Source organism: Trachemys scripta, chromosome 1 (assembly GCF_013100865.1).
Source record: "Trachemys scripta elegans isolate TJP31775 chromosome 1, CAS_Tse_1.0, whole genome shotgun sequence".
In the NCBI taxonomy this organism is placed as follows: Eukaryota; Metazoa; Chordata; order Testudines; family Emydidae; genus Trachemys; species Trachemys scripta.
The window spans coordinates 156275577-156347665 of record NC_048298.1 but is presented as its reverse complement, the minus strand read 5'-3'; the positions used below and the strand labels follow the sequence as shown (position 1 = coordinate 156347665).

The following is a 72089-nucleotide window of genomic DNA, read 5'->3' as shown; positions in this document are numbered from 1 at the left end:
TAGGTATGGACTTGACATTTCAGAAATTGCTGTGATAGAAAACATTATTTTACTAAAGCATTCTTTTAAGACAGCAAAGTTTCTATTTTAAAAAAAAAAGAAAAACGTCTCTTGCGAATACAGAAGAGAAGTACATGCAGACAAGTGGGAAATTATTGCTATATTTCATAAATAATTGAATTTATGAATTGTAATGTTACTTATTTTTCCACGTAACTTCTCCTGATTAACAAGTGCTGAGCATCTATGCTCCATTCCATAAAGCTGAGCCACTTTTACCTCTAATCAATCAACATTTCAGCAACTATATAAGCTCCAAATAAGAACTGTCCTTGCACTTCTCTATTTGTTTTAGTAGATTATTGAAATCTCCCAAGTAAGAAATCTTCAGCTCATTAGGGAGATCAGTGCTCACAGCCATGACTCCAGTCCTTCAAACCTTCATGTATTCAAGTAACTTTACACATTGAACTCAATGATACTATTCACATGTGTAGAGTTACTCACAGGCGCATGTGCTTGCAGAATTGAAGCCTATATCAATTCTTATTTTCTCCAAAGAAGAAGTTAACCTCTAGAGGACTGTTCTGCAATTTCACTTAGCATTTCAAAAAAGACACCGGTGCTGATTGGGAAATTAATCCTCCATGGAATATGCTGCTATAGAGCAGTACAAAACATTAATTTAGAACTCTTTCCCTTTGCAATGTCTATTTTGGGGAAGATTTTACAAGGCACAAGGCGCAGGTAAGCACCGGGTTTCCGTTGACTTTCAAAATCTCCCCTAACATGGTATGTTCTTGGGGCAGAGTCCTGTCTGGTTCTATGTCTGTACAATACCTATTACACTGAATTAAGAATAAATAATAATAAGTAATCTTTCTGCATCTCTGAGCTATTCTGCACTGTATACTGCTCCATATTCACAGTCAGAATTCCCACCAGAAAAGACCCAATGGTGATCTGAACTAGTCTTTAAAACAAGGTACTGAAGCCAAAATATCAAAATGTTCAGCTTGTTTTCTATCATATTTTTTATCTTACACCCATATTTCCTATTAGACACAGGTGACCGTAGTGAGTAGATTGTACCACCTAAGGTGGTCATAATGCACAGTACCCATTTACCTTTACCAGACTGGGTCAGGGTGAGGTTTTTCACAACAGGCATTTTCAGTGTAGAGTGATTCACTTGGCAGAAAAACTGGGCAAATTCATTCCAGTCATGTTTGGAAACAACAAGGTTACTTATATAGGAATAAGACCCGTTGCTATTGTGGAACAGAGAGTCATTCCTTGTTGAGTTAGTGAGCAACTGGCTGTCCTTACTCCAGGAGAGCTGGATGTCTCCAGGATAGAAGTCCCAAGCACGGCAAGTTAACGTGGTCTCCTTGTCAATGGATGAAGAAGAGGCCAAAGAAACCTCAACCACTGGAAGAGCTGAAAGAGAGGGAAGAAAGCTAGTCACTGCTCGCTGTAACTCTTTACCCGAACAATGCCCCATAGGTGCTTCCAGTCACTGTGAAATTGGGACATTGAAGGATAGGTCACATAAATCAGTGGGGTTCCAGTGGCCTGGCTCAAGGGTCAGAGCGCTGCCACCTCTTCCTCCTCAACAGCCCTGAACTGCTCTGCCATACCAGCGAGAGCAACTCAGTCCGAGGGATGGGAGTGGGGGAAATAGGTCACGTGCACAGAACTGGTGTCTGTGTTTATGGGGAGCACCAGGGAACGAGGTATTACCTGTTAAACAGGAGCTGAGGGAGACTTTGATGCACTCCCACAAGGACTATGATAAACGGGAAGCCATCCCAGTAATCACATTGGCTCAGATTGTCACTACAGAGCTTAGTTGTCACAAAGCAGCCCACAATCCACAGCAGTGAACGTCACACAAGCATTTTAACTAGGGTGACCAGCTAGCAAGTATGAAAAATTGGGATGGGAGGCGGGGGGGGGGGGGGTAATAGGAGCCCATATAAAATAAAGCCCCAAATATCGGGACTTTCCCTATAAAATCGGGACATCTGGTCACCCTAATTTCAACCTGTCCTTTCACCCACTTATCAGAGCACTGCAGCATTTAGGATATGTGGAACACAGGGAACTCCCGGCTCACCTGACACTGTGAGGGAAAAGTGCAACTGGCTTAGCATTCTCAAAGGAGGGGGAAATGTCTTGTCCAAGGTGCAGCTGTAAACACCAGACTGTTTGACAGAGACTCTCTCCATAACAACATAAACCCCTTTTGTCAGTTTATTGTATTCTAGATTCATAAGGTCTGTGCAATTTCTGCTCCAAATTGTGTAATTTCCAAACTGTATGTAACAGAGCTCAGAGCTGCCGTTTCTTCTCAGAGTTATAGTGAGCCCTTCCGTTTCGTTGATGTTCTGCGCACAGACTGCTTTCACCGTTTCACCCTGTAACCCTGAGACCATCTTTGAACTCAGTGCAATGGATGTGGTTTGGATCATTGGCCCTAAATGGGAAAGGAAAATGGAACAGATGAGTTACACGATTGTTGTTTGTTATTATCATCATCACTGTTATTCATTATTTGTATCACACTAGAATCACTTTCACTCTATGCATCTGAAGAAGTGAGGTTTTTACCCACGAAAGCTTATGCCCAAATAAATCTGTTAGTCTTTAAGGTGCCACCAGACTCCTTGTTGTTTTTGTAGATACAGACTAACACGGCTACCCTCTGATACTAGAATCTAGAGCAGGGGTGGACAAACTTTTTGGCCCGAGGGCACATCCTGGTATGGAAATTGTATGGCGTGCCATGAATGCTTACAAAACAGGCGGTTGGGGTGCGGGAGGGGGTGAGGGCTCTGTCTGGGGGTGCGGGCTGTGGAGTAGGGCCAAAAATGAGGAGTTCAGGGTGCGGGAGGGGGCTCCGGGTTGGGGATGCAGGAGGGAGCTCCAGGCTGTGACCAAGAGGTTCAGAGGGCGGGAGGGGGATCAGGGTGTGGGATGCAGGAGGGGGTCAGAGGTGCAGACTCCAGGCGGTGCTTACCTCAAGCAGCTCCCGAAAGCAGTGGCATGTCCCCCTCCAGCTCCTATGCAGAGGGGCAGCCATGTGGCTCTGTGTGCTGCCCCATCCACAGGCGCCACCCCTGCAGCTCTCATTGGCCGTGGTTCCAGGCCAATGGGAGCTGCGGGGGCGGTGCTTGGGGCAGGGGCAGTGTGTGGAGCCCTCTGGCTGACCCTACGCATAGGAGCCAGAGGGGGGACATGCCACTGCTTCCAGGAGCCGCGTGAAGCCATGGCATGCGCAGAACGGAGCAACCCCCGCTCCCCGTCTGTAGCGCTAGAGCCAGGCAAGCCCCGGACCCTGCTCCCTGGTGGGAGCTCGAGGACCAAATTAAAACGTCTGGAGAACCGGATGCGGCCTCTGGGCCATAGTTTGCCCACACCTGATTTAGAGTCTTCAGTCAATATCAGGACTCCGCTGTGGTAAGCGCTGTACAAACATGTAGTAAGAGAGACTCTCTGCCCCAAACAGCTTACTATCTAAATAGATCTTATGCTTCAAGTAGAGAAGTCAGACAAATGACAGACAGGCAAGAAGAGAAACAACCTGCCCAAGCAGGGGCGGCTCCAGGCACCAGTGCAGCAAGTGCATGCCTGGGGCGACAAGCCACGGGGGGCAGCCTGCCGGTCGCTGTGAGGGCGGCGGTCAGGCTGCCTTTGGCGGCATACCTGCGGAAGGTCTGCCGGTCCCGCGGATTCGGCGACGGGGACACCAAAGGCGCGGCACCGGCGGACCTCCTGCAGGCATGCCACCGAATCGGCATGACCAGCGGACTGCCGCCGAAAGCTGCCTGACTGCCGTGCTTGGGGTGGCAAAAAACATAGAGCCGCCCCTGTTCCCAAGATACATATCTTGTTAGTTACATTTGCTATGTAGTTCTCTGAAATAGTCCTCTACCCCATCCCTTAATCCAGGTTCCTCAGCCAACAATATCCACCATTACAACCCAATGTGTCTCTTCCACCCTACTCACCTCACACAAATAGTTATATATGTGTGTGCTGGAGGGGAGGAGAAAAGGAGGAACCAGTCCGATTGTGTATTAGTTACTGAAAGCCATTCTGCTAGTCTTGATGGTAGTTCTGCCCAGTCACCAACACGCCTATGGAGCGGGAAGTAGGGAGACACCTACCTCTGCTCTGGGATCTCCCTGGGTCAGGAGAAGTAAGATTGCAGTGGCATTGTCCTGGCAGAGCTTAGTTCTTATATTCACATCCTACCTAAAACTATGTGAGCCTAGGCCCAACATGGTTTGCATGTCCAATCCCCTGACGAATGATGAGAGGCTCATTAAGTCTAGTTCACTGAAGAGAGAAAGCACATGAGGAAACTATTCCATGAAAATGCGCGAGCACCGATGAGGAAGAGGTACTCCTGTCTCCAGGGCCAGCTCCAGCTTTTTGGCTGCCCCAAGTGGCAAAGAGAAAGAAAGAAAAAACAAGCAAAAAAAAGCCACAATCAGCGGCACTTCAGTGGCTGCTCTACTGCGCCGCTTCATTCTTTTCGGCGGCAATTCAGTGGCCAGTCCGTCCCTCCAAGAGGGACTGAAGAACCTGCCGCTGAATTGCTGCCGAAGACCCGGACGTGCCGCCCCTTCCCATTGGCTGCCCCAAGCACCTGCTTCCTACACTGGTGCCTGGAGCCGGCCCTGCCTGGCTCAGGATTGACCACTCTACTTCGTTTGAATTGCTACAAACAACACAGATGCTGTGATGACTTGCAGGCCTGACCACCCACTTCTGTGAGAAAACAAGCGGAAAGGAAATCTCCAAGTGGCTGAAGAATTTATTAATTAAGTTCTCTTATGCAGTAAAATCCAGTTTTGCTCTTGGGAAGCGGGGGTGCGCACACACACACACACACACACTTTGGAGCTGGTCCCCAAATCAGGGATAAGGGAGGCCAGGGCCATTTGCACAGGGCCCTTTGCTGGGTTTGGGCCCTCAGCATTATCTCCTCCTATTGCTTCCTGGCAGAGCAGCGCCAAGGTTCAGTCTTTGTGTTTTCTGTGTAGTTCCAAGCATACATGTGGTCATCATCAAATAATATATAATGATAACTCAAATGAAGTGATCAGCAAATTTTAAGACTATAAAAAGGACTCAACCTTCTGTCAGTCAAATTGTTAAGAAAAGTAGGAGTGGAGCATGTTGCCAACTCTCCTGATATTTGGGGCTTTAAAAAAACAAAAAATCACTAATGGCTGGAAGCAAGAGATTTCATGAGACTTTCAGCTTTCATTTTTTTAAAATGAGTTCTAGCCCTCATGGCTGTGGAGAAAAACCTGAAAAAGTGCAGCTCAGAAACCAGAAGGCAAAAAAACAAAAAACAAAAAAAAACCCAAACCACCATCAAATGTATTGTTTTTTTAAAAAATCCTGCATTTTTAAGCTAGTCCCATGACTGTTCGGTGTCTGACCTGTGATGTTTGAAAGCTTGAGGTTGGCAATATTGAGAATTACAGTTTGGTCATGATTTTAATAGGCAAAATCACTTCCTCTATATCACGTCTTGTCTTTTCTTGCCTGTGAAATGCAGTGCTAACTGACTTCTGCAGGGCCGGCTCCAGGCACCAGCCGAGCAAGCTCGTGCTTGGGGCGGCAGATTGTACGAGGTGGCATTCGGCACGATCGTAGGGCGGCACTGCCCCCCCCCCTTTTTTTTTGTTCCGCTCCGGCCGCCCTGTAGGGGGCGGTGGTGCAGAGGAGGGGAGCGCCCTGCAGCAAGCCCGGCAGGGCAGCCCGCATCCTTCCCTCCCAGCCGACCGCGGCACGGAGCCCTCCCGGCAGGCGACTCGGCGGTTGGGGCCGCTGACAGCGCCCCACTGAAGCCCTGGCCGCCCCCTTCTCTCTTTCCCCCCGCTCTCTTCCCCGCTAGCCGGGGCACCAGCGCAGGGAGTCCCCCTGCACCCTGGCTCCGGCCACGCCACAAGTGGGTTTTTTTGTTGTTGCTTGGGGCGGCAAAAAAGCCAGAGCCGACCCTGGACTTCTGTTTATCAAGATAAGCTGTGGTGTAATGTACTATTTAAACTTTTATTTGTCTGTTTATCTACTGTAAAATCTGACCTTATCTAGATGCATGTACTCGTATTGTGTATCATTAAATGCACTGTCCTCTCTCTTCAGAGAAAGGCTATTGCTTGCCCTCATTCCCAAGGAATGTAAAGCAGAGTGTAAGAAACTGGCAGTTGCTGGTCTGAGATAAAAAGTGTTGGAACTGCAGTGTTGTCAACTCTTACAATTTTATCAGAAGTCTCATAGTATTTGATATATCTTCCTAAAGCCCCAGCTCCTGGAGTCATGTGATTAATGTGAGATTCTTGGTTTTTATTAAAAAAAAAGTTTCTTTGCACAGGGTTGTGGAGAAACACTTGAAAATATTACCCCTAAAAGCTAGTAGGCTGTCTAATAGCAGAAGACAAATAAAAAGATACAAATGTTATTTTTAAAATCTCATGATTTTGGGTGGGGGCTTGACTAACGATTTTTGAATGCTTGGGATTGGAATTGTGGGTTTAATTTCAAGTCAGAGGAGGGAAATCAGGGAAAGTGAGAATGAGATGATAAAGGAAAAATGTTTGAATGTCAAATTAGTGTGTTCATAGGCTTAACTGCTCAACAGATTAAAATGCAACTAAGTAGAGATGGGCCACAACAAGAACTTTTCACCAGAACTCTCCTGAGGCTTTAGATGATGTAGAATATGGACCCAAATCTCACCTGGTCTGAGATTTATTTTTTGCAAAGCCAACATACAGCCTCAGTGCTAATCTCTACCTAGAAGACATTTGAAGAGATCTGCAAAAAAGATGCTTATCAAATTTTGAGGAAGGGTTTTGTAATTTGTGTCCTTCCCCCTCCATGTGGATTTGACTGTGTAGGAAGACTGACTTGAGTACTCATGCAGATGGGGGCTGGAGGGGGAAGAGCTCACTAGGAAGTCTGATAGGGTGGGGCAGGTAGGGTACCAACCTGTGATGGCCCAATGAGTGGTATTTCCCAAGGACGTACCTGTGCCCAGGTCAGTCTTTTGGGTTTTGTAACAGCACAGCAAACACATGGTCCCTACAGGCCTATCTGCAGAGCTCACAAAAACAGAGACAAAACACTCCCTTTGTTAAATTGATATGGACATTGTGTCTGGACCTGAAAACAAGGACATTTCCCATTTCCAGGAACACAGGGTCATGCTGCCCTGAGGAGCAGGCTGCTGCGAATTACAATTCAATTAATCTTGGCCATTGTCTTATAAGAGTGAGACCCTCTCTTCCTTGAGGAGACAATTTTCTTGAATGAGCTGAAACAAGTAGACAGTTTCCCAGCCCCCCAAGTCATGCACATGGATTGTATCTGCTTATCAGTACTAAAGCAGATAAGCTCATAAAAGAGCAATATAGACTGTATTTCAATATCGTTCATACTAGGGTCCCCTGCTTTTCTTTGTGGTTAATTACCTCTTAATGAGTTTAGCTATGCTTTGTTTTGATGAATTACTATGGAAGTGTATTGAGAATGAGTCGCTTGAACCAAAGCACTTTGCTCTTATGCTACAAAAAAAAAAAAAAAAAAAAAAAAAAAACACAAACAAACAAACAAAAAAACCCAACAACAACTACTACTCATGGTCAAAAGAACAGTGCATTTGATTCAATTGCTTTCAAGAAGGTACTCAAAAAAAATTTGCTTCAAAATTGCTGTGTCCTTTTAACCCAACTTGCTTAAAATAACAATTTAAAATGGGTTGTTCCAACAAAAACTCAAGAACCTTTGCATACCCCCCAAATCTCCTTCCATTTGACTCTAGTTCCCTTTCCAGATGCACATTTCTACCCTTCTTGAATTCACAAGTGTTGTGTCTTTTGTTCTTTACACACAAAAATAAAATGAAGAAACCACACAAGCTCAGCTGGATGATAAATAACCATGCTTATGAACTACACGCAGACGTGAAAGGACCAGCTACCTACATACTGCTGCTATGACTGATTTCTGGTGGCTGCTAGAACATAGTGAGTACCACTAGAGGGCTGGACTCACAAACTATTTAAAGGGACGCTACCCTATATAAGCAAAACTGCTAATCAGACCCTAGGTTAGGGCCTTAGGAGTACATGCACTTAGTGCCAGGGGTGGCTCTATGTTTTTTGCCGCCCCAAGCACGGCAGTCAGGCGGCCTTCGGCGGCATGCCAGCGGGCGGTCCGCTGGTCATGCGGATTCAGCAGTGTTTCTGCGGGTGATCTGCCGGTCTCACGCCTTCACCGTACCCACCGCCGAATTACCACCGAAGCCGCGGGACCGGTGGACCTCCCACAGGCATGCCGCCGAAGGCTGCCTCACTGCCGTCTTCACGACAACCGACTTGCCGCCCCAGGCACGCACTTGCTGCGCTGGTGCCTGGAGCTGCCCCTGCCTAGTGCAGTGGATGGATGTATTTTTATTAAGATGAGATTCATTAAGCTGAAGAAATTCCATTTCTGTACACTAAGGAGAAATGCACTGGAATAAACCCAGCGTATTTACCTGATATCCAAAGCAAGTACATGAAGCATATCATCATCTCTTTGTTGTGAAACTGCATTGCCAGGGCCTGCTTCTGTAAAACAGACACAAAGTGGCATTTTAAGGTGCTTTATAATCTCCTTCCATAAACCCTCTTCCCAACTCTTCTTTTTCACAAATACTTGACAGTCAGAGTAGTGACACAGAGAGAAGAAGCACAAACATTACTGTCTAGTCAAGACTGAGCTTGAGGGGAATGTGGGTTATTGGCTATGACAATACCAAGCATTAGAACCATTTTTCTGGGGACACATTCTGCTGCCAGTTACAGTGGTGTAAATTCAGAGTAACTCAGTTGAAGTCACACCAATGTAACTCAGAGCAGAATTTGCCCAGTGGCCTTGTCTGCAATTCCCACGGACACTCCCACCGAATCAGTTGCACCAGCGATAGCATTAGTAAGCAGTCAAGTATCAGAGGGGTAGCCGTGTTAGTCTGAATCTGTAAAAAGCAACAGAGGGTCCTGTGGCAAGACATCTGAAGAAGTGAGGTTCTTACCCACGAAAGCTTATGCTCCCAATACTTCTGTTAGTCTTAAAGGTGCCACAGGACCTTCTGTTGCTTTTTATTAGTAAGCAGGGCTCTGGTGGCTTCCAGCTTGTTTATCACCATACTAATTGTACCTATAGCTGACATGGTTGAGATTTTTTTGCTATGCAGACAAGGCCTTTCTGTGATTCCACAGATCTGTTTGCTTGTATAAAAATGTCCTAAGTATGTATCGTAAGTACTTATATGCCCCTCACCCCCATAGCATCTGAGTGCCTTACCATCTTTAATGTATTTAGCCTCTCAACACTCCTGTGAGGTTTCATTTATTATTATCCCCATTTTACAGATGGGAAACTGAGGCACAGAAGTCCAGCATTTTAAAGGTATTGAGTCACCTGAAGAGGAAGATAGGTATCAACTGGCATTTCCAAAAGTGCTTAGGCAATGAGAGTTAAGTCCCTTGATGCTTTTTAAAAATCCCAGTAAGTGCCTATCTGCATCTTTGAGTGTCTAAAGATCTTTGCATATTTGGCCCAGAGACACTCAGTGACTTGCCCAAGGGCACACAGGAAATCTGTGATAGAACAGGGACTTGAACCCAAGGGTCTCCCAAGAGCACTAACCACTTGGACCATCTATTTATGCAGAAATTTAGCCTTTATTTCAATTATAATTTTCATTAAAGTTTGGAAGAGGTAGTTTCACTTTAAATTAAATGTTATTTTAGTTTCTGAAATGAAATGAATTTCCCTGATAGTTTAGGATTGCACATTGAGATTTCCAAAGGTGCCTCAGAGCTTGCAGAGCTCAGTGACGGCTGAATCTCATTGAGAGTCAGTTGCCTAACTCCCTTAGTGTGCTGTGAAAAGTTCCAGCCACAAGCTCTTCTTTTGTTTTCATTTTTTTCTTGCATTTTTTTACATTAGAAATTCAGATGCTGGCAACCCTGTTTTTCATGGAGACTCTCTGGATGACTGGAGAACTGGTAGGGTTATGACATTACAGACACCAAGCAAGTGAAACCAAATTAAATGAGAAAGAAAGTTATATTTTGTCAATTATTAAAACTCTTTGGGCCTGATTCACCACTGAGTGGGGGTACCAGCAAAACTGTCTCTTAAAGGTCTGGGGTGGCTTTTTTACCAGTATAATTATACTGCACAACTCCTAGTGTGAATGCAGTTATACTGGTATAAAGGTGCTTTATATACAGGTATCATTTATTCCACTTTGTGCACAGAAATATACTGTACTGGTATAAGTACGTTTATAGGTGGCACACTATAACACTGACAAAAGCTTGTACCACTTTATATGGGTATGGTAGTTAAAGTGATACAAATTGTATGTGTAGACAAAGCGTCAGGGGCTTTAGCCCAGTGTGAAACTGCAGTAATGTGAAGTAAATGCAGGCCATTTATTTTGTGCTACCAGCTACTTAACATGAATGTCTAACAATTAACATAAAAGTTCTTATTAATAATTCAACACTATAGTACCTTCAATTAAAGGCTGAGGCCATATCTACACAATGGATACTACAGCGGCACAGATACGGGGCCAGAGCTATCCTGTAGCACCTGCAGCAAAAGGAGGATTTTTTCTATCATGTATGTAATGTACCGCCCTGCTTGGCGCTAGTTCTTGTGACTGAAGCATTCTTCCATCAACCTAGCCACACCTACACAGGGAGTTCCGTCGGCACTGCTGCAGTGCGCAGGAGGTGTGAACTTCTCACCCTGGAGTGTTATAGCTAGGTTGACCTACATTTTTAGTGTAGAGCGGGTCTCAGAAAAATCCTAATCCATTTCTTTGAGACATTTAAGGGAAACCTCCAGCAAAACAGGAAAAGAAAAGACTTGATATTCCTGCTATTTCTCTAAGGTTAAAAAATCCCAAACAAGTAGAAACTCCCCTTCAAGAAAAACAAAAAACAAAATCAAACCCCAAATACAACCCCCAAAACACCTTGTCAGGCCTTCTTCCTACTTCATAAAGAAACAAAGTGGTCAGAAATCTATTTTTTCCCCATTGCAGATCAATTTTAATAGAAATTCATGACTGAGTTTTACACCTATACAAATTTATGACATTTAAAGTTCTCATCTCCATTTCCCCCTGCACATACATTGCACTTCTATGGGTCTCATTCTGCAATCAGGCCTGCATGGGGGGAGCCCCACTGACTTATGTATTGTTTCACATGCTTGAACAACAAAGTGAAGCTTCAGCGGGGCTCTCATAAACCCAGACATCTCCCAGGGTAGAGCTGGCTACAGAGTGCTTGAGGTAATAACTCTTCTTTCTCAATGTATATGTGCAATGTGGCTATGTTACAATTCCTGTAGGAGTGATAGCTTTGACTGTCCTGTCAGTTCAAATCTCAGCTTTAACATTGCGTTAACATCAAGCCAAATTCAATGGTACTTAGGCCTTGTCTACCCTACAAAGGATTTGCTGGTATAGTTGAGACACCAGCAAAAGTCACTGCTTTTACCAACAGAGCTTTTAACTGTAGACCAGGCTTATCAGAGCAAAGCTACTGCTGATGTGACATGGGTGTTGGTTCAGTGCTGACTAAGGCTGAATCTACACTTAAAAAAATTTCAAAGCACAGTTTTGTTGGTTAGGAATAGGAAAAAAAATATCACATAACTCTGACCAGGCTATGCTGGCAGAAGCCCTAATTGTAGATGCTGTTTGTTACCCGAAATTGGGCCAGCTAGAAAGCTTAGGGAGGACTAATCACCCACCAGAGTTTGGCAGAAAGCAGCACGTTTATTATATTGATAGCTAAGCTCAAACGAAGTGTGTGGGGGGGGCGGGAGGTCACACTCACATACTCAGGCTCCCAGAACAGGCACAGCACTGGAGATGTCAAGATTCTTCAAGGTAAGTGTCCCACAGCGCAGTGATGGACGGTGCGATGAAGGTAAGTCTTCCCGAGGCACGATGGAATGCAACACAGCGAACCACTGGCCAGGTGGTCTGGGCAAAGGGCCTTCACGGGAGGTACAAGCTTGTGAGTGCACTGCTGAGCACATGGCCCCTTCCCCTTCTAAGGACCTGCTCCTCATGGCCTGCGACTAGAGATGACTTGACCGGGTCTGGTTGGTCACACTCCACCTCAGGCAGTGTCCATGCATTGGGTGTGTGTGCGCTGCCTAATTAGAGTCCCAGACACCTTGTCTACCTTGCAGGGCCAGCTCCAGGGTTTTTGCCACCCCAAGCAGAAAAAAAAAAAAAGCCGCGATTGCTAACGCGATCAGCTCTACCACCGCCGCTTCAGTCTTCGGCGGCAATTTGGCGGCTGGTCCTTCGCTCCGAGAGGGAGTGAGGGACCCGCCGCCGAATTGCCACTGAAGAGCCGGACGTGCCGCCCCTCTCCGTTGGCCGCCCCAAGCACCTGCTTGCTGGGCTGGTGCCTGGAGCCGGCCCTGCTACCTGGGAGCTCTTCTGATCTTTCAACTGTTCAACCAGCCCATTCATCCCACAAGCATTCCAGGGGGAAGTGGGAGGGGGAAAGCCACTTCACAGCTATTCAGAGAGGGAGAGGAGACAAAAGGAGGGGGAAGTATAACAGACCTTTTGAGCATACAGGTTATACATAGCATAGTCATACAGAGCATACAGATCACAGCTGTTCCTACAACACTGTTATATGGGCAAAAAATCCTTTTGATGGTGTAGCTTATGTTGTTTGGGAAAGTAGTTTTAACTACTTGGGCAAAAGCGCTCTCGCTAGTATAAGCTTTGCTTTCATGAGGAGGTAGAGCTATACTGGCAAACCCTTTCTAATATAGGCTAGAACTCAGCAGTAAACGTGCCAGCTGCTGTATCACCAACAGCTTGTGTAAAAACCACAATCAGTGAGGTGAATGTGAAAGGAAGTTAAAGCGCCCTTGCAGTGGCATAGCCAGCTTCTAAAAGGAGGGGGAGCAAACCTAAAAAAGGCACCCCCCTTGGCTCCTCCTCTGGCCATGCCCCCCGGCTCCTCCTCCGGCCACTCCATGCCCCCCCCCTTGGCTGGCTTCTCCGGCCGCACTGCCCCTCTCCCCACATGGCTCCTCCGGCCCTGCCGTGTACCCCCCCTCGCTCCTCTGGCCGCAGCTGCCCGGCCTCCATGCTGTGCCCCCCCTTCCTCCTCCAGCCACAGCTGCCAGCCCGCAGCCAGCCTGCACCCCCCTCCAGCTCCTCCGGCCACGACTGCCGGCCCGCACCCATCCTGTGCCCCGCTCCTCCGGCTGTGCCCCCCACTCGCTCCTCTGGCCGCTTTTGGAAAGGCACCGCTTTTGCAGTGTGCGCTGAGGGGAAGTGGCTGCTTCCTCTGCACCCCGCTAGCTACACTACTGCGCCCTTGTTCAACGTGATGGAAATGAGCTACCAGCTTCGTCTGAGAAGCTCTTGCTCTTTTTTTTTTTAATTTTTATTTTTAAGTTTCAATCAAGGCCATTGGAACTTTGTGAAATATTGGCAACAAAATGGAAACCACACAGAACTTGAGGGTCCCCCCCCATTTCATTACAACAATGAAAATTGTGCTATTTTGATGAAAAAATTCAACAAGTGTGAATTTTACCTTTTGAGAGAAATTTGAGTTTTGGTTAAGTGCAGGCAGCTTTGCTTCAAAAAGCTGAAAGCTATTGTTTTCAATCTGAAAATAGTTGTTTCCCTGAATTTTACGAAAAGAATGACATTTTAGGGGGCACAGCATTATTGAAATCAAAAACCTGTGATCACTAATATTTTCACATGCTCTCAGTGTGACAAAAGCTATTTAAAACTGAATATCGTGGAAAAGCCATAATACAGGAGCACAAAAATCACCGAAACCAAAATCCTGAACATTTTCATAAAAAGCATTCAGCACTTTTGCACAGCTGTAGGAACTGTGCTCTAGACCAGTGTTTCCCAAACTTAGGATGCCGCTTGTGCAGGGAAAGCCCCTGGCAGGCCGGGCCGGGTTGTTTACCTGCCCCATCCGCAGGTCCAGCCGATCGCAGCTCCCACTGGCTGCGGTTCGCTGCTCCAGGTCAATGGGAGCTGCTGGAAGTGGCGGACAGTACGTCCCTCACCCCACGCCGCTTCCAGCAGCTCCCATTGGCCTGGAGCAGTGAGCCCCGGCCAGTGGGATCTGCAATCGGCTGGACGTGTGGATGAGGCAGGTAAACAACCCGGCCCGGCCCGCCAGGGGTTTTCCCTACACAAGCGGCGTCCCAAGTTTGGGAAACACTGCTCTAGAGCAGGGGTCGGCAACCTTTCAGAAGTTGTGTGCCGAGTCTTCATTTATTCACTCTAATTTAAGGTTTCGTGTACCAGTAATACATTTTTAACGTTTTTAGAAGGTCTCTTTCTATAAGTCTATAATATATAACTAAACTATTGTTGTATGTAAAGTAAATAAGGTTTTTAAAATGCTTAAGAAGCTTCATTTAAAATTAAATTAAAATGCAGAGCCCCCCCAGAGCGGTGGCCAGGACCCGGGCAGTGTGAGTGCCACTGAAAATCAGCTCACGTGCCGCCTTCGGCACGTGTGCCATAGATTGCCTATCCCTGCTCTAGAGACTTACAACTACATAAATTCATCTAGGAAAAAAAACACCCATGCACGGTCTTGCAGTGTAGAAAGCAAGTCGCTGTGGAACACTCAGAACTGCAGCCAGTGCCATTTTTTATTAGAGTCTCCAAATGAACTCTTCCTGCAGGAGTTCATCAAGCTATTCACATCAACAGGGCGTGTCACTTTTCAAGTGGTAGCACATAGCTGCATTTAAACTAGAAGGTGATTATACCAGAAGAGAGAAAGTGTGTGTTGTGTATGCGTAACGGGGAGTGGGGATTTCAAACAGAGGATGTTTAATGAAAACTGGCTTCACCATAACAGGGTTAATAGAACCCTGATCCTTCATCAGGATCACTAGGGCAAACCCATGTGCTCATGCAGAGTCCCAGTGAAATCATGGATGGAAAAAGGTCCACACATTACGAATTGTGATTTGGGATCAAAGCTATGTTTTGAGGCCTTTTTAAACCTCTCGCTGCCTGAACATCTCAAAGGAAATTAACTTCAAAAACTTTGATGGTCCAGGATGAAAGCAAACATTTACGATACAAGCTTCATCAAACTCTCTAGTTTGTGTGGTTTTCCACTATCATGACCAGCACGTATTACAAATTTAGCATAGAGAAAGCACCATAATTTAATTTCCTTACCCAATAGGTCCTCCAAAAAGTTGGTGTCTTGGCTTCTACGGCCTCCAGACTCTCTGGTGACAGCTGTTTTTTGTGTTTCAAGCTTTAATTCTATTAATTAGATTTCATTTCATGGATGATTTTCTATTGCATTTCGCCCTTCCATCATCAGTCCAAAAATTCAGCAAACAAACAAACAGACAAAATGGGGTTTCTTTCCCTTTAAACTGTAAAAACAAAATTTAACAAGAAAAAAGTTCCCAAAGTGGAACAAAGAGTGAGCACCTTAAAGATATTTGCATATTAGAGAGTCTACAGGAAGAAGCAGCAAGTTTGTGACTTAGTTTGTGGTTTATAGCATGAGCCCGTGGTTAATGACCAGTATACTAACACACGAATATGAACAAAGCAAACTACAGGGAGCAGAACAAGGAGGGATTTTGCATTTGAATATGACTGTATAACTAAAAAAGGCAACTATCACAAGATTATCTTCTCCCTTCTACATCCTCGTTCTCTTAATGACAGTTTTATTGAAGCTGCCCATTCTATCTGAGACTCCACAGGGAAGGATCTCAGTGTATCAAAAGGGTTATTAAATTAAAGCATTTCTCCTCATATTGAGGTAGATTATCTCACCTGCTTAGAATAACCCCTTAAAAGCCTGGATGCAAATGGTTTCCCTCAGCAAATTTTTCTTTTCCCCCTGCCTGAATAGAGGTTTGTTTTTGTAGGGTTTCTCTTGAGAGCTGGGTTGTCTCGTCTCTGATTAATACGAATTTTTTTCTTAACAGGAAATCAGATGGAAACGTTTTTTAATAAACAAAAGAGTGATAACACTCCTCATCCTCTCCCCCATAAAATTCAAAGCATAAACCTCTTTCGCTGACTCCCCTGAGCAGGGATTGTCATGTATTCCCCTCTATAGAACATCTCTTTATTGGAAGTATTATTTGATTCCTGCAATTTGTCCTTGGAAAGAAACTTCTTTGTTATTATTTCAATGATTTTAATAAAGATACATTTAAAATCACACAACAACAAAACAGGAATAACAAAGCTGGTCAAATTTGGGGCCTTTCTAACCCCCAGGCTGAAATATGGAATGATCAATGTTTAGTAGAAATGATCCTGAGTCATTAAATTGACATCTGGATCAGAATTATGCTGAAGTTCCAGTACTGAGTGCCTTGGTTTTGGTTGAGGTCAGTAATATTTAAATTTGCATTATCTTAACAGCTAGGCAGGGCTGTCTCTAGTAGGATGTGGGCCCCACAATGTAGGCGCCAAGTTTCTAATCTGCTGGGCGGTGCTCCCCCCGGCTCCGCCCAGGCCCTTCTCCCACTCCACCCCTTCCCCCAAGGCCCCATGCTGTTTCTTCCCACCCCTGCTTTTCCACTTCCCACCGAACCTCTTCCTAGCCCAGTTCTGCCTCCTCTCCCCTCCCCACCAGTGCCTCCTGATGCCATGAAACATCTGATCTGCAGTAGGCTCTGAGAGGGAGGGGGAGGTGCTGATTGACAGGGCCCACCGGCAGGCAGGAGGCGCTTGGGGGAGGGAAGGTTCTGGTAGCGGGGCTCCACCTGCCCCCCCCCCACCTTCCGCTCGCCTCCTCAGCCGCCTACCTCACCTTCCCGTCTGCCTCCTCACAATTTTATCGAAGCGCAGGGCCTCCCAAAGCATGGGGCCCGGGGCAGTCGCCCCGATTCGCCAAACCCAAGGGATGGCTCTGTACCTAGGAGCCCCAGTCATGGACCAAACATTGTACAAACACAGGACAAAAAGAGACCCAAAGAGCTTACAACCTAAAGAAGGGGTAGATGTTTCAATAGCCACATTAGACATCACACAGTTAGGGCTAAACCAGCCATCTTTCTTCCCAGTGCAGGACTCCCATGTATGTGTCTAGGTAATAGTTTTTAGCAAGGACAGAAAATTGGCTGCCACAAAACAACCATTTTAAAGCAGCATTTAGAATTTTAGAGGGAAAAGCACGGTGCTGCTAACTTCAGCAAAACCTTGTGTCATGAAATCAGTAACTAAGTGCTACTCGCACAAATGCTGTCAGCCAGTTTAGCGTTCTTGTTATGCATAGAAAGCCATCACTGGATCCTGGTTTCCTGCTGATAGATAATTGTTGGCATCTCCCCTCCTGCTGTACAGTAAGCTTCCTGAAATACAAACCAAAAACCTAATTCACATAATCTGAGCAAATGAGCCATATAGCACCAATTTTGGTTTAAAGTGCTTTGTGTATTTGAGATGGGTGAATCACATGTGGGTGCCACAATACAGCCCCTGTTGTGAAACTCCAGAATTGGTCTCAGTCTGCTGCAACTCTGTTGAAGTCAATGGCATTTTATGAGGTTCGAAGATAGGAATTGGCCCATTAGCTCTTTCTATGGCCTGGTCTACAAAGTTGCACCAGTTTAATAGAGGTGTGACGTTAAACTGGTTTAGTTAAACTGTTGCAACTTGGTATGTAGACGCTACCAAACTTGGCTTACATGGGTTTAGCTTGCACATGTAATCTATGGCCTTGTCTATGTCAGACAGTGTGACTGGTTTAACCTATAATCAATTTTTCAACTAATTTTAATTAAACCAGCATAAATCTCAGTGTAGACACTGATTTCAGTTTAAGAATGACGTATTATGATTTAATTTAAAGGGATTCCTAATCGATTTAAGCTATTATTAAACCAAAATAAGAATGTCCACACAGGGGTTTGCACCTGTTTAACTAAATCCGTTTAAAAATCACTCCTTTAGTTAACCAGTACAACTTGGTCATGTAGATAAGGTCATAAGTACAAGCTAAACTGATAAGCTACATTTAAAGCAAAGTAGGAGTATTCACACACAAAGGGTATGTCTACACTACGGGATTAATCCGAATTTAGATAATTCGGATTTGAGATACAGGTTGTATAAAGTCGAAATGAGTGCGGCCACACTAGCACAGTAATTCGGTGGTGTGCGTCCAAGTACCGGGGCTAGCGTCGATTTCTGCACCGTTGCACTGTGGGTAGCAAATCCATAGCTATCCCATAGTTCCCGCAGTCTCCCGCGCCCATTGGGATTGTGGGTTAAGATCCCAGTGCCTGATGGGACAAAAAACATCGTCGCAGGTGGTTCTGGGTACAGTCTCACTTCCTCCCTCCCTCCCTCCCTGCATGAAAGCAACGGACGGCAGACAACCATTTTCGCGCCTTTTTTCTTGGGTGGGTGAACACTGCAGACTCCATACCACGGCAAGCATGGAGCCCGCTGAGGTCAAGACAGCACTCATGAATATTGCAAACACCTCGCGCGTTCTCGTGGAGTTTATGCTCAGCCAGGACCAGAAAAACGAGGAGAGGAGGCAGCGGCGGCGGCAGCATGATGAGGACATGGACACAGACACGGATACAGAATTCAGTGAAACCACAGGCCCCGGTGCTTTGGAGATCATGTTGTTAATGGGGCAGATTCTATCCATGGAACGCCGATTCTGGGCCCGGGAAACAAGCACAGACTGGTGGGACCGCATAGTGTTGCAGGTCTGGGACGATTCCCAGTGGCTGCGGAACTTTCGCATGCGTAAGGGCACTTTCATGGAACTTTGTGACTTGCTGTCCCCTGCCCTGAAACGCCAGAATACCAAGATGAGAGCAGCCCTCACAGTTGAGAAGCGCGTGGCGATAGCCCTGTGGAAGCTTGCAACGCCAGACAGCTACCGGTCAGTCGGGAATCAATTTGGAGTGGGCAAATCTACTGTGGGGGCTGCTGTGATGCAAGTAGCCAAAGCAATCACTCAGGTGCTGCTACGAAAGTTAGTGACTCTGGGAAATGTGCAGGCTATAGTGGATGGTTTTGCTGCAATGGGATTCCCTAACTGTGGTGGGGCAATAGACGGAACCCATATCCCTATCTTGGCACCGGAGCACCAAGCCACCGAGTACATAAACCGCAAGGGGTACTTTTCAATGGTGCTGCAAGCACTTGTGGATCACAAGGGACGTTTCACCAACATCAACGCGGGCTGGGCGGGAAGGGTTCATGACGCTCGCGTCTTCAGGAACACTACTCTGTTTAAAGGGCTGCAGCAAGGGACTTACTTTCCGGACCAGAAAATAACCGTTGGGGATGTTGAAATGCCCATAGTTATTCTTGGGGACCCAGCCTACCCCTTAATGCCATGGCTTATGAAGCCATACACAGGCAGCCTGGACAGGAGTCAGGAGCTGTTTAACTACAGGCTAAGCAAGTGCAGAATGGTGGTAGAATGTGCATTTGGCCGTTTAAAAGGCCGCTGGCGTTCATTATTGACTCGCTCTGACCTCAGCCAAAGAAATCTCCCCATTGTTATTTCTGCTTGCTGTGTGCTCCACAATCTCTGTGAAAGTAAGGGGGAGACCTTTATGGCGGGGTGGGAGGCTGAGGCAAATCGCCTGGCTGCTGATTACGCGCAGCCAGACACCAGGGCGATTAGAAGATCACACCATGAAGCGCTGTGCATCAGAGAAGCTTTGAAAACCAGTTTCATGGCTGGCCAGGCTACCGTGTGAAATATCTGTTTGTTTCTCCTTCATGAATACCCTCCCCCTTTACTGACTGATTTTCTGTAAGGAACCCACCCTGCCCCTTCCCCCAGCTTTCTTTCAAACCAAATAAAGTCACTATCATTTAAAAATCATTTATTCTTTATTAATAGATTAGAAAAAGAGGGAGGGAACCCGGGTGGTATTTGGGAGGAGGATTGCTGGGAAGGAAAAAGCCACAAAGAAAAGGTTAAAAAAATGACAGCCTTTTGCTTGGGCTGTCTACTGGGGTGGAATGGGAAGGTGTACGGAGCCTCCCCCCCCCGCGTTCTTACACGTCTGGGTGAGGAGGATACGGAACATGGGGAGGGGGGAGGGTGGAACAGGGGCTGAAGCGGCAGTCTGTTTTCCAGCAGCCGTTCCTGAACCTCCACCAGACGCCGGAGCAGCCCCAGCGTTGCATCCTTCATCCTCTGGTCTTCCTGCCGCCATCTCTCATCTCGATCGTCTCTCCTCTCCTCACGTTGGTCCCTCCTCTCCTCACGTTGGTCCCTCCTGTCCTCACGTTCACTGACTTCTTTCCTATACTTTGAAACTGTTTCCTTCCACTCATTCAGATGAGCTCTGTCACTCCTGCTGGATTGCATAATTTCAGAAAACATGTCCTCCCGCGTCTTCTTCTTACGACGCCTTACCTGTGATAACCTTCGGGATGGAGGAGGGAGGCTTGAGGAATTTGTAGCTGCTGTAGGGAGGGGAAAAAACAGAGAATTGTTTTAAAAGCTACATTTTGCAGAACAATGCTTATACTCTTTCACGGTGACCAACACTGTTCACATTACATAGCACATGTGATTTCTGTGCAAGGTCGCATTTTGCCTCTTAATGCTGAGTGCCTGTGGCTTTGCTGCTAGAGATCAATCACAGGTCTGGGCAACAGAATTCGGCTTGCATGCGGCCATGGTAAGCTTCAGCGCCGTCCGTGCTTTCCAACATACCAAGCATAGCTTGTAGAGTGCTGCAGAAGCCTGGCCAATCTCAGCCAGTTGGGGGGGGGGCAGTGTGGTGGTGCTTGTCTGGGCCCCTTCAGGCAAGTAGAGTGCTGCGGTTTTTCTGTTAACATTCAGCAGCACCAGAAAACAAACTAACCCTGCAGGAAGATCCCTGCAGGCACCAAACTACCCACCCCCCCGCCGCCGACCCCCCCCCTCGCCATGAATTCTCTGGGATGATCACGGTACCCTCCCCCCACCGCGTGGCTGGTAACAGGGAAGATCCCTGCTAGCCAAACGCGAAAAACTAACTGCAGGGAAGGATTTATTTTCCGCCACAGGCAAACAGCCCAGTAGGAACGGCCACCTCTGTCCCCTTAATTAAGTTCCCGTATTTCAACCAGGTTACCAGGAGTGATATCACTCTCCTGAGGATTACACAACAAGATAAAGAACGGATGTTGCTTGAATGCCAGCAAACACCGGGACCATACGCTGCCAGGCTTTGTCAGGCAATGATACCAGATTACTTGCTGCAAGCATGGCGTGGTCAAGTGTCCTACCATGGAGGAGGGAATAAGGATGCACTGCCCAGAAACCTTCTGGCAAGGCTTTTGGAGTACCTCCAGGAGAGCTTCATGGAGATGTCCCTGGAGGATTTCCGCTCCATCCCCATACACGTTAACAGACTTTTCCAGTAGCTACAGACTTTTCCAGTAGCTGAACTGACCGCGAATGCAAAGTCAGGCAAAGTAATCATTAAAAACTGTTTGCTTTTAAAACAAGTTTTATATTTTAAAAGGTAAACTCACCTGAGGTCCCTTCCATGGGGTCAGAGTCTTGGGTACTGGCTTGGGAGGCTTGGGAGGGTACTTCAGTCAGGGTGATAAAAAGATCCTGGCTGTTGGGGAGAATGGAGTGCTGTGTGCTCTCTGCAAGCTCATCCTCCTCCTCCTCCTCCTCCTCCTCTACCCCCTCGGCAGAATCCTCAGGCGTCGAGACTATCCCCGACCCAGAATCCACGAACAAAGGTGGGGTAGTGGTGGCAGCCCCCCCTAGAATTGCATGCAGCTCGGCGTAGTAGCGGCATGTCCGTGGCTCTGACCCGGAGCGACCGTTTGCCTCCTTTGTTTTTTGATAGGCTTGTCTGAGCTCCTTGACCTTCACGCGGCACTGCTCAGAGTCCCTATTGTGGCCTCTCTCCATCATGCCCTTGGAAATTTTTTCAAAAGTTTTTGCATTTCGTCTTTTAGAACGAAGTTCTGCAAGCACTGAATCCTCTCCCCATACAGCGATCAGATCCAGTACCTCCCTCACGGTCCATGCTGGTGCTCTTTTTCGATTATCAGCCTGCATGGTTACCTGTGCTGATGAGGTATCTGTGGTCACCTGTGCTCTCCACGCTGGGCAAACAGGAAATGAAGTTCAAATGTTCGCGGGGCTTTTCCTGTCTACCTGGCCAGTGCATCCGAGTTCGGATTGCTGTCCAGAGCGGTCACAATGATGCACTGTGGGATAGCTCCCGGAGGCCAATACCATCGAATTGCGGCCACACTAACCCTAATTCAAATTGCTAAAATCGATTTTGGCGCTACTCCGCTCGTTGGGGTGGAGTACAGAAATCGATTTAAAGGGCCCTTTACATCGAATTAAATGGCGTCGTTGTGTGGACGGTTACAGGGTTAATTCGAATTAAAGCTGATAAATCCGAATTAAAGTCGTAGTGTAGACCAGGCCATAGTCACATGAGTTTAACATGCCACATTTAGTTAAACCAGTGCAATTTCTTTGTAGACAAGCCCTAAGAAACACATCACCTCATGGCAAATTCATACTGGCTGGGGTAGGAGTATGGAATCTCCAGCTGGTATTCAATGTGCTGTAGAAAGGAGGAAGTTGAAATGCTTACCAATAACATTGTCGCCCAAGTGCAGGGTCTGTGAACTAGACATCTGTCAATGACTACCTCCAAAAATATAAAGAATGAAGATTTGACACAATGTGATGGATGTGGAGCTGTGCTGTAATATCTATGGATAGGTTTCAGAGTAGCAGCCGTGTTAGTCTGTATCCGCAAAAAGAACAGGAGTACTTGTGGCACCTTAGAGACTAACAAATTTATTAGAGCATAAGCTTTCGTGGACTACAGCCCACTTCTTCGGATGCATATAGAATGGAACATATATTGAGGAGATATATATACACACATACAGAGAGCATAAACAGGTGGGAGTTGTCTTACCAACTCTGAGAGGCCAATTAATTAAGAGAAAAAAAACCTTTGAAGTGATAATCAAGCTAGCCCAGTACAGACAGTTTGATAAGAAGTGTGAGAGTACTTACAAGGGGAGATAGATTCAATGTTTGTAATGGCTCAGCCATTCCCAGTCCTTATTCAAACCGGAGTTGATTGTGTCTAGTTTGCATATCAATTCTAGCTCAGCAGTCTCTCTTTGGAGTCTGTTTTTGAAGTTTTTCTGTTGTAATATAGCCACCCGCAGGTCTGTCACTGAATGACCAGACAGGTTAAAGTGTTCTCCCACTGGTTTTTGAGTATTTTGATTCCTGATGTCAGATTTGTGTCCATTAATTCTTTTGCGTAGAGACTGTCCGGTTTGGCCAATGTACATGGCAGAGGGGCATTGCTGGCACATGATGGCATATATCACATTGGTAGATGTGCAGGTGAACGAGCCCCTGATGGTATGGCTGATGTGATTAGGTCCTATGATGATGTCACTTGAATAGATATGTGGACAGAGTTGGCATCGGGGTTTGTTACAAGGATAGGTTCCTGGGTTAGTGGTTTTGTTCAGTGATGTGTGGTTGCTGGTGAGTATTTGCTTTAGGTTGGGGGGTTGTCTGTAAGCGAGGACAGGTCTGTCTCCCAAGATCTGTGAGAGTAAAGGATCATCTTTCAGGATAGGTTGTAGATCTCTGATGATGCGCTGGAGAGGTTTTAGTTGGGGGCTGAAGGTGACAGCTAGTGGTGTTCTGTTATTTTCTTTGTTGGGCCTGTCTTGTAGGAGGTGACTTCTGGGTACTCGTCTGGCTCTGTCAATCTGTTTTTTCACTTCAGCAGGTGGGTATTGTAGTTTTAAGAATGCTTGATAGAGATCTTGTAGGTGCTTGTCTCTATCCGAGGGATTGGAGCAAATGCGGTTATATCTTAGAGCTTGGCTGTAGACAATGGATCGTGTGGTGTGTCCTGGATGGAAGCTGGAGGCATGTAGGTAAGTGTAGCGGTCAGTAGGTTTCCGGTATAGGGTGGTATTGATGTGACCATCGCTTATTAGCACAGTAGTGTCCAGGAAATGGACCGCTTGTGTGGATTGATCTAGGCTGAGGTTGATGGTGGGATGGAAATTATTGAAATCATGGTGAAATTCCTCAAGGGCTTCTTTTCCATGGGTCCAGATGATGAAGATGTCATCAATGTAGCGCAAGTAGAGTAGGGGCGTTAGGGGACGAGAGCTAAGGAAGCGTTGTTCTAAGTCAGCCATAAAAATGTTGGCATATTGTGGGGCCATGCGGGTACCCATAGCAGTGCCGCTGACTTGAAGGTATATATTGTCCCCAAATGTGAAATAGTTGTGGGTGAGGACAAAATCACAAAGTTCAGCCACCAGGTTAGCTGTGACATTATCAGGGATACTGTTCCTGATAGCTTGTAGTCCATCTTTGTGTGGAATATTGGTGTAGAGGGCTTCTACGTCCATAGTGGCCAGGATGGTGTTTTCTGGAAGATCACCGATGGATTGTAGTTTCCTCAGGAAGTCAGTGGTGTCTCGAAGATAGCTGGGAGTGCTGGTAGCGTAGGGTCTGAGGAGAGAGTCTACATAACCAGACAAGCCTGATGTTAGGGTGCCAATGCCTGAGATGATGGGGCGTCCAGGATATCCAGGTTTATGGATCTTGGGTAGCAAATAGAATACCCCTGGTCGGGGTTCTAGGCATGTGTCTGTACGGATTTGTTCCTGTGCTTTGTCAGGGAGTTTTTTTAGCAGATGGTGTAGTTTCTTTAGGTAATCCTCAGTGGGATCAGAGGATAATGGCCTGTAGAATGTGGTGTTAGAGAGCTGTCTAGCAGCCTCCTGGTCATATTCCAATTTATTCATGATGACGACAGCACCTCCTTTGTCAGCCTTTTTGATTATGATGTCAGGGTTGTTTCTGAGGCTGTAGATGGCGTTGTGTTCAGCATGGCTGAGGTTATGTGGCAAGTGATGTTGCTTTTCCACAATTTCAGCCTTTGCACGTCGACGGAAGCAATCTATGTAGAAATCCAGTCTGTTGTTTCGACCGTCCGGAGGAGTCCATGCAGAATCCTTTTTTTTGTAGTGCTGGTAGGGAGGATTCTGTGGGTTAGTATGCTGTTCAGAGGTATGTTGGAAATATTCTTTGAGTCGGAGACGTCGAAAGTAGGATTCTAGGTCACCGCAGAACTGTATCATATTCATGGGTCTGGAGGGACAAAAGGAGAGGCCCCGAGATAGGACAGACTCTTCTGCTGGGCTAAGAGTATAGCTGGAAAGATTAACAATATTGCTGGGTGGGTTAAGGGAACTACTGTTGTGGCTGCTTGTGGCATGTAGCAGTTTAGATAGTTTAGTGTCCTTTTTCCTTTGTAGAGAGGCAAAGTTTGTCTTGTAAATGGCTTGTCTAGTTTTTGTAAAGTCTATCCATGAGGAAGTTTGTGTGGAAGGTTGGTTTCTTATGAGAGTATCCAGTTCTGAGAGCTCATTCTTAATCTTTCCCTGTTTGCTGTATAGGATGCTGATCAGGTGGTTTCGCAGTTTCTTTGAGAGTGTGTGACACAGTCTCTCAGCATAGTCTGTGTGATATGTAGATTGTAATGGATTTTTTACCTTTAGTCCTTTTGGTATGATGTCCATCTGCTTGCATTTGGAAAGGAAGATGATGTCTGTCTGTATCTGTACGAGTTTTTTCATGAGGTTGATGGATTTCCATTCCATACGGCTAAATGCAGTGCCTTGCATAATGACAGGTTTCAGAGTAACAGCCGTGTTAGTCTGTATCCGCAAAAAGAAGAACAGGAGTACTTGTGGCACCTTAGAGACTAACAAATTTATTAGAGCATAAGCTTTCGTGGACTACAGCCCACTTCTTCGGATGCATATAGAATGGAACATATATTGAGGAGATATATATACACACATACAGAGAGCATAAACAGGTGGGAGTTGACTGTACTGGGCTATCTTTATTATCACTTCAAAAGTTTTTTTTCTCTTACTTAATTGGCCTCTCAGAGTTGGTAAGACAACTCCCACCTGTTTATGCTCTCTGTATGTGTGTATATATATCTCCTCAATATATGTTCCATTCTATATGCATCCGAAGAAGTGGGCTGTAGTCCACGAAAGCTTATGCTCTAATAAATTTGTTAGTCTCTAAGGTGTCACAAGTACTCCTGTTCTTTTTGCTATCTATGGATAGTGTATGTTGACCTGGTTACTGGGATGTTTGCGGGATGAAAATATTGGTTTATTGTAATAGGGGGCTATCAGGAAAAACAACCAGCAAGGAAAAAATGACTCAGAATAAGCCTCCCCTCAAACACTTGAGGGCTGTTGAGAAACAATGCCAAGATGAGAAAAGGCCTGAGAACAAAGGAGATGAAAAGAACCCTGGCAGGTTTAAAAAGGAACACACTCTCAAGGGAGTGGAGGGGGAGTTGTTTGCGGGAACCAAAATGAGACAGTGAAGCCTGCTGGGGGTGTCTGAAGAAGGTAGATCTGCCTACGTAGCCATCAAGGGATGGTAAACCTTTAGGTAAGAGAGAAATGTCTAGACTGACTGTTGTTTTTTAAATCTTTTTTCTCCAAAAGCTTTGTTCCCATTGTTAAAATTAAACAATACTTGGGGTTGAGAAGGCTGTTTGATTACTACATTCAGCACTGGTCACAGACTCCCAAAGGGAAGAACCTCAGGTGGCAGAACTCAGTTGGCCCTGCTGGGTAAGCACAGTGATACACAAAGTGCTGTAGCTCAGGGCCTCGTCTAAGGAGCAGGAGAATTGTGAGACTCCAGCCCAGGCAAGGTAAAGGCCTGAGGCCTCAAGGGGTAGGCTTAGAGAGCCCAGAGATGGGACAGAAATGCAGTGAACCCTGTGACCGAGACACTCGCCAAAGAGATAGATCTGACAGACAGAGAGAGAAAATAGCAAATGCTCTGCAAAATACCAACACACCACCACCACCACCTGTGGTTAACATCAGCTCTGTAACATCTGAGTAGCCCTTGTGCATAAGCCGAGATCTTCCCACGCACAATATTCTGGTGTGAAATTACTGTAATTTTTAGGCTCAAGAACTGTACTTATTCTACAGATTGTAGCCTAATGCATCTTGTTCTTGACAGTGATAATAAAATAAACCTCCTTGATGTACAGTGTGAGGCTACAATACAATTTCCTCAATACAACTCTCCTGGGTGGCCCACCATGCCTGTGAGGCACCCCATTAATCTCAACGGGACTTTGTGCAGGGGTGCGAGACAGATACTATTGCAAGCAGGGCCGGCTCCAGGCACCAGCCCACCAAGCATGTGCTTGGGGCGGCGCCTGGAGGGGGGCAGCGCAGCGGGGTGCTCCGGCCCGAGAGTGGGGCTGTGACGGGGCTCGCCGCCCTCCCTATGGCGCTCCGGCTGCCAGGGAGAGCGGAGGCGCAGCGGGCTCGCCGCCCTCCCCCCGGTGCTCCGGCCGGTTGGGGAGAGCGGAGAGCCACGGCAGGCTCGCCGGCCTCCCCCCGGCACTCTGGCCACCGGGGAGAGCGGAGAGCCCCAGCCGGGCTCGCCACCCTGCTCCCGGCGCTTCGGCCCGGTCGGGGATTGCGGGCCCATGGGCGGGCTCAGCGCGGCGGGTGGCTTTTTTGCTTAGGGCGGCAAAAAAGCCAGAGCCGGCCCTGATTGCAAGCTCAGAGCCCAACACTGGTTATGGTCTTGCCAAAAAAAGTATGCTTCAGAATTAAATAGCAGAGCTGCAGAGCTAAGGAATGATATGTTAAATAGCAGCGGGAAAGAGCAATTAAAACGTATTGACAGGCATGAAAAGATAGGTTTGCAGATGCAGTCTGAAAAAAGATGGAGGGCTTGATTCCCCATTGCCCTGCACACCCCATGAAAAAAACAAACAAACCCGAAAACCCCCAGAATATTTTGAGTTTTTGCCTGAAAAGTTTGGGTTTTCACAAAAATTTTCATTTTGCCAAAACCCCAATGTTTTGTCAAAAATATTTTTGGCAGAAACTTTTTGGCCAGCCCTCATAGAAGCCCAGGGCCAGGTACATCATGCAGATTACAAGTGAAGGGGCATGGTCAACACTTTTTAACCTTATGTTTTATAAGTGTCACTGGACAGAACATTGTTGCAGGCTAACAACTTCCTACATGTAAGGGTCATGTAAGGTTTTGCTGATATAGTGCTGCCATTTGAGACACACAAAAATGTGTTCTTCGGGGAGTAGGTAGATCAACATATTTAAGAAATAACAGGTCATTCTTATTACTGGTATGGAATCTTCCACTCAACCTTTCAGGGAATAAATATTCAGTCTGGCCTTATCAGACCTCCAGCAATGACTCCTCCCCTCACCTGTTTGCTGCAGCTTTGCAATGAATTTTACCACTGTGCTGAGGTCCAATCCAAAAGTACTTCCCCCTCCTCAAGTACTTAAGGGGTGCACGGTCCTCTGCATGGGGTGAGCTCTGATCTCAAATGTGAAACAAGAAATTGAGGTACACATCACTAGATCTTGCGGTCCCTGCAAGACTCTGTCTTGTTTTGTCTTTAAGTCACCTTTGTCAGGGAAAGAGATGACTGTTCTTGTGCAGAATTGTAGAAGGCTGAACTCTGAGCCCCTTGATTTTTTTTTAACTCTTTATATATTTAGGAAGTATTGGCAGGTTTACAAATCCTTGCCATGTAAATATCAGAAACAAAATGATAGTCATGACAACAGAGAGTTTTTGTTTAGAGAGACGTTATGCAGGAATATTGTAATCAGATCTCTCTGTTTAACAGGGTATTACTACATTACAGAGTGAGCACCATTACAATGTCAATGACGTGTCATTTGTGTTATTTTATTAAATTGAGTGAAATCTCTGATTACCCATATTTAACAGTCCAGGTATGTCTATCACATGTTAATATTTAAAAAAAATTGAACAGATGTGCTGATTTTTTGTTTTAAACATGAATGTATTTTGTCTGAATATTAAATAAATGGTAACCAAATATCTAAGTATCTATTTGTCATCTGTGTATTTTGCTGAGTACATATTTGATGCATTAACTTTTCCATAACAACCACCTCCAATATATTTTAGAACCATTCCTCTATGGCTGGACTATTTTTTCTTTTTTCTATGAAAAGCTGTCATTAGCTGAGCAACTACTAACATCTGAGAGATTAATTCTTCGTTTCCTTTTGTGTGACATTTCTGCCAAGAAGCCCCAGGAAGATTATCAAAGGGTCATTTGGTAATAAATATCCAGCAAGTTATATTGGTTATGAACTGCATCCCAGTATTCTCTACTGACTTGACCGTCCACCGCACATGCATAAAATCTCCTATTTCTCCACTATTTCCCCCTATTCAATATTTTTTTTTTTAACCTGACTGATGTGAGCTACCATTGAAACAGAATCTTAAAGAAATTTTCTTTTTTTATGCTATAGACTGAGGTTACTGGTTCTGTTTTCCAGATCAAACCCTATTCCTCTGGGGGTATTTGTCTACCCTGGTCATTTCCCCAGTGCCTCATATGGACATCCTTTTGTTAGGGAAGTTGTCTGCAAAGACTGATACAGATTAGGGTTTTTGTTTGTTTGTTTCCTAATTGACCAATCCCTATTACTTCCTTTGAAGTTAGCTTTCTGTTTCTACAAAGTTGAGAAACAATGCAGAACCTGAAAGCACTGGTACCGTAGGATAGTGGGCCAGTTAGAATTAGTTTTGATCTCTAAGTAAGTTAGAAATGTTTCTTTACTGAATATCTGGCCAACTGAATGTATTCTGTGCCTCTTGATTGTAAAGAAAGAGAAACTTGTGTTATTTCTCTGGGACCTGATTCTGATCTTAGTTATCCTGGTGGTAAATCAACTGGCACCAATGCTTGATGGCAAGTATTTGCAGGGCTGAGCGCTATGCTTTCATTTGAAAACAATATTAAAGCTGAGATTTTTGAAGCTGCCTAAAGGACATGGATACCTAAATCCCATTAAAAGTAACAGGAGTGGATGTCAAGTCAGCTGTTAAAATCCCATCCATTATGGTTTAAAAGAAAGCTTTCAAATTGTGACCCAGCTATATTGTTAATTCAGAACCTTATGAGCAGCTAGCAATTTGCCTACAAAACCCCCTCACTTCTGATTAGCTCTTTTCACCCTCTTTCCATTTTTTTTCTTTCTCATATCTGAATTAATACTTCAGATGTAGTGGTCATTGGAAAACCGAATAAAAACAAAATTGAAATAATTGGGTCTGACACAAATGGATATCTAGACTCTCTATCCATCCTTCTAGCTACCTTTCATTGTTAAATATCTTTAATGATTTGTAAACAATTATACAATCAACACATGAGAACAAATTATGGACTAGTGAGCATACACTTAACAGAAAGCCGTGACCCGCAACACCATTTTCTTCCCAATAACACCTCCATTTTGATCTCAAGTCTAGAAATTTCAGACATTGTCATTTCAATGCATTAATATACCAGTGTCCTGGGTATGAACACACGGAATTGAGGATTAGTAAGAATATAGTAAAAAAATATAGCCATTCTTATTGCTGCATGGTGATAGTTTTTTCTATGAAAGTCAACAACTTAGATCATCAGTGTCTTTCATAAAGTGTGGCTGAGGAAGCAAAGAGTAATACACTCAAATATGGTGAGAGTAAGGATTTGTGTAACGTTTGTGAAGACAATAAGTGTAGGGTTATTTCACTCAGTGATAAAACTTTGCATTTATTTAGCTCTTCTTTCATCCAAAAAGCTTCCCAAGCACATCACAAAGTGGTTTGCAAACTATATACTGTACTGCATGCAGGATCACTTTGCTAGCTATTGAAATGCAGCCACCTCTGTGGTGGAATATGGCAGATGTGTGACAGCACACATCATGCTGTATCTGAATTAAACTAGATGGGGAATTTTCGACAGGCTGCTGTTACACAGGAATATAGCCAGAACACTCATGATCTTACATATGATGTATTTGGCATTTAATGATCATAAGTAATTGGTACCTAAGTTTAACATGACATCTGAAAAGCAGAACCTTGAACAAAAACATCCCCCTACTGTTCTGATGGAATATTGGTTCAATACTGACTCAAAAGGAAGAGTATCAAGTCCTGCTGGATGCATACAATCACCTAACCTCATGGCATTCCCATAATGCTCCACCTCCAGATAAGTGCATCGTCTCCCCAAGGCACACAGTAACCTGGCCCTCAGATTGGGCACCTTTTAAAAAATCCCCTGGGTGTTTCAATTCCCTTTATGTGTCAGATTACACACCTGTCTTCTTGTTTCATAGTACTGTCTTATCGCTGAGAACTCCAACGAGCGTCCAGCAAACTGCTCTGCCCCTGTTTTTAGTCCACTTGTTTAACAGCTCTAGGTTTCCGTACTGTATTACCAGGAGCAAGTCATTATTTGTTTCTCTAGACACTCCTGTCGGTAATCATCCGATAGGCACATCCAGCACTGAAGACTGCAATAGAATGCAACATTTTCTTCTTCTATATTTCAGGGCCCACGTACTACACTTGACAGCAGCTCATAAAGTAGATTCTGGATAATGAGTAAGCAATGAATAGATTGTATCACTCTGGCTTTCTTGTGGAGGATGTGTCTCAGCTGTCTCTGGCAATCCCCTTTCTGTGGAGCTCTGTGATGTGGACTTGAATCCTAAAACAGGGAGATAATACTGGGCTTAGCTCCAAAAGAGACAGTGCATTTTATACACATAAAACACAGTTTGGGAATGTTGAACTGATTATTGATCTGTCACTGGTATTTTAACAAATTATATTCTAATTTATACAGAACAGTGATACATTTATGTTAATGTTGGGTTATATTCGCCCACAAGAGGGAGTATATTTCATAAAACACAATGCATACAGTATCTTTTTGCACAGAGGGGTAATACACATCCTCTTATTGGGGTAGGAACACAGTTTTGTTTTTATGAGGTTGTTTAATTTCATCACTCACTAGTGTTAATGCAAAGCAAAACCTTAACTCTACGATTAATCAGGTGGAACTAAAGCTCGTATTTCACCCCCAGCAGAAGATGTCTTTTTGTGTCACGCACTTTTGTGGGGAGTGTTTTATTCAACATTGATTGGTATTCCACCCACTGTGCATGTGTATCTTTATAATGCGTAAGTGACACACAACTGGGAAAGCTATTGCACATGATGTATGCTGCGATTGTATAGCATTGTGGGTACATTGTCAATTTTTTCTTTTAAAATCAGCACCCAAATTTAGCGATGATGAAATGTGCAAGGCTGGCAGCCCTGGGCATGAATTCCCTTGTTCAGCCAGACAACAGGGGCAGCATGGACAGCAGCAGTGCAGACTTCCCTACACTGCCCTGTCAATGGACCTCCTTGCCGACCTTGCAGGGAAAGGTTAATTGAGTCTCTATGCTTACTCAGACCTTGGCATCTCTGCTCAGACTGCCAACAAAGGTATCAATTAGACCAACTGTAGGGAAGATTTTCATTATCTGAACACTTACCCACTGGGAAATGAACTGAGACCAACAACTCATTTCACACAGGTCACCTTTCAGTTGGAAAAAACTCTGGGTCACTTTGGGCCAAGGATGAATTGAGCCTGGTGACCTAGAGGTGAAAGGTTCTCTATATCCCATTATCCACCTCATTCCCTGTATATTATATATGTTTCTTTAAATGTTGGTATTACCATCATTAGTTTAATAATAATCAAGCTTTTCCCAGCTTAAAGCTCTACAGCAGTCTGTTAGCTTTGGAAGCCTTTAGGGGACGTTTGCGGAAATGCTATTTCCGGTATTTAGCAGGCAGCCGGCTGCTGAAGTGAAAAAGTGATAATTCAGTCCATCAGAGCAGGAGAGCACCGAGGGGTTGCATGAGTACCAATAACCTCCACTCTAACAAAAATTGATATTATCTTTATTTATTTTTTACCTTCTTTCTATTTCAACTCTTCAGTTCAAAATACACAGACATCTATCACTTGAGTTAAGCAAGACTTTGCATCAGTATTAAGGCTTACATCAACTTGGTAGGCCTCAAGTCATTAGAAGGCAACATAACCACAAACACTAAAGTTGTTTTGATTCCCTCAAACAGAAGGCAACGGTGCCACCTATATGGTGTTATAATTAATCAGATTAACTGTAAATAAAAAAGACTAAAGAAACAGCTGAATACTCACTTAATTTCATAGACTTTGCCACAATTATTGCTACCAATATTGCCAAGACACCAAGCAGTATGACAGGGATCCAGTGCAGGTTGGAATCTGCAACTGCTTTAGAAAACAAAACTCAGGTAAATTACACGATAGGAAGCTCAGCAGCTATTCAAGAGTGCACATCCGTGTTTCTCCTCAGGGAACAAACCCTAGTTTTTTGAAGAAAATTACAAGGGGAATTTAGGAAGGCAGGATGTATTTGCTAGAGTTGGTAGGGAAAAGAAATTTCTGTCCTGTGAGAAATTCTGATAGTTTGATGTTTGTTTTCATCCTGAATTGGGATGAAAATCAAAATAACAGAAATTCTAGGGGAACAAAAGTTCAGAAAAAAATTGATTCCATGATGCTGAAACAAAATTTTTTGAAATTTTGGATCAAAACAAAAATATTTTGTTTTGAAACATTGAAAATGTTGACATTGCAAAATGTCAATTTAAAACATTTGATTTAGAATTTTCCCCTTCAAAAAACTGGAACATTTTACTGAAATTGACATTTTCCTGCAAACATATTTTAATTAGGACAAAATCTCTCATTTGATCAAGAAAATATTTTAGCTAAAATTTTTCAATCAGATTTAGTAATTACCCAGTTAAGTGTAATCGTTCCTACTCTTTACAAAAAGAGTGGGATCACTAATGATAAACACCGAGGACCTTAATTTCACAGGGGCCTACTGGAGAAAGCATTGGAGTGGGATTCAGGAGACCCGTCTTCTATTCATTTACTAATAATAGCAACTTAAACAACTAAAAGATGTTGCCATTTAGAGGCAGAGTATTGTCCTAAAACTTGAATTGTGTTTTGCTGTGACTCCCACAGACTGTCAATGGAATCTTGGCTCTTAAGTGCCTATATCCCTTTTGAAATTGAGAGTTAGGCTCCTAAATCAGTTATTTGTTGCAAGGCAGAGCACCATAATGTGGAAGTATCTTTAAATATGTGGGTCTTGGTCTTATTACTCCATCTCTGTGAGCTCTCCCAACAAGTGTCAACTTCAGCAAACTCAGAGTAAACAATGAAAATAAAGGGCTTATTTCACTGTGTACAAATGAATGCTAATACATGTTTCCTGACACAAACACAGATGAACATCTTGAATGGTCACTGCTACTAAACAACTTGAAAATGCACAGTACCCATTTACCTTTACCAGACTGGGTCAGGGTGAGGTTTTTCACAACAGGCATTTTCAGTGTAGAGTGATTCACTTGGCAGGAAAACTGGGCGAATTCATTCCAGTCATGTTTGGAAACAACAAGGTTACTTATATAGGAATAAGACCCGTTGCTATTGTGGAACAGAGAGTCATTCCTTGTTGAGTTAGTGAGCAACTGGCTGTCCTTACTCCAGGAGAGCTGAATGTCTCCAGGATAGAAGTCCCACGCACTGCAAGTTAACGTGGTCTCCCTGTCAATGGATGAAGAAGAGGCCAAAGAAACCTCAACCACTGGAAGAGCTGAAAGAGAGGGAAGAAAGCTAGTCACTGCTCGCTGTAACTCTTTACCTGTACAATGCCCCATAGGTGCTACCAGTCACTGTGAAATTGGGACATTGCTGGATAGCCCAAGGCTGGGTCACATAAATCAGGAGGTCCCCGGTGAAGCCATTCAGCTGGGGTTCCAGTGGCCTGGCTCAAGGGTCAGAGCGCTGCCACCTCTTCCTCCTCAACAGTCCTGAACTGCTCTGCCATATCAGAGAAAGTGGCTCAGTCCCGGGGCGGGGGTGGGGGAAATAGGTCACGTGCACAGAACTGGTGTCTGTGTTTATGGGGAGCACCAGGGAACGAGGTGTTACCTGTTAAACAGGAGCTGAGGGAGGCTTTGATGCACCCCCACAAGGACTATGATGAACGGGAAGCCATCCCAGTAACCACATTGGCTCAGATTGTCATTACAAAGCTTAGTCATCACAAAGCAGCCCACAATCCACAGCAGTGAACGTCACACAAGCATTTCAACCTGTCCTTTCACCCACTTATCAGAGCACTGCAGCATTTAGGATATGTGGAACACAGGGAACTCCCGGCTCACCTGACACTGTGAGGGAAAAGTTAGACTGGCTTAACATTCTCACAGGAGGGGGAAGTGTCTTGTCCAAGGTGCAGCTGTAAACACCAGACTGTTTGACACAGACTCTCTCCATAACAACATAAACCCCTTTTGTCAGTTTATTGTATTCTAGATTCATAAGGTCTGTGCAATTTCTGCTCCAAATTGTGTAATTTCCAAACTGTATGTAACAGAGCTCAGAGTTGCCGTTTCTTCTCAGAGTTATAGTGAGCCCTTCCGTTTCGTTGATGTTCTGCGCACAGACTGCTTTCACCGTTTCACCCTGTAACGCTGAGATCATCTTTGAATTCAGTGCAGTGGATGTGGTTTGGATCATTGGCCCTAAATGGAAAAGGAAAACAGAACAGGTAAGTTACACGTATATTAAAGAATAAGACAGCTCCTTCACATTCTGTAAATAGAGATGAGTGGGGAGCAGGGCTAGCTCCAGGCACCAGCTTGTCAAGCAGGTGCTTGGGGCGGCCACTGTGGAGAGGGGCGGCACGTCCAGCTATTCAGCGGCAATTCAGCGGACGGTCCCTCACTCTGGCTCAGAGCAAAGGATCTTCCGCCGCAGATCACGATCGCGGCTTTTTTTTTTTTTTTGGCTGTTTTGGGCGGCCAATACCCTGGAGCTGGCCCTGGTGGGGAGGGAGGTTAAGCCACAAGCGGGCTCCATTACAGGACTGGAGGTCTTCATTTGGGATTCTGCCTGAGGATCTGGGGAAAATGTTAACCCTTTGTTATATTACTAGTGTTAATAAATAGTTTTGCATCTTAAATTGGATTTATTAGAATCATTTTTGGCAAGTCCACCTCTCCTTTATGAGGCAAATGATTGTTCTTTTATAAGTGTATAGAAGCCCCTTACATGCCTGGGCTCAAATCTGCTCTTGAATACTGTAAGTAGCTGAGGATTGTTTCTATACCCCTATATATTGTAAGATCAGGTAGCCGAGGTTAGGGACATATCTTTCAGCTGTCCCTTAGTTTTGCTTTAGGCACACAAAAACCAAATTCTGATCTCACTTCTTTTGGAATTAATCCAGAGTAACGCCACTGGCTTTAGAGGAGTTAGTCTGTATTTACAGTCAAGTAATTACCAGCAGAACATGGCCCAAATTTCATACTCTACATCTTGATTGTATTGCTGTAAATTATGAAAAGCGAGAGTACCTGAAACAGAAGCTATATTAAAGAAGTTATTCTTCCTTCACTTGGAACTTCCTGCATTTATAATGTTTTCAAGTCTCTTATTTTGAGTTTTGATCCCTTATTTGGGCTTTGGTAGATGGAGTGGGAAAGGGTGAAGGAAAATCAGAACAGTTTGGTTTCAGCATTAATCAGTGAAGAAACTGAGTAACAGCAGCTTTCAATGATTCACCTCTTCCGAGAAGCAGAGTCAACAATAAGCGCACTGACATTTCTGAAGGGTTCACATCACGATCAATTCCACACAGGAAACAAATGGAACCCTTTAAAATAAGCCAGTTGGAAAGAGGCAGGAGTGTTTTCAAAATATTGGGGTGACAACAGAGTTCTGTCTAGATGGCCAATTTCATTCTCAATCAAACTCCACTGAAGTCAATGGGGATAAATCCAGGGATCTATTTGGCGCTTCGTTTTTATAATAAATATAGGAGATGATATGCCCCTACCTCACCCCAACCACCATCCAGGGGAGAGAACACACAGCTCTGGGAACAAGGATATTGAACAGAACTACAAGTCGGTGTGCCTACCTGAGTGACAAAGAAGAAAGATGAACATTAAAAGCACCAGTAATTTAGTCTCTCTTCTGGGCAGCTGAAGGTCCCTGGGCAGCATCTGCAAAACACTGTTGAGTTAACCAGCGCCTGCCTGCAAGGTGCTGGTCCTTATTATCATTAACAGCATCTATTTGGATCATAGACATGTTAGGATTTCAGAGGCCACAGTGCACTTAGTACTGCAAGTTCCAAGGAAATTTCAAAGTTAAGTCAGTGCTCCTGTAATATAAAAAATAACAAGTGTAGAGGAAATTGGTGGAGCTGAGCAATTTGCATGCTGATCTTTTGCACAGCCCAGACTAGCCAGCGGTAGGCCATCGTTATTAGGAACCTAGAAAGGAATGATTAACATAGAAATGAATATTAGGGCAACTGGTCCAACACCAATCTCCACCTGCTAATTTTCAGATATTGACGTGGCAAGAGGTGCTGTCATCATGCATCACTGAGGCACACAAGGATCTAGGATGATACTCCCCACAGAAAGAGTTAAAAATGCCATGTGGCAACTGAATCGACACAGATGTTAAGGAGACTGTGTGTAGCTCTCATCAGCAAGTACACCTCTTCTGGGGTCCCTTTGGGTTGCAGAGCAGCTACACAAAAGCCAGGCCACTCGGCAAGGCCATGTGATCCTTGGTGAGGAGCGCTGGATTAGGGAGCTTCCTAGATAGACAGCCCGGCGCTTAAGGGAGGGACAGAGAACAGTGTGTTTAAGTACTGAGATTCTGGGGAGTCACAGAGACAGGAGCCCATGACAGCTGCTTTGTACTACCAAGGCAGTCAACTTCAGATGAGTTCAATGAAACGGACTTTATACAAAAACAAATTACACTACGAAAATACCTGACTCTGCATCATCGATTTCTGCTCTGACATACAAAGCCCTGAAATTTGCTGCCACTTAGCAAAGGAGCAGGAATATGATAGGCAGCCTCTGAGCAACCATATAGCCTAGTGTATAGGAACTGAGTAATAGCCCTTTATGTAATTCTTGAGCACTCTAGTGGCCCTCTCGGCCCTCTATGCTTCAGAAGCCACAGAGCCCTGCCAGAGCTGCAGGGTGTGTATGTAGTTAGGCCAGGTCTGTTGTATATGTTTAATAAACATGGTTAATTGGACCCCACCAGGGCCATGTAGTTCCTTCATATTACATTTGTTGTGTATAAAGCAAAAGACAAATTAATACAGTCTCTTTTTCATTTGGTCCATATGACGTTGGGCTTACAGGGCATATTTTACCCTCCTCTATTCCACGTTTTTTTCCCTCTTCTACCTTGGGGTGCCCCCCCCATAACATTTTAGCCCTAGATTACACCTGTTTATTTGGGACAGGCTTGGGTGAGCTTTGTGGGTCTCTCCTTATTTTGCTCTTCATTTATATCTTTACCCTTATCTGGAAATCTTATATTGAGGGATTTGGTATTTGTCTTTGGGAGATGCTTTCACAGAGTTTTGAGCATGTTTTTTTACTTCCTCCTGCCTGGTACTTTAGGCCAAGACTTTCAAAAAGCCTACATAGACACTGCTGGTGTCAAAGCAGTCAGTGCACACCCAGCAGTTTTGGAAATCCAGCCACTTCATTAGGTGCCTAGGTATGGTCATAGGAGCCTAGCCATAGGCATCCATTTTGAAAAGGTTGGTTCAGTAATAATTCTTCCTAGGTGAGTGTCAGGTTGCATGGAAGAAATTAGGGAGATATTTAAGTATTCTTCACACAGCTGCACATAGCTCAAAAGAAAGTGCCTCGGTTATCCACCCCAAACATCTCAGTTTTACTTCCTCTCCCTTCACAAGGAGGAAAATAATGTAATCGTGCCTGTAAATCACTAGCTACAGTCAAAATTAAATTTAAAAAAAGTCTTGGCTACTTTAAAACACCGATCATAGCCCAGTATAGGAGGAGGATTTCATTAAAGACAGTCTGTGGAAAGAGAATTGCGGTGGTGGGTGTAACTGGTTTGATTTTTCTCACCTACATAATGTTGGACACAGGGCCGGCTCTGGCTTTTTTGCCGCCCCAAGCAAAAAAAAACAAAAAAACAAAAAAACTTGCAGAGTGGCCAGAGCCAGGGTGCAGGGGGACTCCCTGCGCTGGTGCCCCGGCTAGCCGGGGAGAGAGCGGGGGGGAGAGAGAGAAGGGGGCAGCCAGGGCTTCAGTGGGGCGCTGTCAGCGGCCCCAACCGCCGAGCCGCCTGCCAGGAGGGCTCCTTGCCCCAGTCGGCTGGGAGGGAAGGACGCGGCTGCCCTGCCGGGCTTGCTGCAGGGCGCTCCCTTCCTCCACACCACCGCCCCCTACAGGGCGGCCAGAGCAGAACAAAACAAAACAAAACAAAAGCGGCCGAGCCGCCCTAGGATTGGGCCGCATGCCGCCTCCTACAATCTGCCTCCCCAAGCACGAGCTTGCTCAGCTGGTGCCTGGAGCCGGCCCTGGTTGGACACCCTCAAAAATCCACCATAAGATATCCAAAGCCCAAGCATGCTCACCAAACCACATATGCATAGAGTTTGTATCTTGTGGAGAGTCTATAAAACAAAAGCAGAAGCATGATATCCTTTTTCTAAGCCACAAAGAGACTGAAAAGAGAAGTTTGATTCTGTTCTCTCACCAGTGTAAGGCACAAATAACTTCACTGACATCAAGAAAACAGAGTTTTTAGTAAAAATTAAAACAGGATTTATGCCAGAATTCAGCCTTCTTGTTGATCCACAAGGGGACAAGAAAGTTACAGTTGCTTGCTGCTACTAGTGAGACTGTACCTTACTAGGCATAAAAATACCTTGCTTCCGAGTACTTTAAATATGTCTTTGGTGTTGCTGTTAAACCGTTTGGCAAAAAGGCCATGTGTGGTTGAAATATTTGTGTATGTCTATACTGCGAAGTTGTCGCCAAAACTTGTGTCTTTCATGGGTACACCTCAATCTCGATATAACGCTGTCCTCAGGAGCCAAAAAATCTTACCGCGTTATAGGTGAAACCGCGTTATATCGAACTTGCTTTGATCCACTGGAGTGCACAGCCCCGCGCCCCCAGAGCACTGCTTTACCACGTTATATCCGAATTCGTGTTATATCGGGTTGCGTTATAGCGGAATAGAGGTGTACTTTAAAAAGCCCACACTGCGAAAGACAAAAGTTTTGCTGATGCAAGTGGCAGTGTGAACGCGGCTGCTGACAAAGCTAACGCCACTCGCAGGGCTGGAAGTATTTTGTAGGCAAAAGTGCCAACAAAGTACCGACAAAGAGCGTTTACACACGCTGACTTTTAGTGACAAGGCTGCATCAACACAGCCTTGTCACTAAAAGCTGCGTGGTGTAGACAAGCCTAAAAGGCTTTGTTCTTTGACTGATGCTCCCACAATATAACGGAAGTTGTGTTATTCATATCCAGTATCTTTCTGTTACTTCAGCTGAAGGGTTTGTTTAAGCACACTGCACTTAGGGCTGACTTTTACTTTGCGTTGTTTTTTTTTTTTTTTTGCATTGCAGTGAAGCTTGTCCAAGAGGACATATTTATTAGACAACTGCCTGTCTTAAGAAACTGGCCTGAAGTAGCCTTAAAACAGAGTGGGCCAAATTCACTCCTAAGGATGAATCCCTTTTCCAACACTAGGAATGTACCTGGAACACCGAGTAGGATTCTGAATGGAGGCCCTTAATGTTAAGCCACAGATTGTCCATGTTCATCGAAAACACATTTTACTGTGACTTGGTCTAAGCCAGGGGTGGACAAACTATGGCCCACGGGCGCTCCAGCTGGGGCACCGGGTCGGGGGCCAAACCATGTGGCGGAAGCAGTCGCATGGCCCCACTCTGGCACTAGCAGGGTCAGGGGCCACTCCACGCATAGAAGGGATATGCCATTGCTTCCAGGAGCCGCTCAAGGTAAGTGCCGCTCAGAGCATGCACCCCTGAGCCTCTCCCCATGCCCCAATCCTCTTTCCCAGCCCTGATCCCCCTCCCACCCTCTGAATCCCCCGGAGCACTCTCCTGCACCCCAAACCTCTCATCCCAGCTCCAACCCAGAGCCCACACCCCCAGCCAGAGCCTGCTCCCCTTCCCACACCCCAGCCCCTTGCCCCAGCCCTGATTCCCCTCCTGCTTTCCAAACCCCTTGGTCCCAGCCCAAAGCACTCTCTTACACCCCAAACACCTCATCCCCAGCCCCTAAGCAGAGCCCTCACCCCCTCCCTCACCCAACCTCAATTTTGTGAGCATTCATGGCCCACCATACAATTTCTATTCCCCGATGTGGCTCTCAGGCCAATAAGTTTGCCGACCCCTGGTCTAAGTAGTATTTCTCAATGACCGGTCTGTTGACTGGCACCGCTCCCTGAGATCTCCCTGACACTGTTTAGGAAGGCAACAAGCCAGTCCCTGGTATCTAAAAGGTTGAGAAACACTGGTCTAGGTTAGCCTTAAACTTATTTATCTTCATGCAAATGAAAATGGAAAGATTGGTCTGGTTAGTCATATACAATCAATCACAATTAGCAACGAAGAACCGAATAATTGGGGAGGGGTATGTGTGAAAACACATAAAACATGTACAACACAGCCAACAGGCAATTCTTATTTTTCAGCTTTGTTTTTAAGTAGAAAGTTTTGAACAAAACGCAAAATATTTGTGAAAAATTCAATAATTGAAAGATTTTTTCAATAAAAAAATTCTCATTCAGCCATTTATGTCTAAGGGCTGGTCTACACTGGGGGGGGGGAAATCGATCTAAGATATGCAACTTCAGCTACATGAATAGCGTAGCTGAAGTCAAAGTATCTTAGATCGATTTACCTGGGGTCCACATGGCGCGGGATCGACGGTCGCGGCTCCCCCGTCAACTTCGCTACCGCCGCTCGCTCCGGTGGAGTTCCGGAATCAACAGGGAGCGCGTTCGGGGATCGATATATCGCGTCTTAACGAGACGCGATATATCGATCCCAGATAAATCGATCGCTACCTGCTGATACAGCGGGTAGTCTGGACGTACCCTAAGATTACATATAGAGAACTCTTTATGATGATACTTTGGGTGGAATTCACAAGGTATTTAGGCATCAGCCACCAAAATGCCTTTAAAAAGAACAGGAGTACTTGTGGCACCTTAGAGACAAGTACTCCTGTTCTTTTTGCGGATACAGACTAACACGGCTGCTACTCTGAAACCTAAATACCTTTGTGAACCCCACCCATTTTCTCTATTTAAATCCACATCTAGAGAGCTGAGAAAGTTTGTGTTGAAAAATGACAAATGGTTAAGTTTTACTGAAAGTCCCAGCTCCCGAGGACAAGGGGCTCTCTGTTTTCATTTACATTTTGTTTTAAAAGAAGTCAATTTCTTGCCCTTGTGATTGTGAAGAAAGCCTTGGAAATGTGGCCCAAGTATGACTTCAAAAACAAGAAGACAAATAACATACGGTGAGTGAGAAATTCTTCTGAAAAGTGGCTTGTACAATCTAAGGGCCAGCCAAGAGGGGGGCCTGTTGCAATAGGCACTGCACAAACAGAGCAGTAGATGGTCCCTGTCCTGAACAGCTTACACTCTAAATGGACAGGAAAAGCACAGGTGGGGGAAGGGGTTATAACGACACAAGCAGAGTGAACAATATGATGGCATACATTATACGTATGGCCCTACATTAGGATTTTCAGTTGTGCTTGACAATAGATGTCAGACAAAGCTTCCCTCGGGTCCTCTCTAGGCAGCTGTCCTAATGGTTTGGACAAGCTCAACTGAACTGACCGCTTGTTTTAACTAAGGCCCTGGTGTTGCAGTGAGCTTGCTGAGGTGAACTCCTGCACACATGTGGAGCCCAGATGAAATGTGTCAGCTCTGTGCAGAGGCAGGGGCCTTCCTGTGTGAAACCGATTGCAGGATCTGGCCTGTGTGTGACCCATTCTGCATTTTTTTTTTTAATTATCTTTATGACGGTAAGCAGAAGTTCGTATGTTTGGATAGCGAATATTTCCAAAAGGTGCTCGACAAATGGATATAATACATTAAAATGACACGAGATGATAGATTTTGTTAATAACACTAATAAGGAGCAGAGCGTGCATGCTTCTGCATATTGCAGATATTGTTCATCTCTGATTGAAAGGAGTCATGTATGTAAATGATAGGTGTAAATTTTATTAGAATACTTGTAAGTTTTTCTGTGGACAACATAATTAATGATCTATGAGACCATGGGGTAACGAACTGTCATGCATTGCATCCCCTTCCTGTCAGTTCTTTCTCTGCTTCCACACTGGAATGCTGTTAGAAAGCTTCCATTGAGAAGCTGTGGAGCTGTGTACACACAAACATGCACCGGTTTAGTTAGACAGGTACACACTCCTGTTTAGTTTGGTTTCAGAATGGCTTATTATACTGGAGCAGCAACTCTGCTACAGTTAAGGTTGAGACTCACTGTCTGACAAACAACCTTTTTATTTCACTTTAGTTTAAGCCTGTTTCTAACTGACATAATCGAAACAAAGTAAAGATTGGTTTAACCAAAATAAGTGTGTCTGCACAGCCTATGGTACCAGTTTAACTAAACCAGTTTGAAATCACTTCTTAAGTTAAACTGATGCAACTCTTTGTGTAGACAATCCCTCAAACCACTGTGGTTGGCTGGTGCAATAGAGAATAAAAAGGTACTAACGTTCAATAAAGGGGGTAACTACATTCATAAGTGATGCTATGTATTCATCACTTATCAGTGTAGTTACTCCCTATATATAGGGAGTATATATATATATATATATATATATATAAATAAAAAATAATTGACCAAAGCAAAAGCTTTTCAGGTCTTGTATTATAAAATATACCCAGAAGGCTTTCATTTGCATATCTTATTTAATTATATAGTATCAGATTATGTTACCCTGAGTTTCCTCTAAGAGGACACAGATACATGAGTAATTTGACCCACATAAATAGTCCCTTTGACTTTAACAGGACTCTTCATCAGAGTAATGTCACTCACCTCCATTAAGTGCTTGCAGGGTTGGTCCCTAAATCTGATGCATCCATTTTACGCTTGCCAGATTTGGTATGCCCAACTGACACTACGGCAGCAAGGCCACGAAGCCTGATTGGAGCCTCTAGATGCTAGCACAATACAAATAAATAACAATTATAACAACAACAAACGGAAGTGACTCCTGCTTGTGCATGTGTGTTCCAGGTCGCCATCTGCACCATTCCACAGAGGAGATGAGTTGTTACAGCCCCAGTGACAGAACCTTGGCTCTTTAGCTCAAGTTCTAGCAACTCATGCTTTTAGCTCTGGAAGTCTCCAGCATGTGGCCAAGATGGCAGCTGTCATGGAGACATACCGGGGGGCATTTGAATCTGAGCATGGTGATTAAGGGGATGGGGAGGGAGAAACAAGAAATCTATCAAATATAACAAAGTTCCTCCTCTCTCTTGGTGGGTCCTGCGCTTATTGGCGGATTTTCTTGCCGCAGAGATTCACCATGTGGGTTGGGGAACAGCCCAGAGACCTTCCCCTCTGGAAGAACCCACAGTCCAGGTCAATTGGGAGGTTTGGGGGGAACCCGGGCCTGCCCTCTACTCCGGGTTCCAGCCCAGGACCTTGTGGACTGCAGCTGTCTATAGTGCCTCCTGTAACAGCTGCATGACAGCTACACCTCCCTGGGCTACTTCCCCATGGCCTCCTCCAAACACCTTCCTTATTCTCACCACAGGACCTTCCTCCTGGTGTCTGATAACGCTTGTGCTCATCAGTCCTCCAGCAGCACACCCTCTCACTCTCAGCTCCTTGCGCCTCTTGCTCCCAGCTCCTCACACTCGCACCACAAACTGAAATGAGCTCCTTTTTAAAACCCAGGGGCCCTGATTAGCCTGCCTTAATTGATTCTAGAAGCTTCTTTTTAATTGGCTCCAGGTGAACTAATTAGCCAGCCTGCCTTAACTGGTTCTAGCAGGTTCCTGATTACTCTAGTACAGCCCTTGTTCTGGTCACTCAGGGAACAGAAAACTACTCATCCAGTGACCAGTATATTTGCCCTCTACGAGACTCCTGTACCCCACTAGTCTGGGTCTGTCACATATCCCTCCCCCCTGCTCAATGCCAAGGGGTTGGGCAGCTTGGGACCCCAGACAGTGCACACGTGACAAGCCATCGGCGTTGCCATGACGGCTCCCTGCTCTGTGTTGCACACGGAACTGGAAAGGTTGGAGGGATAAGAACCATCTGGTCACCCTTGTGTTCTTCTCCTTGTTCCGCTGCATCCATTGAAGAGGGGCATGGTTGGTCACGAGGACAAATCTGCGCCCGAGCAGGTAGTAGAGCAATGTTTCCATGGCCCATTTTACAGCGAGGCATTCTCTCTCCACCACTGCATATTTTTGTTCCCTTGGAAGGAGTTTCTGACTGAGGTATAGAATTGGGTGTTCCTCCTCCCCGACCATCTGTGATAGAATGGCCCCTGTCATAACTATAAAGGGAAGGGTAATAGCTGTCCTGTGTACAGTACTATAAATCCCTCCTGGCCAGAGACTCCAAAATCCTTTTCCCTGTAAAGGGTTAAGAAGCTCAGGTAACCTGGCTGGCATCTGACCTAAAGGACCAATAAGGGGACAAGATACTTTCAAATCTTGGGGGGGGAAGGCTTTTGTTTGTGTTCTTTGTTTTGGGACGGTGTTCGTTCTCGGGGACTGAGAGGGACCAGACATCAATCCAGGTTCTCCACATCTTTCTAAGCAAGTCTCTCCTATTTCAAACTTGTAAGTAAATAGCCAGGCAAGGCGTGTTAGTTTTCCTTTGTTTTCTCAACTTGTAAATGTACCTTTTACTAGAGTGTTTATCTTTGTTTGCTGTACTTTGAACCTGAGACTAGAGGGGAGTCCTCTGAGCTCTTTAAGTTTGATTACCCTGTAAGGTTAATTTCCATACTGATTTTACAGAGATGATTTTTACCTTTTTCTTTAATTAAAAGCCTTCTTTTTAAGAACCTGATTGATTTTTCCTTGTTCAAGATCCAAGGGGTGGATCCTGACTCACCAGGAGTTGGTGGGAGGAAGGAGGGGGAATGGTTAATTTCTCCCTGTTGTAGATCCCAAGGGGGGTTGGAACTGATTCACCAGGAGTTGGTGGGAGGAAGGAGGGGAATGGTTAATTTCCCCTTGTTTTAAATCCAAGGGGTTGGATTTGTTTTCACCAGGGATTTGGTGAAGGTTTTTCAAGGTTTCTCAGGGAGGGAATCCATTGAAAATGGTGGCAGCCGAACCAGAGCTAAGCTGGTAATTAAGCTTAGAAGTTTTTCACGCAGGCCCCTACATTTGTACCCTAAAGTTCAAAGTGGGGATCTCAGTCCTGACAGCCCCCAACCCTACTTCCGATGCATCCGTCTGCAGGATAAACTCCTTGGTTAAATCAGGGGCTATCAGTACGGGGTTACTGCAGAGGGCAGTCCGTAGGTCTGTGAATGCTTCGTCTGCTGCGTCAGACCATCTCACCAGATCAGGTCCACGGGCTTTCACTAGGTCTGTCAGGGGGCTTGCCCTTGTGGCAAAGTGGGGGATAAATCGTCGGTAATACCCCACCACACCTAGGAACGCCCAGACTTGTTTCTTGCGACTTGGTCAGGGCCAATTTTGGATGGCCTCTAACTTGTTCACTTGAGGTTTTACCAAACCTTTTCCCACGATGTAGCCAAGATATTTGGCCTCTGTAAACCCTACAGCGCACTTGGCAGGGTTTGCTGTAAGGCCAGCTCTCCTGAAGGTATCAAGGACTGCCTCCACCTTCTCCAGGTGGGTTTCCCAGTCTGGGGTATGAATGACCACATCATCCAAGTAGGCAGCAGCATAACTGTTATGCGGGCGTAATAGCTTGTCCATGAGGCGCTGGAAGGTAGCTGGGGCCCCATGTAGTCCAAAAGGGAGGACAGTATATTGAAAAAGACCCTCTGGTGTAGAGAACGCAGTCTTTTCCTTTGCGTCTTCCGCAAGGGGAATCTGCCAGTACCCTTTGTCAAGTCTAGGGTAGTCAAGTACCAGGCATTACCCAGACGGTCCACTAGCTCATCTATGCGAGGTATGGGGTATGCGTCAAACTGGGATACTTCGTTTAGTCGCCGGAAGTCATTGCAAAATCTTGTGGTGCCATCAGGTTTGGGCACCAGCACGATTGGGCTGGACCACTGACTGTGGGATTCTTCGATGATCCCCAACTCCAGCATTATTTTTACTTCTGCTTTTATTTCCTCCCTTTTTGCCGCTGGCACCCGATAGGGCCTCATTGTTACTCTGGCCCCAGGGTTCGTGACTATGTGGTGATATGTCTCGGTTGTTCGACCCGGTTTTGTCAAGAACACATCTTGGTTCCGGAAGATCATCTCAGACACCTCATTCTTCTGGTCTGGTGTTAAATCGGGAGACACTCTCACCTGTTTGGAAGGCTTGTTTTCCTGGGTTAGGTCTTTTTGGACCGTTGTGCATGCCTCTTGTGCATGCCAGGGTTTCAGAAGGTTAACGTGATCAATCTGTTCTTGTTTTCTGCGTCCTGGCTGCCGCACCTTGTAGGTTACTTCCCCCATGGGTTCAACCACCTCATAGGGCCCCTGCGATTGGGCCAGAAGCTTGCTTTCTGCTGGGAGTACCAACACCGTAACCCGATCCCCTGGTTGGAACTGTCGCACTTTTGCCTGGCGATTGTAATGGGTTCGCTGGGCCTCCTGTGCCATCTCCAAATGTTCCCGTACAATAGGGGTAACCCGGGCTATCCGGTCTCGCATCTGCATTACATGCTTTATTATATTTCTCCCCTCATTGGGTTCCTCTTCCCAGATCTCTTTGGCGATATCTAGTATGCCACGGGAGTGACGCCCATATAATAACTCGAAGTGGGAAAACCCAGTTGAGGCCTGTGGTACCTCCTGGATAGCGAACATAAGGTAGGGTAGGAGGGTGTCCCAATCCTTCCCGTCCCAACTTACCACCTTCCTTATCATAGCCTTGAGGGTTCGGTTAAACCTTTCTACCAACCCATCAGTCTATGGATGGTAGACCGAAGTTCTCAGGGTATGTATATGGAGCAGCGTACAGAGGTCCTTCATTAGCTTCGACATAAATGGGGTTCCTTGGTCAGTTAATATCTCCTTCAGTAGCCCCATTCAGGCAAAGATCCCCACCAGCTCTTTGGCTATAGTTTTAGAGGCCGTGTTCCGCAGGGGAACGGTTTCTGGGTAGCGAGTAGCATAGTCCAAAACAACAAGTATGTATTGGTGGCTCCGAGCCGTCTTCTCCAGTGGTCCCACTAGGTCCATGGCTATTCGCTCGAAGGGGACCTCTATGATGGGAAGAGATACTAAAGGTGCCCTCAAGTGGGGACGGGGACTGTGCAGCTGATACTCCGGGCAGTAGGCACAGTACCTCCGCACTTCTTCATGTACTCCGGGCCAGAAGAACCGTCATAGGACTCGTGCCAGGGTCTTCTCTACTCCCAAATGCCCCCCCAAAAGATGACTATGAGCCAGACTTAATACAGCGTTCTGGTGTTTTTGAGGTACTAGGATCTGCTGTACCTTCTGCCCCTGTACTGGTGCAACCTGGTATAAGAGATCCTTCTTCATTATGAAGTAGGGTCCTGGTCCCTGGGCTTTTCCTTCCACGGGGACCCCATCTATTTCAGTCACCTCCTTCCTAATGTTGTCATATCTTGGGTCTTCTGCCTGGTCTCGTCCAAAATTTCCTCTCCCGGGGCTAATCTGCCCAAGATCTAGGGGCCCAGTCTCTGTTGCCTTTACTGGTTCAGAAGCATTAGGGTGGGGGTCAGACTCAGGTGCTTCTCCCTCCTGAGTGGCCTCCTTTTCAGCTGTGCAGGTCCACCTACCTACAAGAGTGACCCTCTGGCTTTGGGTCAGTATTCGGGTTCCCAAGGCCTTAGCTGCCCTTCTTTCCCTTTTTGTCTTTCTACCCTGTCTGGGAGTGGAGAACAAATCTGGGGATATTTCAGAGAAGATTGGGGGTTGACAGTCTGCTGTGGATGCCTCATCAATTTTAGGGTCCTCATCTTTCTCCAATCCCCCTACTGGGAGTAAGTTTCCAAACCCTCAGAAGTCCCTCCCTATGAGCACTGGGTATGAGAGTTTAGGGACTACACCTGCTGCTACCTCAGAAATGTTCCCTTGGATCTCGATTTTTACTGGGATAGTGGGGTAGTAACTAACTGTCCCATGGACACATGTTATCCCCGTATGTTTAGCCTGCAGCAGCTGACTACGCATCATGAGCTTCCCTGAGATAAGCATGATAACACTCCCCGAATCAACCAGTGCCGTGGTCCTTACCCCATTTCGTTTCACTGGTCCGGTATACATATGTGGGGTTAGTGAGACCCCCACAAGGTGGATTAGGAAGCATGGATCTGCCCAGTTCCCCAGGGTACACTGCATAGGCTCCTCAGCATTGAGACACTGTGTAGCTATGTGTCCCCACTCCCCGCAGGCATAACATCTGTATGTAGCCCTAGGCGTTCCCCGGTCTCTTGGTTTGAGCAGTCTAACATCACAATCCTCTTCTCCCTCAGTGCTCTGACTCTTTGTGGCCTCTGATGGGCCTTCAGCCTCTCTCTTTTTCCACCTGGGCCCTCTTGGTGGCCCAGTCACCCGAACTTTAGGGCTTGGTGCTGCTAGTTTAACCCGGGGTGCCTCTTCCTTAACTGGTCGGGTCAGCTCCCTCGCTGTCCTTCGCCTCTCTATCAGGGCGACAACCTCGTCATAGGTGGAGGGTTCATTCTGGCTTACCCAGGCACGAAGGTCTGGTGGTAGTCCCCTCATGTATCGGTCGATGACCGGAACCGCTAGTATCTCTTCCGGACTCTGGGACTCTGTTTGCAACCACTTTCGTGCGAGATGGATGAGGTCATACAATTGGGACCGCGGGGTTTTGTCTTCCTGATACCTCCAACCGTGATACTGCTGGGCCCGCACTGCTGTCGTTACTCCAGATCTGGCCAGGATCTCTGCTTTCAGCTGGGGGTAGTCTACCGCAGCCTCTTCAGGCAGATCATGGTAGGCCTTCTGGGCCTCCCCACACAGGAATGAGGCAAGGATGCCAGACCACTGATCTCGAGGCCAGGCCTCCCATAGGGCTGTCCTCTCAAAGGCCAGAAGGTATGCCTCTACATCATCCTCCCGTGTCATTTGCTGCAGCCAATGGCTGGCCCGTATGAGCCGCATCCCATCATGGCCTCGATTCAGCTCTATAAGGGACTTTACCTGGTTTACCAGTTCCCGCAACATAGCTCGATCTTGAGCAGCCTGGTCCATCAGCAGGCGATTAGTCTCTTGCTGCAGCCGCACTGCCTCCTGTTGGGTGGCTGCCTGGACACGGGTAGCCTCCTGCTGGACTGCCGTAGCTTGTATCAGTGCCCGCACTACGTCATCCATTGTGGTGGGGGAAAAAAAAAAAAAACACTCTCCCTTTTTTTGTTTGTTTTTTGTTGTTGTTGTTTGTTCGTTTTTTGTTTTTTTAAATCACCCTCCTTCTTCCGCCGTGCTGTGCACCCCAAGATCCCATTCCTGACACCAGTGTGACAAAGTTCCTCCTCTATCTTGGTGGGTCGTGTGCTTATTGGCGGATTTTCTTGCCGCAGAGATTCACCATGTGGGTTGGGGAACAGCCCAGAGACCTTCCCCTCTGGAAGAACCCACAGTCCAGGTCAATTGGGAGGTTTGGGGGGAACCCGGGCCTGCCCTCTACTCCGGGTTCCAGCCCAGGGCCTTGTGGACTGCAGCTGTCTATAGTGCCTCCTGTAACAGCTGCATGACAGCTACACCTCCCTGGGCTACTTCCCCATGGCCTCCTCCAAACACCTTCCTTATTCTCACCACAGGACCTTCCTCCTGGTGTCTGATAACGCTTGTGCTCATCAGTCCTCCAGCAGCACACCCTCTCACTCTCAGTTCCTTGCGCCCCTTGCTCCCAGCTCCTCACACTCACCCCACAAACTGAAGTGAGCTCCTTTTTAAAACCCAGGGGCCCTGATTAGCCTGCCTTAATTGATTCAAGCAGCTTCTTCTTAATTGGCTCCAGGTGTCCTAATTAGCCAGCCTGCCTTAACTGGTTCTAGCAGGTTCCTGATTACTCTAGTACAGCCCCTGCTCTGGTCACTCAAGGAACAGAAAACTACTCATCCAGTGACCATATTTGCCCTCTACCAGACTTCTGTATCCCACTGGTCTGGGTCTGTCACACAAAGTAAACTATAGTTTAGTCACAGGAAGAAAATATCTCCTATGCTTCTTCCCACATAAACGGAAATGGCTTAATTTTCTGTTGGGGAAAAGAGACACTGCAAAAGAAAAATGTTTCCCGAAGTTAATGGGTGAAATCCTGGTGTTATTAAAGTTAATAGCAAAGTTCCCTGTTGACTCTAATGGGGGTCAGGATTTCACGCAACAAACCTATCCCTAGTCCTTTGATTACGGCTTCTTCACCAGGGATTCAAGTCTAGCTGATAACCTTGGAAAAGATTTAGTGCAGACTGGGCCTTAACTCCACTGGATCACACTAACAACACTGTGTAACATTGATAAAGCTAAGTTCTGTTAAAGTATTGTTCAGCACTAGTTGATCAATAAAATACACTGGGACAGATTCTCTCCACTGGGCTATGTCCTCTGACGGTGCAAAAGGGATGGAAACTTGATAGATCTTCCCCAGTGATGATTCCTCCGTTGTGAAGAGTCCACAGCTGGTGTAGAGATAGCCTAATCAGCTCCTCTACCAATTCCCATTGCCAGCTCTAGGAGAGCCTGTCTGAAGCACACACGACACCAACAATTCCCAGGTGGCAGATAGTCTCTGGAGAACTATTATCAGGTGGCATAGTTTAGAGCAATTTGAAGCTTTTCTAAGCTTTGCTGGGACTGGCACAGAAACCGCAAAAGAATCAGGGAGCTGTAACCAGCTCTCTGACAGTTCTCTACTTTCTGCTGCATGGAGCAGTGCTTGGTGCAGCATCAAATTTAGGGTGTATATAGATATATATATGTGAGTGTGTGTGTGTGTGTGTGTGTATGTATGTAATCTCACACTAGTAGGCGGTCCTGTTATTTTTATATTATGCATGGATATAGCTTAAGCCTTAAATTTAAACAATGACATGTTTGGACAAGCTGTCAAAACTCATATTTCTGCGTGTCAGTGGATGTAAAGTAACATACCCAGTGTTATGTAAGCACAGATAGTTTACTTACTTGGTATGAGGAAAAAGCCTTTATTAAACATCTGCATAAACACATTTATCTCTGTAAAACAAACCTTAGAACTATGAAGACAACATGCTCTTTCCTTCTTTAATATTAGCAGATACTAGACTTATATAGAACACACACAGAAAAAATACTTCCAACTAGACTTTTTTCCCCCCGGTACACTGCTGCGGCTCAGAGTGCTTTACAAAAAAATTCAATACTTCACACAATACTTTAAAGACTTCTCATGCACATAACTGTCATATAGGCAACAATAAAGCTAGTCCCCTCAGGAACAAAAATGGCAACCACCATAATTCATCAATGCTGTAACTCTTCTGTGGTCATGTAAGGAAAGGGGGGAGCCAAAAAGCACTGGTTTTGCAATGTGGTTAAAAGGTTAACAAATGTTATTGCTTCAGTTTTTGATGTTGATTTATTTTCTCAGTCAAAATGGAAGTGTTCACATCCATAATTCAGCTGCAGAAGCACATAGTTCTTGATTTAGCAGGAGGAAGTTAAGCAATTATAAAAGTAAAATCTTAAAAATAGGACGGCATCCTAAATTTGATGTTCCTCTTTTCATTCCTAGCTGAAGCTTTCCTGATTCCAAAATACACACACCGTTTCTCCAATAGGGTGGAAAATGCATTTTTTTAAAAGACGGACAGATTGGCTTTTGCCTTGAAATATGACTAGCAGATTTGAGTTCCCTGACCACCTTATATGTTCCAACTCCAGTACAGTTTAATTTAGCACCCTATTTTTCAATTTCCTAATACGTACACTATAAGTTATCCTGGTAACAACTTTTGGGACCTTCTCAGCCACTTATATCAACATAGCCCTTAAAATGAATCTTTACACAACTTGAGTTCATTTTGGATTGTTACTTTGCAGTATTACGTGCTAAACTACTGCCTTTAATCAAGTGATTGTAAATCAAACACACAAACCTTTCAACAAGATCCCAGTTTTGATAATTAGTGACATATATACTTTGGAATGCAGTTGGTTGTATAACTAATTTAGCAAATACTTAGTTAACGGCAAGGAGGATATTTTGTATCTATGCTGTAAAACACTAGACTTGATTACATTGCTTGATCACTTCTGGGCCCAAGATGAGTGCCCAAGTTGCCTGTGTGCCAAGTTTTTGAGAAAGTAAAATGGGGGAAAAGACTATTTTATGTGCAACAGCGTATTGTAACTTAATGAACGTCTTATTGTCCAAGAGACTTTAGGTAGTAACTTAAGGGTGACCTGCCAGAGAGAACAAAAAGGAGGTTGTGTCTTTTTCAAAACAAAACAAAACAACAAGAAAAATATCAGGTGTCTCATCTGGTCTTCCTAAAATTTGCTAGAGGACTTTTTGTTGGTTTCAGATGAAGACTGAGTTCTCTCTGCCCTTAATTGAAAGCACATAGGGTGCTGAATTTTTAATGATTGAAACATACGTAAATAAGATGCAATTACTCAGAAATACAGATTGCTAAAGTTCACAGTTTAGGTGGGTGTCAAGTTGTTACTGTTTGGCTTATTAATTGTGCACACAACTCTCATCTATGCTAAAACATCCTATGACTGTTACTCCATCCTCTAGTCTGCACCCATCCCCAACCAACCCACTCATTTGTTTCACTCTCCGCAGTTACATCTTGTCTTTGGTTTGTAAGCTGAGGGACTGGCATTTACTCAGCTGTCCTTAGAATGCTCCAGGAAATCAGGGTGGGAAAGATCTGAATTTCTAATGTAAGAAAAACTTGCGGGGGAAAAGGGGGAAACTTCCCCACAATTTATTTTTCTTTGCAAATCAATTTTAATACAGATTATCTCCTATTCCTTGAGAACTAGAATGGTCTGATTGATGCGTGTCTTGTGCTCCTATTGTGACGGTGGCAAACACAGGTAAACCAACCAGATAAAAGTTAAGTAAAGAAAGATTCTAAGAAGAAGACCCCACCTGATTGTTGTGAAGGTACAAAGCTGAGAGACAAGGTGGGCAAGGTGATTGCTAGCTTGTCTTGCTCAACAACAGAAGGTTGTTGGGTCTATTATAGGAGTGGATGGGTGAGGTTCTGTGGCCTGAAATGCACAGGAAGTCAGAATAGATTATCACAATGATCCCGTCTGACCTTAAAGTCTATGTGTCCGATAAAAGATATTACTTCGCCCACCTTGTCTCTCTAATACCCTGGGACCAACATGGCTACAACCGCTCTGCATACACAGTACAAAGCTAACATTTTAAAATCTAATATTGTTAAAGTTGTCTTTGTGTGGCCCTGAATTGCACCATTTATCATCTCACAATATCACAGCAAGTGGTAATGTGCATTAAGGTCCTGATTCTTCGAAGACTTCAGCACCTGCTTAACTTTGTGCACTGTGAGTAATCCAATTGAAGTTCATGAGACCACTCACAGAGTTAGTCACAATGTGCAAGATCGAGTCTTACCTTGTAAAACTCTATGCACATTTTTACAGTCCTTTGGGAGCCTTTAACAGGTTTTTTGCAAAATGTATTTTTATCACACTTATGTGTGGGTAGTCCCCATTGTAAGAGATTCTATTACTTCCAAGAATGGGAATACCTGTTCATACCAATACCACCTTACCTCCTGGTAAAGCAAAACTTCAAGGATGCCCAAACTGCGTATGGATTTAAAGCTTCAGAATTATCTGCCATCTTTTTTTCTTCTCTTGTTTTGTTCACTGAGTTTGACACAGACAACAGGAAATTTCTTTAAAAAAAATTCTCTCTCAAAAACCACACACACATCCGAAACTTGTGGGAATAAAAGTTTCAGCTTCTCAGCAGCTGTGTAGCAGTGCGGTCCCATGGAGGTCAATGGAGCAGGGCTGATTTACACACCCTGCGGATCTGGCCCAAAGACATTATACAATTTTCTTCACCCTGGCTAACTATTTGTATGTTTACACAGAAGTCGGAGGTGTGTAGACATTCCTGAGCCAGCTCACTTAAAATAGCAGTACCGCCACATGTGAAGGGCTAGCCACCCAAGTATACACCCCAGGTCTCATCTGCTATATAGACATATCTTGGGTGTTTGTATTAAACTTTAACAGAAAGACTATTCTTCAGTCCTTTTAGCAACCAAATAACTTTTTCAGTTGGATATAATGGCCTGGCATAGATACGAAGAAAAATAAAGTCAGTGAATTTGAAAAGTGAACAGGTCACTGCCAGCCTGTCTCCAAGCCTGTGACACCTAGATGAATATGCTGGCTAGATGAATATTCCTAAGGAGAATGAAGAACTAACTCATTCAGTTATGAACCACAGATGGAGTTCATCTAATCGCTCCTGCAGCCTGGCTTTCTCTTTCTTTCCCTTTTCTCTTTAACCTTCACTCGTCTTTGTTCCAAAATGAAGTGTAACCAGAGCGGACCTGGCAATTAACAAATGTGGCTCAAAATGCTGCTAAAGTTAGACTTCAGGATTCGGATTTATAACTTACCCTCTTAATAGTTCACATCCAAATTCAGATTCAGCATTAACGTTATTGTCCAAGCACAAAGTCACGGCAAGAAAACGCCTCTATACCACATTTCCACCATATTCATTCCCTGTTGTTCTTTATCATGAATTTTCAGTCACTAGAGCTTTCTTGTCTAAATTGCACTGGCTTACTAATGAACTTGACACACCAGCCAAGTAAAGTACAGCCTGTTCAAGCCGGGAGTCAATTACCCCATTAGACGTATTAGTGACTGCAAACTTACCTTGTCTTGCAGCTGGGTGTTATTTTCAGCTCATCCGTGGTTTAATGACCTTTTTATCATGCATTTTGTGGTCGCCTGCCTTTAGAACCTTCTGAGATCTACAATATAGCAGAACCTGCAATAGAGGAGCTGGAATTCCTGACATTGTCCTAAGAACAAGCGGTAGGGAGCAGAGCTCCTGCCGACGAGCCCTATGCTGCTAGCGCATGACTGTATTCAGTAAGAATGAGCCCTTGCCTTGGTGCAAAGTTGAATCCTGAATATGTAACTTCCTGATTTAGACCTCCTGTTGCTTTCATCTTTACAGTACCAGCGTTTTCAAAGGCAGCTAAATCATAATAGAAACTCAATATTTTAGATATGATTGTACAAATGGTTTCATCCCAAAGATTTAATTTCAAGCTGCATTGCTCATCTGTTCCATGCAACCCAGATCACAATATTACTCATATACCCTGAAGAATTTTAAATGAGGACTTCAACCATCCGGGAGACTTTTGCATGTCACTTCTGAATTTGGGTGAATATTTATTCACTTTGCAAATCCTCCCTGTCCCTGAATGTGGATTTCACAGGGTAGATTTGGCCAAGAAGGAATTATAGTTCTGCACTTCAGAAATATGTGCTGAATGTTCAACCCATAGTTAACCCATATCTGAATCTCATGTTTGGCATCTATGTGTTTGTTTTGTAAGAGACCAAATTAAGTTTCATAAGTATTCTCCTGACAACTGAATGCTGACTGTGTAAAGTACACACTGAGTGCACAGAATATACTCTTTCTTTATTGAAGGAGGCAGGAATATATTCTTGCTGAACAACAGTGGGGTAGCAGGAAAGTTTAAATGACAACATTTGAGTCTCACCATTCCTAGAGCTATGCATAGCAAGCGAAAGGACTGTAAGTTTAACACACAGGGGTGACTAAAAATGAATTATGTGATGTCCACCCACAGAATACTGCTATATAACATACACCACTGAGAAGGCTGGCCTGAGGAAAATGGCACTGTGTCCCTTTAAATGGAAAACTTCCCTCAAAAGAAGTTTTGCCTTTGGTTTCAATGGGAGCAGATTCAGGCCCTGTCATCTGAAATAAATGAGAGCAGGATTTCATCTGTCACATCTAGCAACAACCTTTGTTGTAGTATAAGGGGGAAAACTCTCCAATGGTGTCCCAAATCCCGATAGCCCCCAACTGCTAATGTTTGCACTTGCACATGTAGCCAGCCATCTGTTTAGCAGTTCCACATCCTAAGGAAGTCACTGAGTACCAAATGGCCTTTGCTGCAGCCAGCATCAGTATGGGTCAGGGGAACATGGTACAAAGGTAGGGAACCTGGTGCACCCATTTCTGATGAAACTGTACCCTCTTGGACCAGTGGTTTTCAAACTTTTTTCTGGTGACCCAGTTAAAGAAAATTGTTGATGCCCGCAATCCAACGGAGCTGGGGATAAGGGGTTTGGGGCATGGGCAGAGGGTTGGGGTGCGGGAGGGGGTCAGGGCTCTGGGCTGGGACTGGAGATGAGGGGTTTGGGGTGCAGGAAGGGGTTCTGGGTTTGGGGGGGTGCTCATGGCTGGGGCAGGGGATTGAGGCGCTGGGTTGGGACACAGGCTTACCTCAGACAGCTCTTCGTCAGTGGCTCAGCCAGGGTGCAGAGGCAGGCTTCCTGTCTGTCCTCGCACTGTGGGCCGCACTGCGCCCTGATAGCGGCTAGCAGCAGGTCTGGCTCCTAGGCGGAGGTGAGCAAGTGGCTCCGCGTGGCTCTCACCCCCTGGCACCGCCCCCTCTAGCTCCCATTGACCAGTGCTTGGGGCAGGGGCAGTGCACAGAGCTCAATATCCCCCCACCTAGGAGCCAGACCTGCTGGCCACTTCCAGGGCGCAGCGCAGTGTCAGAACAGGTAGGGACTAGCCTGCCTTAGCCGGGTAGCACCGCCGACAGGACTTTTAATGACTCGGTTGGTGGTGCTGACCAGAGCCACCGCGACCCAGTGCCTTACATTTCACAACCCTGTACTGGGTCATGACCTGCAATTTGAAAACCACTGTGTTAGACCCAATGTAGGAGAGGAGTGAATCCAATGTAAAACAAGGTTTGAAATTTGGTAGAAACTCACTGGATTTCCATTCATCTAGAATCACAGAGTTTCAAGCCAGAAGGGACCACCATATCTTCTAGACTGACCTCCTGTGCATCACAGGCCTCTAAATTCTACCCTGTTACCAGTTTTGAGCCCAATAACCTGGATTAAACAAAAGTATTACAGACCCCAAGACAGTAAACTATTGTGTGCCCCAGGCAGAGAAAAGGAGTGACTGAGGTGCGCCAGTGCCCGAGGCACCTGCAATGGCAGGGAATTGATTCGGTGAGATATACTCAGATGATCCTAGCAAACCATATGCACTCCATAAGGTTAAAAAGAAACAAGCACTCCAAATTTCCTGCCAATCTGACCTGGGTAAAAATTCCTTCCTGATCCTGGAAACACTGATCAATTCAACCCTGAGCATGTGAGCAAAACCCACCAGCCAAGCACCTGAGAAAGAGAATTCTTTGTACTGCATCAGAGTACTGGCCCACCAGTGCAGTGTCCCATCTCCAGCTGTTTCCATCTCTAATGCTTCAAAGGAAGGGCAAAAAAAATTAATCCTGAATACAACAAGAGGAAAAAGAATTCCTTCCTGACCCCTACAGGTGACTGGTGGAAGCCCTGAAGCATGAGATTTAGGAACAGAAGACATAGGACCAAAAGAGAATCCCTGGGCCACTGAACCCAACCTCACCCCCATCACAGTTTCTATTTCATAAATTTATCAAGCTCTATCTTGAAACTAATTAGGCTGTTTGCTGCAACAAATCCTACCGGGAGGCTCTTCAAGAATTTTTCAAACCAAATAATACTTCAGGGACACCACTTACCTCAGCTCTTCTCTGTGGAGGAGATGGCATAGTTGAGTCCAAAAAGTTTTAAGCTACAATTATAAATATCACTCAGGGACCGCTTTCATTACATACCAAGCAAGTAACTTATTAGATCCCCACTTTCTTTTTAATCTCATGCAAACTCTGCAGTAAGTGAACTGACCTCTACGCCTCTTGTGGCAGCAAGACCAATACACAAGGAATCATCTCGCCACCCAACTTTTCCCAAATTCCAGCATGAAGGCCAAACAGGAGATAGTCGGGATCAAGTCAAAACTCTTCCATCATATTGGGGTGCTGCTTTTGACTTGGAGTCCTGCAAGTTATAAGGCTGTTTTCAGGGGAAAGATGTTGTGGAAAAACAAAAACTTCAGAGGGGCTGAATGTTCACAAGTCTAAGCTTGTTCTTGTCACTGTCCTTCCAGCAGGTAAAAATAAGAATGAGACAAACTACGTCTGTGTCATCTTTCTAAGTGAAAGGTTCTTGTTCAGTTTTTGGCACAATAAAAAAGTGACGTTGATTTTCAAGCAAAGCAAATGACCTTTATATGGGGAGTGACACTGTCTTAGCAGAATGCACACATCCCAGCCACAGAATAACCAATTTCCAGAGAGCTCACTGTCTGAAATAGTTCACTACAGGTAAAGCTTAGAAAATTAGCTACAAGTCTTTTGACACTTCTAGCCACAAAAAGTACTGAAAACCACACCTAAAATAGAGTTGCATAATACTGTCTTTTCTAGTTTTCTCCAAATATTGAACCCCTTCAGGAGTTTAGGCCAGAGGCTTCCCCAGGAACTTCTTGTAGAAGGATTGAAAGGAACCATTTTTCTCTTCCTTTCCCCTCTCCACAGGGGAAAGGCTTTGTAAGAACCGAGCGCTACTGGCTTCGGTCAGCTCTTCCCCTCCTGGGCTCCGGGGGTGCAGGGTCCAGAGGCATGGGGGCTGCCCGAAGCCGGTAGCGCTCGGGCAGCTCGGCGCTTACAGAGCCCAGGAGTTCAGGGAGCACTGCAGCCGCCGGAGCCCGGGAGGGGAAGTGCCCGGCCGGGGGCGCAGGGTCCGGAGGCATGGGGGCTGCCCGAAGCCCGAGCACTACCAGCTTCACGGTTTGCCGGGCAGCCTCCAGACCCTGTGCCCCCGGCTGAGTGCTTCCCCTCCCGGGATCCAGCTGCGCTAGGGAAGCGCCGGCTGGGGGCGCAGGGTCTGGGGGCTGCCCGGCAAACCATGAAGCCGGTAGCACTTGGGCAGCCCTTTTCGTGTGGCTGGGAGGGAGGAGGAGGAATGCGGGGCGCTCAGGGGAGGGGGCGGAGTTAGGGGGGGACTTTGGGGAAGAGGTGGGAAAGGGGCGGAGTTGGGGTGGGGCCAGGGGTGGGAAAGGGGCGGGCCCAGGGCCCCATGGAGTGTCCTCTTTTTTTATTTTTTAAATATGGTAACCGTATTCAGGGCCCTCATATCAAAAACATCTATTCCTCATGATACGTGGCACCTGTGCTTCTCCAGGGATTCCATGACTTCCTCATTAGTCTCTAGGGTGGTCACATTATTTGTTAAAGTTCTTTGGCTAATTTCCAATCCACATGCTAGTGCTCAGATATAAATCAATTTCAATTAATTATTGCTTCCCTTCCAATCTGGATTTCTTGAGACACTCAATCTGGTAGGGGGAGATTTTCAAAGGCACAAATGACAGTTAGGTGACTAACTCCAAGTGAAAATCAGCCCTTTGAAAATCTCCTCTTTAGACTGTAAGATCCAGGGGGCAGGAGCTGTTATTCACTGTCTATTTGTACAGTGCTTAGCATAATGGTGACCTGATCTAGGTGGCCTCCAAGGGATCCAGCAACAAAAATGTTAAAGTAATAACTGCAGGGAATACCTTGCTAAAGCCAAATGAATCACAACCCTTCCATTTGCAGAACGAGAAAGACTGAAATTTTTTAACAGATAGACTTGACATTTAAGTACTCAAATGTGGTTTGTTCACGGAGCTGCTAGGAAGCAACCTCCCACTTACCAATCCACCCCCTCCCCATGTGCTATCAATCCTTAACTACAAAAGGGGAAGATTATATGAGATAAAAGGGTCACACCGGAGTATTGACCTCAGTTAGTTTTCACACACAATACAAAGTCCTTGATTTTCTGTGTTTGCGTGTGTTCTAACTAGGGACAGAAGGAGGGTGAATTTGTGGATTCTGACCATGTCAAAAGCCTTCATTACACCCCACAGGAGCACCATCCCCGTCCCCAATAGCAAGAAAACTTAAATCAGAAACTATTTGTTTGCAATAAATAGAGCTCTTACCAGGTGTCTTCTCTTCTACAGCATGCAGTTCTGTTCACACCAAGCCCACTGCATGTTTCTCAGCAGAGCACTTCAGCAAGGGCGAGGAATGGTGCCATCCCACATAGCACACTGTGTGCAAACCACAGTTCAGTTGTGAAGTCCTGTATCTCTAGTTTCAGAGTAGCAGCCGTGTTAGTCTGTATCCGCAAATTCCTGTATCTCTAGTACATGATAATATAGAGGGTCAGAAAACTTCAAAGGGAAGACACTGCTCACCAGTAGAGCGCCTCTGATGTTTTCAAGTGGAACATTATTCTGGCAGAAAAAATAGTGTCTCAAAAATCTACACAATACCATGGGACCCTTTTGATTCTGATGAAACTTCATTGAAAAAAAATTGAAATGAAACATTTTGGTAAGTTCAAAACATGCCATTTTGACCTTTTTGGGGATGGAATGTTTCAATTTTTCATCAGTTACAATACCAAACCAAGAACAATATCAATTACAAATGCCCAGTTAAAATACCAGTTACCAGCAATGAGCAAACCAAGTATCGCTTACAGAATCTATTACCCATTCACATTTAGAATACAAATTACAATACCAATCACTATTTTATATTATAGTATTGAATAACTGAAAAATGATTACACCCTATTTTTAAGCATAAAATAAAGCTGAAATTCAAACAATTTCAATTTTATTGAAATGAAATATTTCAATCAACCTGCAACAATTCTCCCTCCCTTCCCTCCCTGCCCCCCAGCAATTTTGTTTCCTGGGAATTTCAAAATTTTGACATTTGGTTCCAATTCAGAACAATTTTCTTGCTAATGTTGTAATTTCCCATGGACTGGGGATAGTCCAAGTTTCAACCAGTTGTACTCACCACAGAGAGCTGGGCTGTGTGTTTGTCATGACACAACAGCATGGTGTCTTTTGTACTTTCACACAGTTTTTATCCACGGATCTCAAAGTGCTTCACAAACTTGAATCCTCCCAGCAGCCCTGTGAGTTGGGTAAATACGACTACCCAGGGGCTGGCTTTATGTCTGATTTACACAGACTGCCAGCATAAACCAAGGTGCCATGGCAGCCAGTAGGTGGATGCCATTGCCTTGTGCTATGACAACTTCACCTGGGCCAGGGGGAGCAGTGTCATCCAAAAAGCAAGTCGGCTATCTAGGGTTTTGGGGGCATATGGTGAAGGCAGTCAGAGGAGGCCCTGATCTTTTTCGGGTAGCCTCTGCCAGCAGCATTGCTGCAGAGCTTCTGCTTTAATCTAAAGCTGCTAGCAGAACCCGCTGAGTAGAGACATTCCTATCCTCATCTGGAGGCAAATCCCTGACATGGTACAACCCAAGGCACACAATGAAGAACAAATGAGTTGCCCAAATTTATAAAGGGACAGAGGCAGGAACAGACCCCAGATCTCTTCTTCCCAGGCTGCTGCTCTGACCACTGGTTCCACCTCCCTCCTCTGGCAGAACTCTCCTAAAACCACATTGCTAGTTTGGTGTTTCTTGTGCTGCTGGCAGACCAGGTCAGACCAGGGCAACGGGCCAATTCACTTGTGTATTAGGATAGAGCAAAATGAGTGTAAATGTAAGAGAGTATTCAGGTGTTTAAACTTCACAAAAACTGGTGGAATGTTTCTTGTATTGTTTTCACTGATCTGTTTCTGTTACAATGCAATAGCAAACATTTACATTGTGTATATACCCCTTAACTATAACCCATCGAAGAAATCTTGTGAAATGCTAATGAAGGACGTTAACAGAAAATGCTAATTTCAAAGCAAGTGGTCAGTATGTGGGATGATGGAAGTCAAAGCCTCTAAGTGCATTCCTCACTTACCATCATCAAAGGAAAAGCCCACATGGGAAGACACTATCAGCTTGTGTTCTATCAGAAGATGATATAAGAATGGATTCCAAGAAAGCTGCTTCATCTCTGGACTGTTACAGGGATGTGCACCAGATGCAAAGCGGAGATCCCCAGAGACAATCTGGGTACCCTGAAAAAGATTTTTGGGAGCCTGGCAGTTTATTACATCACTGCCACCATTTTGAATTACAGACTGTCACTCACCTGTTCTTATACTTTACCTGCTTTATCCTCTCAATAACTTTCTTTTCCTTTTCTTAGTTCTATAATAAATTCTATAGTTAGTTTACAATAGAATTGGCTGCCAGCGTTGTCTTTGGTGTAAGATCTACGGTACCATCTGATTTAAGGTAAGTGGCTGGTCTCTTGGGACTGGGAACAATCTGATGTGATTTTTGGTTTAAATAACCATTATCACAAAGTTCAGTTTGCCTGGTTGGCAAGGTAGGCTAGAGAGTCTAAAGGGACTGTCTGTGACTTTATGGTAAGACTGATATAGTGATCCAGACATTCACATTGCTTATTGACTTGATGAAATCTAATTACAGAACACATCACCAGCTTGGGGTATCTGCCCTGTTTCTTACAGTCTGCCCCAAGGTAGCCACTCTCAGTGGTGTCACTCCAGACAACAGGTTTCAGAGGGTTAGCCGTGTTAGTCTGTATCAGCAAAAAGAACAAGGAATCCTTGTGGCAGCTTAGAGACTAATAAATTTATTTGAGCATAACCTTTCGTGGGCTAAAGTCCACTTCATCAGATGCATGCAGTGGAAAATACAGTCGGAAGAGATATTATACACACACACACACACACACACACAGAACATGAAAAAATTGGTGTTACTATACCAACTCTAATGAGACTAATTGATTAAGGTGGACATTTCTATTGAGGGGGAGACGTTCAATTCATTCATCCAGCTCAGATTAGTGACAGGATGGTCTTGTGGTTAAGGCACTGGCTTAGGGTTTGGGAACTCTGAATTCAGCTCCTCACTCTTTCACAGACTCTCTGTGTGATCCTGGGAAAATCACTTACTCTCTCTGGGCCTCAAAGTAAGTGGGGACGGGAGAGAGGAGGGCATCACCCATCCTTAGTAACAGCCTCTGTTTCTCTAATGTACTGCTGGCAACGTCTCGTTTCCTCAGCAGTCTCTGTGTGTTTTGCCGGCAAACCATCACACTGCTACAGCAGCCCAGCCAGGGTGAGATGTAGGACCAGATCCTCTGCTGGCATAACTTCGTGTAGCGCCATGGAAGTCAATGTCAATTTACATCACTGGCCTGTAATCTGCAGCTTGACTATGATCAAGCATAGCTCCCACCCTTGCAGCTCAAAAGGCCCTGCCTCACTGAAGTCCTCACCACTCTGGCATGACCTGTTTGGGAGAGGAAAGCCATATCAATTAATTAATTAATTAGCCTCTTAGAGTTGATATGGCTACTTCCACCTTTTCATGTTCTCTATATGTACATATATCTCCTTACTATATGTTCCATTCTATGCATCTGATGAAATGGGCTGTAGCCCACGAAAGCTTATGCTCAAATAAATGTGTTAGTCTCTAAGGTGCCACACGTACTCCTGTTCTTTTTGCGGATACAGACTAACACAGCTGCTACTCTGAAATCAGGTGACAGAAGCCCTGGCCCTCCCCTTTTCTCATGTGAAGTGGCTCCTCCTAGCTGAGGGATTACTCAGGTTTTATCATTGTAGCCCGGGTCAAAACACTGTATGACCATCACTTGTACTTCAGCTAGTTAGTGGGCTCTGCAGGTTGACGCAGAGGTGAAAAGTTAAAGAAAATACCCAGGACCAGGGGAAGGTTGTGCACCCTCCTCCTTTGCTGCTTGGGTGGCAGCTTCCCTGTCTCCCACTGGCAACAGGCGTACTCTCTGGAGCAACACTGCTGAGCCACCACAGGAATGCTCCATAGTGAGCCAGTCCTCCATGGCCCCCATCCCCTCACCGACTGACAGGGGCTCTGCTAGCTTGATCACACTTCTTCTCTCTCACTTTGGGAGCCGTGAGAGCCGTCACTCTGTTAAATATATCTAGACGCTTCTGCATCTCTTTATTCAGCACTTGTGACCTTCACCACTTCCTCTCACTCAATAGGCTCCCTTCCCCCTCTCTGCCACATATGTAGCAAAGACAGCTGGTTTTTTTGGTAGCAGATTACCAGACTGAACCAGGAGGCAGAGCTCTCATCACTCCAGCCACGGAGGAGAGGGAGTGCAGGTAGGGTGACCAGATGTCCCGATTTTATAGGGACAGTCCCGATTTTTTCTTATATAGGCTCCTATTATCCCCCGCCCCCATCCTGATTTTTCACATTTGCTGTCTGGTCACCATAAGTGCAGGGCTCCTTTCTGGTTTCAGCAGAGAAGCTGCAGTTCCCTTACTGTAGCCCTTGGCCTGCCACTTGCAGATGCCCCTGAGGACAATGCTGTTTCTGTGTGGGTGCCCGTTTTTGGCAGGCTGCCTGGCTTTTGGCCAAAGCAAGACTGTATTGGAGATCTAAACAATAGCGTTAAACTGACCACTGTGCCTCCATCAATGGCCCAGACAAGGAAGGGTAATATTCTAGACCACTACAGAATCTGGCCGAGGTGCTCTACCTCCCTCCCCTCCGAACTGCAGGCCAGATGGACTGATCACAACCTCTGCTTGCAAACCCCCCGCCCCCTCGCATTATGATTACACTCATCCATTCAGGGAACAGCAAGATACCATGGGATATCAGGTCACTAAGGCCTAGTCCCCACTAACCCCCCCACATAAATAACGTAGCTGAATTTGAAGTACCTTAGTCCGAACTTACCGTGGGTCCAGACGTGGCAGGGAGGCTCCCGCGTCGATGCCGCGTACTCCTCTCGCCGAGCTGGAGTACCGGCGTCGACGGCGAGCACTTCCGGGATCAATCCGGAATCGATTTATCGCGTCTAAACCAGACGCGATAAATCGATCCCAGAACATCGATTGCCTGCCGCCAGACCCTCCGGTAAGTGTAGACGTACCCTAAGCTGACTAATCAGTAGTTACACAATGGCAATGAAAGCAGGGGGGGAAAAACAAAAACAAAAAAAATGTTGCATGGAATAGCAAATGGGTTCAACTTTTCCATTAAAAGTTTCCAGGGGAAAATTTTGAAAAGTAGAAAATGATAAAAAATATTTTTCTGTCCAAAAACTCCATTTCTAAATAAAATTAGACTAAATTTGATGGGCTAAGTTCTCACAAACACACACACAGATGGGACTTAGGTAGAAACTTCTCCCATTAGATATGTCCTTGTGTAACAGATCAGATCACATTATGCCTTTGTAGTGAATAACACGTATGTATCCCTTTAGTTTGGCATGCCTCTGGTGGGCATTTGTGTCTTCTATTGCATAAAACCCCAGAACCTTGCCCGAGCAGCGATGTCTATACGTAAGTAGGCCTATATATTTATATACAGTTAGTAGATACGATTAGTTGGAACCCAGGTGTGTCCGTGTGGTTTCTTTATATTCTTAATGTTGACCAGAAAGCAAAAATAACAGCCTCTAGCAGTGGCTGTCCACTCTCAACACTCCTTCCCTGCTCTGTTCCTTTTCAGTACGAAGAGACTTTTGTCTTGACCATTTCAATCCTGTCTTAGCTTCTTGACATCTTCTGAGCACCAGTAGCATGTGTTTGGAAAGAACTTACTGTGCTGAGGGAAAGCTGGAACTCCATTTGCAGGCCTTCCATCCATGTTTAATCCCTGGTAATGGATAATTAAGAAGCACACTACTTGGCTTCAAAACATAGAATATACTTTATTGCCTGCTAGTTAATTAAAGTGAGGAGTAAACACCATAGCTGAAATAAGCATAAAGGGTCCAGGAGAAGGAAAGAATATTCAGTCACCAAACAAGGCATCAGGCAATAAACTGTACACAATATAAATTATCTGTTTCTCAAACAACTCAATCTTTATTTTGCTAGTGGCATTATCGGATTAGTTATCAGTAGTAAAATCTCTGGATTTCATTTTCTACACAGCATTAATAGTAAGAAATATATAAGGGACTCTGCAGAAAGCAATACAAAGGAGCTATATACACAGGCACCTTCTGTGGAGCAAGAACATAATCTCATCTAGTCAGGGACGACTACCTACAAACAAAAGAACATGGTAGTACAATATTAGCTCAGAACTTTGTTCTGCAGCTGCCTTTCCATAAGGCAGGCAGGCCAACTTATGTATACATATATATTTTAATATAGATATATATTTATTATTTTAAAAATAATGTGAACTACCTGTAGTTCCTAGACTAATTTTAAAGAGGCAGTGTACCTTTCTGAAGCTTTATTTCAGGAAGTATATTAAAAATGGTATAGAAAAAGGCTAGCCGACCCTAGCTGGCATATAGACTTGAGTTATGTTCCCTTGAAAATTTTCTATGGCTATAGTTGCCATCAACATCGAGAACGATGCGTCTAGGCATTCGGATTGCTATTTATGTTGCCCTAATTGCTAACACCAAGTGTATGCGATTCTAGTGTTAGTAATTCTGTTGATTATAAATAGCAAAAATGCGGCAATACATTGTCAAAGTCTGACAGCATGATAAAGAGCTAGCCTATATTTGCATGCAGAGTTTTGTTGTCTAATCTTAACATAAGTTGTTCAGTCAGAGTGCTGTACTCATGAAAAATATGTACTCCAACCCACTCCCAGAAAGGCTATTCTTTCTAGGGAAAATGTATTACTTGTCTTACCACGCAACTCAGCGGTCCTTCATGCAGGATAGCTCATATTTTTCAGATGATATCCTTTCTGTCCTCTACAGTCATAGTCTACTTTTCTTAGAGTAACTAAATATCAGAGAATGTGAGCAATTGAAATCCATCATTATATTTAAGGAATCACTGCTACATATCTTGGACCAGATCCTCAGCAGGTATATTGGCATCACTCCATTAAAAGTCAAGAAGTCAGTGGAGGGGTGCCAGTTTACATCACCTGAGGATCTGTCCTTTCTGCTGAAAATGTTCTTTAGTAATCCTCTTGGAGCCTGATCCTGTAAGCTGCTGTGTACTAATTTCAAAGGAGAGGAAGGCTGTCAGCAATTGGTAAGAGGTATAGTCAGCACCTTGCAGGACTGAGCCCTTATTTTGTGCCATTTGTCTCTAGTCCACTCTCAGTTGGGTTTCGGATGAGAAGTCTATGCAGATGCACACAGGGCCGGCTCCAGGTACCAGCTTTCCAAGCAGGTGCTTGGGGCGGCCCTCCGGAGAGGGGCGGCACGTCCAGCTATTCGGCGGACGGTCCCTCACTCCCGTTAGGAGCAAAGGACCTCCTGCCGAATTGCCGCCGCAGATCGCGATCGCGGCTTTTTTTCTCTTTTTTTTTTTGTCTGCCTGGGGCGGCAAAAACCCTGGAGCCGGCCCTGGACACACAACATCAATCTGTGTGCATGTACAAGATGCAACTTTTCATATTGGGTTGTCTGTTAAAAACAGAGGGACAATGCCTCTTTCAAACATAATGTTATCCAACTGCCAAAACAACCCCCCAGCTTTTTGCTCGTGAAATACTAGTTCTTCCCCCCCCCCCATAAATGTATGCCCCTTAATACGCTTTCTGTAGTTCACAGATTCATCCTCCAGAATCAACATTGTCATTTTGATACTTGATTGTTCTATTTTTGGTAAATCCAGTTCTTTACTGGGCTGGATACAACAAAGAGTTACAACAAAACAGATATTTTTTTCCAGTCCATACAAGGCATGGGCCTTGATCTGGAATCTTAATCGAGGCAAGACTCCCACTGAAGATAAATGAGCTGTGGGAGGCCAAGGAATGTTGAGATTCATTTTTTACTTGTAACATTTGAGTCAGAAACTAGTTGGTGCAATAAATACTTTGTTTTGCTTCGTTTTGACACTTGGCCAGGTATTCACCATGGCTTACAAATGCTTAATTGTAATATACCTTCCAAGCTACAAACCTGAAAACTCATGTAGCTTAGCTCAGATTTCAAAGCCATGAGAGGCCATTATGATCACCTTTTTTACCTCTTTCATGCCACAGGCTTTGCATATAAATCATATACCCATGTGATATCTGAACAAAAACATACAGTTAGCCAAACATATGCCATATTTTGAGTATAATTCAAAGCATTGATCAATAACTGTGTGGTGACAGATACAATTTTCCACAACAATGTACTGATTTAACAAGTACTTTATAAGCTTTTTAGTTTTTATAATATGTTGATGGGTTAACTTTTTAATAAAAAAGTTTATTTGTTAATCTTAGAGGAACAAGACCTATTTGCAATACCACTGATAGAAAGTAATTAACTGAATAGACAGCTGATGCTGGGAATTTATAAACATACCTACAATAAAATTAAACTTATGGAAGGCAAACATTTATTTACTGAATTCAACATTAGTGTTTGACTCTATTTACAAGACAGTAAAGCCAGATAATTCCCCATTGCTTCCTGAGTTACTAGAAATAAGTTTCTCTTAGTTTCATTCATATAGTTACACTGGGCAAAACGGATCAAGACCTGCACCAAAAAGGGCTGAGTTGTAAAAGCAATTCTTGGGTGCTACAGCATGTTAAATTTAAACAGCTCTGGAAGAGCAGACAAAACACTGAAGCTGGAATGTCATCTGTACTGTGCATGATTGGGCTTGGGCTTTTTCTGTTTGTCTAGGGATATTCATTCTGATACGAGTTTAAGTTGCGCATATCTCAATTACTGGGTGAGCATGAGGGGAAAATTTAAAGATTTACTTCACATTCAGGTCTTACTTTACACCTCGCCCAGCTCAGATGGGTGTGTAATTTAAATAAAAGCAAACAGACTCCCGTTTTCGAATGAATGACTTCAATGAGAGTGCTGTATCTGGAGAGTTGACAGGACTGGGCCCTACATGTTTCGCTGACTAGATCGGTAATTCCTGTTAAATTTGTAATTCACGCTAAAAGCATTTGTTGACACTTAGATGCGGATTTTAAATATCAGGAAGGTAGGAGAGGTATACCCAACAAGCTGTATGGGAAATACAGGCAAAATCTGGGATGAGAACACCTAAAATGCATACAAAATACAACAAATTAAAATCAGAGACAAACCTTTGATGTCTTTGGATATTGTCAGCAAAATGTGGGATTCTGAAAGCACATTCAAGACTGTACATGTAGTGAGCAAATCTGCAAAATGCAGGGCCAACAGAGACCCAAGTTGTCTTTTCTGACTCTGCTACATGATTCTTCAATCCTTTTTTGTTTATCCTCGGCATGGCTGCTGGCACAAGCGTATGAAACCAATGGGGGTAAGAGAGGCTGGGGACTTTTGTACTAGGGGGCAGTGTGTGAAACACCAGAGTGGAAAAAAAAATTGCATTTAAGACATAACTAAGGATTTCTGCTGGCATTAAAATAATGGGCTGCTGTATTTATTGCTTAATTTGCAACTAAAATAAAGTTTGATAAGCTTTCACCCCAGTCTTGTGGACTGAAAGTGAATCTGGGAGCCAGGAATTCCTAGCTCCCATAGCAGGTTTGAGCAAATCACTTCACCCCCTGCCTCAGTTTCCCCATCTGTAAAATGGGGATAACACCTATCTAACTCACAAGAGTATTGAAAGCATGAACTTGTGTAAAGTGTTAAGTATCACTATTAACTTTTATTTAGCAAATAACTTTTTTTTTTAAAAGATGGAAGTACTGAACCTAATCAACTTTAGAAATATTGGCCCTAATGTGATAATCATAGGTAGGAGATCTTGATTATGAAGGGAATATTCAAAGGAGTTAAGGCTTTAAAAATTTCAGTAGCATCCGGGCCTATGACTCATATGTTCTTTTGAAACACCAAGCCTGTAACTTTTGGTCTAACAAGGTTAGACCAAAAGTTGCGGCTGTAGGAGTCAGCCACTGTCCTAACCATACAGTTCTCATTGATGTCCATAAAAATTGCATTCAGGGAGCTTCCATATGGCAAAGCCAGGTTGCAAGGTGAAAGTAACCAGTTTCAGTAACATTTGGAGACATACTTTGCCCTTGGTCTCTACTTGAACTCCCATTCATGACAAGGGGAGGTCTGCCTGGAGAATGAGGGTTGAATATGCCCCCTTTACCACAGAAAATATATAACAGTATGCTAGATTAGCAAGATCTGTCTATGTTAACTACTACACCTACAGGAAAAGAGCACCTGAATCTTGATTAAGAATTGGTTCTATCTCAGATTAGAAATAACAAGGTTTTTAAAATTCTACTGAGCTTGTTTAGGGGTTTTTGTTGTTGTTGTTGTTTTTTGTTTTGCATGAGAGAGAATATAGGTTAGTCTAGTTGTGTACCTCAAACTAACCACAAAAACAATGGTGTCACCTTAACTCTAGAGACAGATATGTGTGCTAGTTCCTGTACTATGGGACTCATGGTATTTTTCTAAATGACTTAAATGGAAGCAGGATCAGGTCCCATATGGGGACCTCTCTCTATAATTTATTGCAGATTGCATACAACATCTTGGTGCATCAATCAATGAAAAAACAGTCATAAAACAGACTCGCGTACACAGGAAAACTGTTCCATTAAAAGCACGAACAAATAGCCAGAATAAAAGCCTTAGAATAGTATGCAATGTATATACAAAGAGTGCACCACCCAAGTGACTGAAACCTAGATCTACAAGGGATCACTGAACATTTTTGGTCTTTATCAGTGGTCACAAGCACTGTCAGGGTAGATGTATTTTTTCTTTATTTGGTTTGTGCCTCACAACCTGGCTTTAAAAATGAACTTCTCATAGCAAATCTGTAAAAAGGTTCTGAGTAAAAAACAAGCAGGTTTAGGATTACCACCAAAACTCGGTAAAAAAATAAAGAA

General features: G+C 44.8%; 1 protein-coding gene across 2 annotated transcripts; it reads right to left on the bottom strand.

The window, feature by feature from the left end:
* Positions 1-29034: 29034 nt before the first annotated feature.
* On the bottom strand, positions 29035-61515 carry LOC117887829 (tyrosine-protein phosphatase non-receptor type substrate 1-like). 2 transcript variants are annotated; one of them, XM_034790577.1, is made up of 6 exons: positions 61324-61515; positions 37100-37184; positions 35340-35699; positions 34454-34765; positions 33268-33360; positions 29035-31746 (listed from the first exon to the last, which is right to left on the bottom strand). In XM_034790577.1, the coding sequence occupies exons 2-6, from the start codon at positions 37182-37184 to the stop codon at positions 31616-31618; spliced, it is 981 nt and encodes a 326-aa protein (XP_034646468.1). In that variant the 5' UTR covers positions 61324-61515; the 3' UTR covers positions 29035-31615. The 2 variants fall into 2 exon arrangements, with proteins under 2 accessions (XP_034646468.1, XP_034646467.1); XM_034790576.1 differs by lacking the exon at positions 61324-61515 and adding an exon at positions 56091-56302.
* Between the last annotated feature and the right edge of the window lie 10574 nt (positions 61516-72089).

Coding starts and splice junctions, on each gene's coding strand:
- LOC117887829 (XM_034790577.1), bottom strand. CDS start 37,184: ATGCTGCCCAGGGACCTTCAGCTGCCCAGAAGAGAGACTAAATTACTG. Junction 34,766..35,339: donor CTTTTCCCTCACAGTGTCAG/GTGAGCCGGGAG, acceptor CCTCTCTTTCAG/CTCTTCCAGTGGTTGAGGTT. Junction 31,747..33,267: donor GGCAAAGTCTATGAAATTAA/GTGAGTATTCAG, acceptor TCCCTGTTTTAG/GATTCAAGTCCACATCACAG.